This window comes from Taudactylus pleione, unplaced genomic scaffold (genome assembly GCF_031769625.1).
Source record: "Taudactylus pleione unplaced genomic scaffold, aTauple2 ptg000959l, whole genome shotgun sequence".
NCBI classification, from domain to species: Eukaryota; Metazoa; Chordata; class Amphibia; order Anura; family Myobatrachidae; genus Taudactylus; species Taudactylus pleione.
Window position 1 is genome coordinate 5,792,756 of NW_028285360.1, and position 72,089 is coordinate 5,864,844.

The 72,089-nt window shown below is 44.2% G+C and overlaps 1 long non-coding RNA gene and 2 other non-coding genes across 3 annotated transcripts; all 3 read left to right on the forward strand.

Annotated features, from left to right (window-relative positions):
* Positions 1-47,592: 47,592 nt before the first annotated feature.
* LOC148473200 (uncharacterized) lies at positions 47,593-51,960 on the forward strand. Its single transcript, XR_015872991.1, has 5 exons — positions 47,593-47,755; positions 49,051-49,147; positions 49,378-49,456; positions 49,999-50,032; positions 51,788-51,960. It is a non-coding gene; the product is annotated as an uncharacterized LOC148473200 (long non-coding RNA).
* Positions 49,773-49,850, forward strand: LOC148473201 (small nucleolar RNA SNORD103/SNORD85). The gene has a single exon (XR_015872998.1). It is a non-coding gene; the product is annotated as a small nucleolar RNA SNORD103/SNORD85 (small nucleolar RNA).
* On the forward strand, positions 50,083-50,158 carry LOC148473202 (small nucleolar RNA SNORD103/SNORD85). Its single transcript, XR_015872997.1, has one exon. It is a non-coding gene; the product is annotated as a small nucleolar RNA SNORD103/SNORD85 (small nucleolar RNA).
* Positions 51,961-72,089: the final 20,129 nt, after the last annotated feature.

Below are 72,089 nucleotides of genomic sequence, written 5' to 3' on the forward strand. Positions count from 1 at the left end.
GGGTTAGACACTAGGGGGGGAGGTTAGGGCTAGGCACCACTAAGGGAGGCTTAGGGGGGGATAGGGGAGGTTAGGGTACTTACCTGCCTCTGTCGGGATCTTGATCCTGTTGGGCAGCCACTGTCAGGCTAAACAGCCGCCGGCATTTCAATCCCATTCCGGTTTAAGGTATATCTCCTTTTTAATGCAGTAAGTCTGACTGGATAGCTATGCACTCCAGGAAGTATAAATAATACAACCCATAAAGTAACATGCAAACAACATGGTGCAGCATTAGATTCCTGGCTCGCATCATGTGAGGACCAGGAGACAATTGAGTGGTTGTAGAAGACACAGTGTACCCATTAGAACAGTGAAATGAGCTGGAAGGAACCTAAGATAGCTCCACAATAATTTAAAGTACAAAACCTTTTTTAAGACAAAACATATTTACAGGATCTTTATAATAACTAACATAATACAGTACACAAGAATAAAGCATTAAACTTCTTCTTCCCTAGCTGTGAGCATCTTAATATATCGTTAGAGGTAAGAAATCAACATTTTTGACTACTTTACTTGGGTATCTATAGTATAAGTGTAAGTCAAGAAGAATTGCTCAGCTGACTCTTCAAAGACATTTCCTTAAAGGCAAATTGTTAATTAGCTTTGCTATACACAGTATAATAGTGGAGTGTGTTTTTCCATGTATCACTCTAAACAACTAGCTTATCAGTGAGCATTTAGATTCATGATCCATATTGAGGTGAAAAAATTAACCACTCGCCTTGCGTAGTCACATCATTTGCACCACACCAGGCTGTGCGTTAACATGGCAGTAAACAATGCGACCAGTCAGAAACGCACACTGGGCGACTGCCGGAAGATCATCTTCCAGCAGTCGCCACTGGCAGAGGGACCTCCCCGCCCCCCCAGTGCCTGCCGTGCTGCTGATACTGCTGATCGGGCAGCATGGAAGTACTCCCCACGCGGCATCTGCAGAAGAGCAGCTGACAGGGAAATGTATAGTGATAGTCCGATGATTATTGATATTTCGCCGGTCAATATTTAAAGATTAAATTTATGTTTAAAAATTAAATAATGTTTTTAATAATATCGTGTTGCATAACTTTAAATTGATGTTCTTGACTTAATTAATCATTAAAAAAAAATTACAATTTCCGAGCATTTTTTTTGGAAAAAATATTAGCCTGTTTAATGTGATTATCTAATTTGTGTAGTATAGATGGCATAGTTATTCAAGTTGTTCAAAACTACAAACTGTGAAATGTTACCATGTTATACGTTTCTCAGGGCCTATTCATCACTGGAGGCCGTATGGCTTCCGATTATGAAGTTTTAAACTTGCTGCGAGGGATACTTAAGTATCCAACTCGCAGTGGGGGAAGTGTGACACCGGAGCAATTCATCATTGCTCTGTTGAGGGGCAGCTGCTCCGAAAAGCAGTTGTCCCCGTGGTTAGTATCGCAGCTACAGAAGTAGCTGCGTTACTTACCTGCTTCCCGTCGTGCCGGCTATGCATGTGTGATCTCAGGTCACGAATGCGCAAACCCGCTGGGCAGGTAGTAAGGAGGCGACGGAGGGATCCACTCGGATAACTCTTTGCATCCCCGGAAATCTGAAGATGGCGCTTGTTCTCGGAAGCAAGCTCCAAAAATTTTCAGTTTTCGGAGTTTGCTGAATATCATGGGGTCCTATCGGACCCCTGATGATGAATAGCCCGGGAACCTAAATATGCGTTTCTGAATGGTTACCGGGCCATTTATTGTATGATGAATAGGCACCTCAATGGCTTGTGAGTTTTCACTGTACTGCAAAACAATAGGTAAATATGGCAACACTACAATCATAGAGTCAGGGCTGTAGAGAGCCGGCCCGAGCCCCATTACTATCATGGGAGGTGTGGCTTTGCCCGTTTGAAAAAAATAAAAATAATAAACCTTATTTGTGCGGCACTGAGCTTGGGAGGGGGGCTCTGTGAGGCCCTCAGCCTGGCGCAAATCCGGGGGGGGAGCGCAATCAGTGTATTTGCTCCCCCCTATAGGAAGAGGAGACTGATGCTGCTGCTCAGCGGCAGCAAGCAGTTTCCCTGGTCTCCCACTCAGTGACATGATTCAAGCTGAACTGCGGGGGGAGCCCGGAGGGGTCGGCGGCCGCCAGGAGGCTTGCCTGTCTTTCTGGGGGGCCGGGAGTGGCACCCAATTTTCGTGAGGCTCCCAGCCGAATCGGGAGGGTGGGCAAGCATGTATTGGAGTGTTGCAGGCTTGTCATTAAAATGGTTGCGAACTCAGACACATTATCGCGCATATTGGAGGCCATACTCCTAGCTTGGTTTTTGATGGTGCGATGGCTGCGGCTAAAGACTAAGCAAGTGGTATTTGAGCATATAAAGATACTCAAAGTAGGCGTTTCAGGCCTTGCGCATGCAGATGCAGAAATGTACACCAGGGAGGGGCTTGTAGAACATTTGCAAATAGTCGCAGAAGCAATACCGGCAAAAGATGCACACTCACACTGCAGCAGCTGACTGAGAATCAGGCCCCATATGTTCCGCATCATATTAGATAGATAGATAGATAGATAGATAGATAGATAGATAGATACCTCCACTGGCTCCCCTTCAGAACCCAATTCAAGGTTCTCACACTTGCTTATAAAGCCCTCACACATTCCTCTCCCACTTACATCTCCGACCTCATCTCCCTTCACTCTCCTGCCTGCCCTTTTCGTTCAACAAATGGACGCCATCTCTCATGCCAACTGATTACTTCCTCCCACTCCCGCCTCCAAGATTTTGCCTGCGCTGTTGTCCTCCATTGTATTTGTATTGTACTGTTAGTCACTTATTTGGTTATGTACTTTGTAAGGTGCTGCAGAACACTTGTGGCGCCATATAAATACAATGATAATAATAGATAGATCCATCAGCTATAATATTAAAACCATCTGGCTTATATTGCGTAGGTCCTCCTTGTGCTGCAAAAACACCTCTGAACTCTCGAGGCATGGACTCTACAAGACCTCTGAAGGTGTCCTGTGGTATCTGGCACCAAGATGTTATCTACAGTCAGGTCCATAAATTTTGGGACATTGACAGAATTTTCATATTTTGTCCTCTATTCACCACCACAATGGCTTTGAAATTAAACAAACAAGATGTGCTTTAACTGCAGACTTTCAGATTTAATTTGAGGGTAATTACATCCAAATCAGGTGAACGGTGTAGGAATTACAACAGTTTCAATATATGCCTCCCACTGTTTAAGGGGCCAAAAGTAATGGGACAAACTAAACAATCCTAAATCTAACTTTCACTTTTTAATACTTTGTTGCAAATCGTTTGCAGGCAATTACAGCCTGAAGTCTGGAACGCATACACATCACCAGACGCTGGGTTTCATCCTTGGTGATGCTCTGCCAGGCCTCTACTGCAAATGTCTTCAGTTCCTGCTTGTTCTTGGGGCATTTTTCCTTCAGTTTTGTCTTCATCAATTGGATTCAGGTTAGGGGATTGACTTGGCTATTGCATAACATTCCACTTTTTAGCCTTAAAAAAACTCTTTGGTTGCTTTTGCAGTATGCTTCAGGTCATTGTCCATCTGCACTGTGAAGCACTGTCCAATGAGTTCTGAAGCATTTGACTGAATATGAGCATATAATATTGCCTGAAACACTTCAGAATTCATTCTGCTGCTTTTGTCAGCACTCACATCATCAATAAATACAAGGGAACCAGTTCCATTGGCATCCATACATGCCCACGCCATGACACTACCACCACCATGCTTCACTGATGAGGTGGTATGTTTTGGATCATGAGCAGTTCCTTTCCTTCTCTTCTCTTCCCATCACTCTGGTACAAGTTGATCTTTGTCTCATCTGTCCATAGGATGTTGTTCCAGAACTGTAATGGCTTTTTTAGATGTTGTTTGGCAAACTCTAATCTGGTCTTCCTGTTTTTGTGGCTCACCAATGGTTTGCATCTTGTGGTGAACCCTCTATATTCACTCTTGTGAAGTCTTCTCTTGATTGTTGACTTTGGCACATATACATCTACCTCCTGGAGAGTGTTCTTGATTAGGCCAACTGTTGTGAAGGGGTTTTTCTTCACCAGGGAAATAATTATTTTGTCATCCACCACAGTTGTTTTCCGTGGTCTTCCAGGTCTCTTGGTGTTGTTGAGCTCTCTGGTGCGTTCTTTCTTTTTAAGAATATTCCAAACAGTTGATTTGGCCACACCTAATGTTTTTGCTATCTCTCTGATGGGTTTGTTTTCATTTTTCAGCCTAATGATGGCTTGCTTCACTGATAGTGACAGCTCTTTGGATCTCATATTGAGAGTTGACAGCAACTGATTCCAAATGCAAATGTCACACCTAGAATCAACTCCAGACCTTTTACCTGCTTAATTGATAATGAAATAACGAGGGAATAGCCCACACCTGTCCATGAAATAGCTTTTGAGTTGATAGTCCCATTACTTTTGGCCCCTTAAAAAGTGGGAGGCACATATTGAAACTGTTGTAATTCCTACACCGTTCACCCAATTTGGATGTAATTACCCTCAAATTAAATCTGAAACTCTGCAGTTAAAGCACATCTTGTTTGTTTCATTTCAAAACCATTGTGGTGGTGAATAGAGGCCAAAATCTGAAAATTATGTCAATGTCCCAATATTTATGGACCTGACTGTATATAATTCATAAATAGCATTGGGAAATACTGGTAAATGGGGAATATGCATAGTGCTGCACTGCCATCCAGTGGTCTTATTGGTCACTTGTAGCTCACAAAGGTCATAAATAGAACAGTGTGTGCATGTATGTACATATATATATATATATATATATATATATACACACATACACATACATACATACAGTGCATCCGGAAAATATTCACAACGCTTCACTTTTTCCACATTTTGTTATATTACAGCCTTATTACGAAATGCAATAAATTAATTTTTGTCCTCAAAATTCTACACATAATGACAACGTGTAGAAAGTTTTTTTGAGATTTTTGCAAATTAAATGTAAAAAAAAAAATCACACGTACATAAGTATTCACAACCTTTGCTCAATACTTTGTTGATGCACCTTTGGCAGCAATTACAGCCTCAAGTCTTCTTGAATATGATGCCACAAGCTTGGCACACCTATCTTTGGGCAGTTGCGCCCATTCCTCTTTGCAGCACCTCTCAAGCTCCATCAGGTTGGATGGGAAATGTGGAAAAAGTGAAGCGTTGTGAATACTTTCCAGATGCACTACATATATATATATATATATATATATATATAGTGTATATTATGCTACAGGTCTATTGTCTTAATGTCTACCCTTTAATTTTTTTGTGATAACACTATTAATTGAAAATACCATATTAGAAGGTGCTGTCTTTATTATGTTCTAATGAGTATGTGTGTATATAGAAATATATATTACATAAATACACTGTATACATACTGTATTCTCAAATTGTCCTATTTGATATAGCAGTATAAAAAATGTCACAACAACGATGGCATTCAACCATAGTAAAACAGTATAAATCTAGGATCAATAACTTCTTTCAAGATGGACAAAACTTGATATCCCAGAATCTCAAGGGCTCTATGCTGACAGTACCGTGTAGGAAATATCACATGTTGTGGAATTTTTATACACTACTCCTTGACATAGGACACTTTCAGATTCTGGAATATCCTGTTTCGGGCATGTTGGGCCAGAACTTAATGTCATTTAATTTAGTACAAATTACGCAGCACATTACCTAAGTAAAAGAGCAAAGCAGCTCAGACTCCTTCAAACCAGAAACAGAAAATTAATTTGCAACCTAGTCATAGGACTTCAGGATCCAATCAGAATCCATCAAACACTAGAGGGCTTCAAAGCATAAAATTAGGCACTTATGATTATCTTAACAATTAACGCTTATTTTAATACTTTTAATTTGAAATGGTTGATTCACTGGTTGATTCACTCTATTGTTTGTTTGTTTTGTGACTAATTTGTATGTTGTATATTGTATTTGAATGTTTCCATTTCTTTGAGATCATCAATTGGATATCTGGAAATATTTCTATCTGATGTCTCAAACATTTTCGTGGTTCACATACATACAAGCACAATTCTCTGATGCTTCACAGCGATAATTCTCAGGTGTGACTTTGTGGGCTGTATAGACTCTGAATGAGGTGTAGCTGAATGAAAGCATTTCACTCTAAACACTCTGCCCTTGAAATTATGGTGGACCGCAGTTCAATATGGCATGCTTCTGAAGATAGCTAAATTAATATCTACACTTAGAGGTTTCCTAATCCAAAAATTACTTCAATCCTCCACTATATTCTCCGAGATACAAGGATATTCTAGTCACTGTTTCACTATCCACAACCTCTTGCTTACATTTTGTTGCCAATGGGCTAATAGAGAAAAGTGAGTTTATAAATGGCAATACAATACAATGCCTGTTGATGTATTATACAATAATTAAAACTACAGGTCCAACCAGTCAAACAAGTGCTCCTTCAGCCTAATGGAAACAGGTTTGTGAATTGCTACTTGTATGTCAATTACAACATCCTTGGATGGTAAAAAATGTCCTACCCTCTGGAGCAATATCGGGTTTGTTTTTAAAGTCCTGAAATAATATTTCTGTTGCCTCCAAAAATACATTGCGCAGTAGAAAAAAATGTTTCAAACAGGGGCGTATCAATAATGGGTGCAGGGTGTGCGGGGCACACCACACCCTGCACCCATATCTTTAATACTTACCACTTCACCTCCGGAGTCCCACGTCGGCGCCAGCATCAGCGCTGTCAAAATCACCAGGAAAATGGCAGCCGCAGCCATTTTCCCGGCATTTTGCGCCTGCGCAGTAGGGAAAACACTGGGAAAATGGCTGCCGTGCCATATTCCCGGTGACATATGCATGCGCTGTAGATTCTGGCACAGAGTCTACCGCTGCGCTCAGTGCGCCAGAGAGAGATGAGTGGGCCCAGGACAGTGACTGCACATGGGCCCCCCCCTCTCTCTTGAAACGCCCCTGGTGTGAACATCAGTATTGCCTGGGACTCAGAATCAGGCCCTAGATCAGGGCTCCCTAATGATTCAGTGTGTACAGCCATGGCAAAAAATTATGAGAATGACACAAGTATTGGGTTTCGCAAAGTTTACTGCTTCAGTGTTTTTAGACCTTTTTGTCAGATGTTACTATGGTATACTGAAGTAAAATTACAAGCATTCCATAAGTGTCACAGGCTTTTATTGACAATTACACTAAGTTTATGCAGAGAGTCAATATTTGCAGTGTTGATCCTTCTTTTTCAAGATGCAATTCGCCCTGGCATGCTGTCAATCAACTTCTGGGCCACATACTGACTGATGGCCGCCCATTCTTGCCTACTCAATGCTTGGAGTTTGTCACAATTTGTGGGTTTTTGTTTGTCCACCCGCCTTTTGAGGATTGACCACAAGTTCTCAAAAGGTCTGGGGAGTTTCCTGGCCATGGACCCAAAATTTCGATGTTTTGTTCCCCGAGCCACTTAGTTATCACTTTTGCCTTATGACAAGGTGCTCCATCATGCAGGAAAATGTTTTGTTCCCCTAGCCACTTAGTTATCACTTTTGCCCTATGGCAAGGTTCTTCATCATGCTGGAAAAGGAATTATTCATCACCAAACTGTTCTTGGATGGTTGGGAGAAGTTGCTCTTGGTGGATGTTTTGGTACCATTCTTTATTAATGGCTGTGTTCTTAGGCAAAATTGTTAGTGAGCCTACTCCTTTGGCTGAGAAGCAACCACACACATGAATGGTCTCAGGATGCTTTACTGTTGACATGACACAGGACTGATGGTAGCGCTTATCTTTTCTTCTCCGGACAAGCTTTTTTTCAGATACACCAAACAATCTGAAAGAGGATTCATCAGAGAAAATAACTTTAACCCACTCCTCAGCAGTCCAATCCCTGTACCTTTTGAAGAAAATCAGTCTGTCCCTGATGATTTGCCTGGAGAGAAGTGGCTTCTTTGCTGCCCTTCTTGACACCAGGCCATCCTCCAAAAGTCTTTGTCCTGTGTCATGCCAACAGTAAAGCATCCTGAGGCCATTCATGTGTGGGGTTGCTTCTCAGCCAAGGGAATGGGCTCACTCGCAATTTTGCCTAAGAACACAGCCATGAATTAAGAATGTGTGATAACTTGAGGTAATTAGCTCAGTAGGTTGGTGTCAGTGGTGCAGTGATTAGGTGCAGAATTAAAGTCCACACATGGCATTCCAGTAAAATAAACAAAAATGGTGCTTTACTTCCAGCATGGAAATCAGGAAACAGAAATAGAAAATAACAAACAACCTAGCCCTTGTTTAGGGCACTAGCTCACTTCTTGAACCCTCTCTATCAAGGTGCAGCTAGTCTGCCAATAAAGTCTCTGCCTGCTTCTCTGCAGGTCTATTGCTGGCTCCAGCCTGGCTTGGCTTGGCTGCCACAGCTGTACAAACACCATCAGTCTTGGTGGCCTTCCCTTTATCCTCCAGGTATAGGACCTGGCTTCCTCAGCCTGCAGCCCAGTTGCTTCAATGTCACACAGTCTGAGAGGTTTATGCTCCCCCCTGCCTCCTGTAAGGTCCAGACACAGACCTCCTGGCCCCAATGGCTCGCTTAGCTTCACTGGGCTCTCTGGGTACTGCAGTCCCACCTAGACTGTCTCCAACAGCAGCCTGACTCGTCTGCATTCTCATCAGCCCACACCTGAGCTCTCTCCACAAGGCAGCACCATGTGTGTCACATCTCAGTATTTCTACCCTGTGTGGGAGGATCTCTCCAACCCCACACAGAATCTGCTGCTCACCAATGCCATTTCTGGTGATACTGCCACAAATGGTACCAAAACATCCTCCAAGAGCAACTTTTCCCAAATATCCAAGAACAGTTTGGTGATGAACAATGCCTTTTCCAGCATGATGGAGCACCTTGCCATAAGGCAAAAGTGATAACTAAGTGGCTCTGGGAACAAAACACTGACATTTTGGAAACTGTCCAGACCTTAAACCCTTTGAGAGTTTGTGGTCAATCCTCAAGAGGTGGGTGGACAAACAAAAACCCACAAATTCCGACAAACTCCAAGTAATGATTAGGCAAGAATGGGCGGCCATCAGTCAGTATGTGGCCCAGAAGTTGATTGACAGCATACCAGGGCGAATTGCAGAGGTCTTGAAAAAGAAGGGTCAACACTGCAAATATTGACTCTTTGCATAAACTTAATGTAATTGTCAATAAAAGCCTTTGACACTTATGAAATGCTTGTAATTTTACTTCAGTATGCCATAGTAACAAAAAGGTCTAAAAACACTTTAGCAGCAAACTTTGGGAAAACCAATACTTGTGTCATTCTCAAAACTTTTGGAGGGTTAGGGTTAGGGGGGGGGGGAATTAGATTAGTGTTACTTTAGGGATGATCAGGATTTTCACCCATGTTGGGCAGCCGCTGGAGGATAGGGATACGTAAGACTGGCGCCAATTTCCCTGTTAGATCCAATGGTAGATCCAGACTTGCAGCTTGGAACGACAAGAGCCTTTCAACAATGCCCCTCAAAAGACAGTTATGGAAATACAGGATGGTTCCAGCGCTTACTACTATGATCTATCCTATGAATTTGTTTGATAGTGTTCTCGATGTATTCATAGATATGTAAAAAAACAGAATGGCAATATCGTATAATACCGTCAAAAAAAGGTTTCTCTTTTAAAAAATATAAACGCACTCACCATTTACCAGTGGGTGATAGGCGTTGGATACAACTTTCACCGTGGTCCTGCGGTGGTTGCAAAATGCAATGTAGATCTGGATACCTTTGGGTCACTCCATAGATGGGGGAAAACACATATGACAAACTTCCATAGTGCAAATCAGTAAACCCAATACAAGGTCCTACAGGGTTAAGTAGTATACTCACCATACTCACCTTGAATGGGGTGTGATGGAAGCCTTGGACATTTATATTTTAAAACCGATGTCCGTCGGTTTAATATAGAGTTTGTTGAACTTTGTGTTGATATTCAAATTCAAAAGAATTCACTTACAAAAATCCAGTAATCAAATAATTTATAATTTATTAGTCTATAAAGGTGATATCTAATTACACTAGAGATGAGCGGGTTTGGATCTTAGAGAACCGAACCCACCCGAACTTAGGGGATCCGAGTCAGATCTGAGTCGGCTCGTTTTTTTCCGCCTGACTCGGATCTGAAAGCGAGGCAAAACATCATCATCCCGCTGTTGGATTCTCACGGGTTTTGGATTCTATAAAGATCCCGCGATCCCCACCATTTTTCATTCCGGCTGTGGAGAGTTAAGAGGGAGTTAGCTGGGAGCTGTGCTGTGCTGCTGTGTGGCAGCTGTTGTGCATTGTGACTTGTTGTGGCTACTACTAGGTTGTGCTGGGAGCTGTGCTGAGGGCTGGCTGGTTGTTATCCATAGGGGCTGGCTGGCTGTCTACTGCTGGCTGTTGTCCTGTCCATAGGGGCTGGCTGGTTGTTGTCCTATCCATAGGGGCTGGCTGGCTGGCTGTAGTCCATAGGGGCTGGCTGGCTGTTGTCCATAGCGGCTGCCTGTTTTGAGGTTGTCCTGTCCATAAGGGTTGGCTGGCTGTTATCCATAGGGACTGGCTGGCTGTTGTCCTGTCTATAGGGGCTGGCTGGCTGTAGTCCATAGGGGCTGGCTGGCTGTTGTCCTGTCCATAGGGACTGGCTGGCTGTTCTGCTGTGTTGTCCAGGGGGTGCTCTGTCCATCAGGGGTGCTCTTCTTCACCCTCAGTGTAAAAAAAAACAAAACAATTTGTTTTGTGTGTGCTTGTTAGCCACACCACCAATGAAAAAATAAAAAACTTTTTTTGTGTGTGTGTGTTAGCCTGCCACACCAACAGTGAAAAAAATAAAAACAATTTTTTGTGTGTACACCACCAGTGTGAAGATAAAAACAATTTTTTTGGTATGTGCATGTTAGTCTGCCACACTACCAGTGAAAAAATCAAAACAATTTTTTGTGTGTACACCACTAATGTGAAAAAAACAACTTTTTTTTTCGTGTGTGCGTGTTAGCCTGCCACACCACCAGTGTGAAAATAAAATAATTTTTTTGGTGTGTGCGTGCTAGCCTTCCACACCACCAGTGAAAAAATAAAAACAATTTTTTGTGTGTACACCACCAGAGTGAAAACAAAAACTATTTTTTGTGTGTGCGTGTTAGCCACACCACCAGTGAAAAAATACAAACAATTTTTTTTGTGTGTGCGTGTTACCCACACCACCAGCGAGAAAATAAAAACTATTTTGTGTGCGTGTGTGCGCTTTAGCCATGGCATCACAAAACGCCTCTGCTGAGATTTGCATAAACATTTTCAAAGGTGAAATTATAGGATATGGTTTAAAGAACAGAATAAAGCAGCTAAAACTGCATTCTCTGATTATAGTGTCCCTACTCCCAGTCCCTACCCATGGTCCCTCTATCTGAATTTCAGCGAGGCAGAGGGGCAACTCCATGCAACCATATTCCAGAGTGCAACTGCTCCTCCTGTAGCCAAAGTCAGAAGATGTTGGGGGGTGTGGTGATCAGTGGTCGAAGTGGGAATTATGAAGTGGGGGTATGGAAAATTTAGAGGTCATGACAGTGATGTAAGTAGACCTATGTCTCAATATTAATATGAGTGTGGCCATGTGTCACACAGAGCTGAGAAGGAGGCAGTCTGACTCTGGCTGAGTGTTGAAGAGGTTGAGTGGAGAGGGATCCATCCGCACGAGTGGAGATGAGGAGGGGAGCAATGCAGGAGCCAGTGGCAGCAAATGTGTTACAAGGAAGGGGGGAAGCCCTAGCAATTAAGAGGCCAAGCAGCAGGAACAAGCTCCAGGGCTCAGCCAGCCACACAAACAGTCACCACGGTAGCCAGTATGCGGGGCTACTCTGTCACAGAAAGGCTGTCAGGGTAGCACTAGCGGTGGGGGACAGGTGGCAGTAAGGTCACACATAGGCTGGCGGCAGCACATTACAAGACTCCGCAGTGTGGCTGAGTGAGATTGAGTTATTGCTCTGCCAGCTGCACAAAGTCACTTGTGAGTGGTGGGCCCAGGTGCAAAAAATGCTTTGGGCCCAAGCCTTCTAGACCCCATGCTAAATTAATATACCATGGCATATGGTATTGTGCAATGTGACCACCAAACAATACAGAAAACATCCCAGTATCTAATAATAATCTGTGCCCTCTTTGATCAAATAATAATAATCTATGCTCCCTTTAATCAATTAATAATATGTGCCCCCTTTGAACTCAACAGGACCTGATTTCAGCGGTGCTCCACGGAGGCTCCACAGATGGGTCTGCTGGCAGAGGGTGATGGGCAGATGCAGAGGGTGATGGGCAGAGGCAAAGAATGATGGGCAGAAGGTGATGGGCAGGGTTTGACAGGCAGAGTATAAGGCCAGAGGCAGAGGGTGATGAGAGAGGCACAGGGAAAACAGCAGAGGGTGATGAACATAGACAGATGGGTTAATGGTCAGTAGCAGAAAGTGATGAACAGAGGGTAATGGCGATAGGCATAGGGGTACGGACAGAGGCAGAGGGTGACTTAAAGAGGGTGATTGGGAAAAGCAGAGGGTTATGGGCGGCTGCAGATGAACAGAAAGTGACAGGGAGAGACAGAAGGTGAGGAGAGGGGGTGACAAACAGAATAACAATGGGGAAATAACAGAGCATAGTGGAAAGGTGGGGGGAGGAATGGGGTCGGATAATAGCTGGCAAAAAGTATCTCCTAGTGGGTGCTGGAATATAAATTACAGGGAAGTCCAAGTACATACTGATGTTTGACCTCCTTGTGGATGAAGGGGAATTTAACCCATTTTAAAATAGTCACCCTTTTGGCTCTGCAGTATCCACAGGAGCTCTTCTGCATTTTTTGTTTTGGGTGGTCACCAGTGTCTAGAGCCCGCAGCCAGCTAGCTGCACTGTATGATGACATGGGTCAGACAAGGCTTCCCGGGACACAGATGACCATGCAGCAGCAGCAGTAGTGGGTGCGCTGTCGCTTGCTGCAGTATAGGATCAGCGGTCACCAATGAGATGCTCCCCACACATGTACTGGTGGGTTCCTAGGTTACGAAGCTAGTCCAGGACTCAGCAGACTACAAAGCAGCGGGTGCCAGCAGCGGACATATAGCTTCACCCGTGGGTTTATAGACACGGATTGCAAAAGAATACTGTTCATGCAGTTAACTGCCTACTTGTCTAAAATAAAATTCTACATAAGATGATGAATCCAATGAAACATTGTAAATTATTTTATGCAGCATTTGCTAGGCACTTATTTGGTTCAGCCAGAAAAACCCTACAAAATAAAGGGAGTCGTGGACAGATCTGTAAATGTAAAGCAGGAAAAAACTGCTGTAGCTATTACAACCTAGGCTTTCATTGTCTTAACTGCACAAGACATGTTACAACAGGATCACATTGCTTGGTTGGGTTTCCAGAAACGTTTGGCACAGTTACCGGTGTGCCAATTCTTATACAATATGGGGATATTTATATTAAAGAAATTGTTTAATTCTAAAGTCGGTGTTAGTTTTTCATTATACATCTAATATAGATAGTATTTTAAATTTAGTTACATAGAAGAGTTGCTTTTGACCAAAACATTTTATTCTCCTAGTTTAAATGAAAATGCCCCAATATTGGGTTGCTAAGGTGATCCCACTACGGGAGTAAAGGCCCCCATACATCAGCAATTGATTGCAGCAATTGTGCAATTTGCAATCGATTGTGCATAAAAATCTTTCCCTTTTTCAATCGATTGCAGATTGCAGAATTGCCACAATCGATTGAAAAAGGGAAGGATTATTATACACAATCAATTGCTGATGTATGGGGGCCTTTACTCAGAGGCACATTCTTTATGCTGGACAGAGAGAGCAAGACGCGGCACAGGTTGGTGGTCGCGCCTCTGGTAATTGCTGAGTCCTAGTACCCAGTGGATGTCTCCAATACAGAGGTAGTGTAGAGTGTGCCTCTAACAGGCTGGCCGAGCAGTGTGAAACAGACTTACAAATACAGACATGGGCAGAGGACAGCCCTTCACCTACTGCCCATGTCCCGGGACACAAGCATGTATACTCTTTCTCCAGCTACAGGGCACTCTGGTACTTATGGTTGTTCTGCAGTCCTACTGTGTCAGCATACAACACAGTACATGCATAGTGTGTACTGAGCAGTGTGCATTACATACCAGGGAAGGTGACTGCTTAAAAAATAGGTGTATTTATCCCGGTATCAGTGGCCCACATACAGCATAGTTTATACAGGGTTGGGTATGGGATGCCGACGCTTGGGATCCCGGCTGTCAGAATCTCGACACCGGCATCCCGTCAGGGCTAGCATACCAACACTTGTTGTCCAGTATGCTAAGCCTCCCCCTCTCCCTACCCTAACCCTCCCTCCCCGATACCTAACCCTAACCTCCCCTCCTAGTGCCAAACCTTAACCTTCCCCTCCCTGCACCCTAAACCTATCCCTCCACCCATAGTGCCTAACCCTAGTGTCTATCCCTAACCATCCCTCCCAACCCCGCTACTTACCTTCGGTATACCGGTGGTCAGGATGCTGGCGCCAGAATTGTCAGAGGCGTCTGGATTCCGGTGCTGGTAATATCAGTGCCGGCATCGCAGCTGCCGGGATGCCGAACGCATCCCGTTTATAGAGGATATATACAGCAGACTGGCAGTGTACCTAACCACATAGAGCATTATATATAGTTGCAGGAGACAGGCACTGTACCCACATAGAGAATAGTAAATAATTGTTATATGCAGGAGACTGGCAGTGTGCCCACACAGAGAATAGTAAATAATTGTTATATGCAGGAGACTGGCAGTGTGCCCACACAGAGAATAGTAAATAATTGTTATATGCAGTGTGCCCACATAGGGCGTAGGGCCTGATTCAACACAAATCACAAGGATGCGAATGCACGTACTCGTCCACTGCGAAAATATTCTAATGAATATGCAGACGCCCAGAACTACATAAAGACGCCCCCTTCCCTTTACTCATAGCCGTAATACTTAGCTAGACTGCGAACACATCGGTAACAACGAGATCCATCGGACCCATATGCTCAATTGTGGTTGACATTGACCCTCACTCAGACATTGCTAAACTTCCTGTTGGTATCTACAGCTTTGGCTACGTATGCAGACACAGAGGCTTAATTATGCATGCCCCTATAACAGCGTTTTAAACGCACAGGCACGGCTGCGTTCACCCTACCACCCACAAATGGCAATTCCTGTCAGTCAATTAGCGTTGCGTTTACTTATACCCTGCTAACGCTTCCCCAATCGCAGTGACCAGTTTGCGCACTGTAATGCATATGCATGCGCAGAGCAAAACAATCGACCGGCTGCGTGCGAATTTGCGCTTGAGATTTAAGCTGATTCAGGCCCATAGTACATGTTATATGCAGGAGACTGGCAGTGTGCCCACATAGGACATAGTACATGTTATATGCAGGAGACTGGCAGTGTGCCCATATAGGGCATAGTACATGTTATGTGCAGGAGACTGGAAGTGTGCCCACATAGGGCATAGTACATGTTATATGCAGGAGACTGGCAGTGTGCCCATATAGGGCATAGTACATGTTATATAAGCAGGAGTCTGGCAGTGTGCCCACATAAGGCATAGACTAGTATGTGTATGGTGTATGCAGGGGACAGGCACTGACCTTGTCTTGGGAGTACTGTTGCACACTACATGACACAGAACCTGCACAGACCCCTCCCCCCCATATCACTGTGCCCCCCACACTTCCCTCATAAACCCTGCAGTGCAGACAGACATTAGGGCCAGGCTGAGCTTCATATATGGTGGCTCTGTGCAGACAGTGATAGATGCATGCAGTACAATCCCCTCCATCTTGGTACCCCCGGGCCACACTGACCCGTGTACGCTGAAGCTCCCTGCCACTCCAGCAGCAAGAGCCTTGTTCAGCAGCCACTTGCAGGGGACTGACAAGCGGAGGCCACTGCCGGTCGTATCACTCAGCACCCGACTGGCCGGCTGGAGGAGACTGTGCTGAGCGCTGCGGACTCGAGTGGCTGCTGCTGATGTCACGATACCGGCTCCGCCCCCCCTCCTGTAGAGATTTCCTTAAGGTGTCCTACAACAGCTACTTGTTCACGGTCCGCGGATTACCTTAGTGATCCCCCTGCCCAAGCCAGTCGGCTCAGTGGGAACCGTCCTCCCCCGCTTGCTGCAGATCATCAATGATGATGATCTGACCAGCGGAGGACAGGGGGTGGTTACGGTGCAGTGCAGTGCACTGGCGGAAGGGTTGTGTCGCCCCTGACTGCAGCAGTATGAGGGGCTGTCACATCACTAAAAGGCTGTCAGTTTAGTAGGGGACGGGAGCAGCAGCACAGCAGGGCTCCGGAGCGTGCTTGAGACGAGTGAGACTCAAGCCACACCTCCGCTTTAAGCTCTGCTGGCCAGATAACTTCATCAAAAAAAATTAGCTTAGAGCTTGAAGTGCTGGTATGTCATACCGTTACATACCAGCACACTTCGAGCACTGGTGGTGATGATATGGACTAAAATGGAGCTCACATCCACTAAAGTGGACATTGAATCCCCAATCTAACAGAGTGCAGCTGTAATTTATACACAACACAGGATGGGATGACGACAGGGCCGTAGCTAGGGTAGTGCGGCCAGTGCCATCGCACAGGGCACCACAGGTCAGGGGGCGCCGTTTGGGCCTGTCAAATTTCTGTTTATTATCATTCTTGCTTGTAGCTTCCTCTTATTTCATCCCCAGCATCTCCTGACCTCTCCTATCTCTTCCCTGCCCCTTCCCCATGAAGCCATTGCCCTTTTTTGGGTGCATTATGTTCCTTTGAAAAATGAGGGGGGCGCCAATGCTCTTTCTGGCACAAGGCACTAAAAAGTCTCGTTACGGCTCTGGATGACGATATAGGCTTGGGTGATGGTATAATCTGGGGTGATGTATACATCATCCTCTTCACACAATAATAATTTGTCCACGCTGGAATCCACCATTACAGATACCTCTGTAAATTTTGCAAATAATTGACGGTAAAGGTCTTTCTCGTAGAATCTGTAGTTCATTTTAATGGTCATCATCTTTTCCACATTTTGGGGAAGTAGTCTCAGGCCGATCACTAACAAGGTTCCCGGTCTGTGCTGATAACTCTTTGAGTACACACTGGAAGGTGGGCAGCTCAAGTAAAGCAAAGGCTGTTTTGTGTAAGGGCCTCCAAATTGCCTCTTTTTCCTGACAGTAGTTATTTACATCTCTTCAGATCTGTGTCCGTTGAGAAGAAAAAACAATGTCTTCATCCCTTCTGGGATGAAAATCCACTCCCAGCAGCAGGCATGGTGCTCAAGACACAACGTAAGACTTAAACCTTAGATCTTAAATGTTGCATTTGCTACTCCGCTTGTCCACAATACCTGCTCCAGTTAAGTGGACAGTGGGTACAATGGCAGTTTGAACTGAAGGCCACTAACTAACTATGTTTTTTTTAATGTCCCTATACAGGTTGGGAAATGTTTTTTCGGAAGGTTTGCAAAGGATTATTTAACAGGTAATTGTTTTTGGAAAGCACTCTTCCTTGTCCGCTTCTGGGATGAAAATCCACTCCTAGCCGCAGAAGCAGGCACAGGATTCTCAAGAAAGACTCAACGTAAGGCCTTAAATCAGACCACCTAGCAGGTGCACAGGCATATTCATTACGCACCACCACATTTGAAAAGATCGACAGGTGGAGTTAAATATTACAGTTGTGATTCTGTGAGGAGACCTGGAAAACATGCACTGGTTGGCTACCCCTGCCTTAAATCATATATCTAATGCTTGTCCACATATCTGTGCTGGTTAAGTGGCACTTTGAGGCCACTAACTATGTTTTTTTTTATGTTCATGTACAGGTTGGGAAATGTTCAATGTGGAAGCTTTGCAAAGGATTATTTTTACAGTCAATTGTTTTGGAAAGCAGTCTTCCTGGTCCCCTTCTGGAATGAAAATCCACTCCTAGCAGCAGAAGTTGTTGCAGGATTCTCAAGAAAGACACAACGTAAGACCTTAAGGGGTAAATTTAATTTACTTAAGTGAGAGTTTTTAGAAGTGAGTTTTAGAAGTGATGTTGCTTGCACATAGAAAATAATCAGATTATAGCTATTATCTTCTAGAAATGATGGTAAGTAGAATCAGATTGGTTGCTATCGGCAACATCACTTCTAAAATGCACTTGTAAAAACTGTCACTTTAGTAAATTAAATTTACCCCTTAATATCTTTGTGTTGGTTAAGTGGCAGTTTGGAGGCCACTAACTAACTATGTTTTTTTTAATGTCCATGTACAGGTTGGGAAATGCTTTTTCATGTGGAATGCACTACTAGAAGTCTTTCTGGTCCCCTTCTGGGATGAGAACATCCACTCCCAGCAGCAGGCATGGCGCTCAAAGGGCAAGGACTGATGTGAATGAGTAAAATATATTTTTGTAAATGCCTCCTCCCCTCCCCTTCTTACTTCGGATTAAAAAAAATTAATTTACTACCAAACCCTTCCTGTCCCTGCCTTTAACTACATACATACTCCAACTCCCTCAGGCCTCTCTTGATTAATAAAAACATTTGTTTCCTGATGTACCATGTTGGAAGTTGAATTGTCACTTTTTTGTGCCAGCTACAGCTGCCATATAGCTTAGTCAGCTAGCTAGCTTGGTGCAAATTTTGGGCCTAAACTGGATGAAAACAATATAGTGAGCTGTGAGGTGGTCAAAATTGACTGCAAACGAGTGGAAATAAATGTTATTGAGGTTAATAATACTGTAGGAACAAAAACAGATTTTAGCTGTTTTTATAATTTTTTAAGAAAAAGTCCAGATCCAAAACCAAAACCGAAAAAACAAAACACAGAGGTGAGGTTTTGGCAAAACCAATCCAGATCCAAAACAAGGGGAGATCCAGATACAAAACCAAAACACGGGGGTCGACGCACATCTCTAAATTACACCAGATGATAATAAAAATAATTTTCATGTGAGTAGAGACATTGAATAAAATGATTACAATGAAATAACGCAATTTAGATTTTAAAAATTATATATTAATAAAATAGAATAAAAAAATATTTTACTCTTTTTTTTCTAAAAACAAAATACATAATTCAGAAATGAAAAAGTGTAGAGAACCAATGGGTGGTTACCTAGCAACGCATTTCACAGGCTGGTAAAAAAAAAAAAATTAGGTCATCACATTTTGTGTGAGTGCACGTTAGACATAACGTGCATGTTGCAGTCTTTCTCTCTCACATAGACTTCTGACACACAGCGGGAGGAGCAGCAGATGGCAGTGCATGGTGGTCTCTAATGAGATGTCTAATCTCTTCAGTCCTCCCACATCTCGTGCTGATCTGGGAAGAGACTCCTTGGTGTCTCCAGCTGGAGCAGAGAATGGGGAGCGTGCAATAACATGGCAGGGTGGGGCATGTAATAGCAAGCACGCCAGTGTGGAGGAGGCACACTCTGGAGGGCAGTGCCAAAAATCTACCTAGGCAATCCTTGGTGCAACTACTAGTTATATTATAGATTTATAAAGCTCAAACATTCTGAGGCTGATGCAGAGTTGATCCTACAGATGTCCTCTATGTCGTTGTTGCTGCAGTCACATTAAACAGCCCTTCTAGTGGCGCCTAGTCCCGTGCGAGTTTACTCAGCTGAGCGTCTTTGCATGTGTCTTATTCACTGTAAATGCATCACAAATAAGACGCACTAGTAGACTTTGCTGATTAAAATGATATGCTGCACGTGTATGTTCTGTGTGTGACTACAGCTGTATCTGTATACAAAATGCTACGTTACAGAGTCAGCGGCTGTTTTGCACACCACGTTCCGTTATGATGATTTTACAGAGTCAACTGCACACAGATCATATGCAAAATATCATTTTAATCAGCAAAGTCTGCTTGTGCGTCTTATTTGCATCACATTGCGAATAAGACCCATTTGTGAACAGGCGGCTGTCACGTGCCCTTTGTGACGCGACTCATAACACAGGGCGGATAGACGAGTAAGGACATATCTGTATGTACATTTGTGTAGCATATATACCCACTGCGTACACTCAGAAAACGAGAACACACAAATACAGATATGCAGAATGTTACACAATTTGGATGCTTTAAAGCTAAAGATTGAAGTGGCAAAACTATGGTGGGGGGATGGGTTCTCACATAGGGTAAGTTCAGCGAGGGCATTTATGCAACTGTTGGCCATGTAGACCTGCAAATATTCGCAAATGCAGCTATTATGAGGCATATCAACAATTTTACACCTTATCCCTTGGATTTCTTGAGACTAGGGCGAATATATACTAAAGTGTGTGTTTTTAAAAGTGGAGATGTTGCCCATAGCAACCAATCAGAGTCTAGCTATTATCTTCTAGAAGGTCGTAAAAAGGAAATAAGTCCGTGGCCGCACAGGTACAACAATGCAAAAATATTTCTAATATAACAAATTGTGACTAAAAAACTAGTAGTACAGTATAGATAATTGTGGTGTATTATACTAGAAATCCCTATGTATCTGTATTCAAAAGGGAAACAGTATTAGCCTACTAGTGGTGCACCCCAGAGTCAGCTATAGGTAACTTGAAAAAGTATCCAAAAGAGGAAAAGGATCACAAAGGACTCCTGGTAGGGGGCACGCTTGAATAGTCACAGTGTAGTTAAAAATATATACGTAATAAGAGAATAATAGGTATGCAGTAGCTACTTGGGTGTTCAGGTACTCCCAAAAGTAAAATATAAAAAACTTAACTTTTAATTAGGATATAAATAAAAATGTATACACTAACAATATTAATAATCACGCACATAAACAAATATACATTTAACATAGAATGACGATGGTATCATGTGTCATCTTTCTGGTATAAATCAGTAACAATGACCAAATCTCATCTGGTCACAGAATCTATAGAGTTTGTTATCAATAATAAATGTTACAAAACAACAACATAGGTTACCAAAGCGAAATAATAAGCAGTAGTATTTTAAACATCATCATAGTTAATACTGTCTTGTAAGAAGATTAGTGCATAAATAAAAATTTTGAAGCTTCTGCTGATCATTTCCTTCTATCAGAGTATATTTGCAAAAAAGAGATTATATATACAGTATGCTTCATTTCCCTTCATTCATCCCCGTATGTATATATTATGCATGCACCTGACATTAATGATCTGAAAAAAATCGATGCAAATAAATGGTGGCCTCACAAATCAAAATATAGAGGAGTGTTCTCCGATCAATATCAAAGATCTCCACATCTGTATATACATATTATGTGAGTGTAACTGCAGATATTAATGCATATAAACGACCTTAATGAAAATATATAACCCCTCAAATAATCATTTAAATGTATAAGCATCCTGTCTCTGGTATAAATACCAGACATATATATATCTCTGGATAAATCAATCATGACTTATTAACGTATAGACAATGTATTATGCAAACTGTCCTCAACAAATGATTATTTGAGGGGTTATATATGTTATTACTATTATTATCCTTTATTTATATGGCACCACAAGTGTTCCACAGCGCCTTACATAGTACATAGAACTAATAGGTGAACAAGAAACAAGTAACTAACAGTACATTACAGTGCAGGACAAGGACACAAATTATATACATTGCTGAAATAGTGATTAAAGCACTCACAATAAGTAGCCAGGAGTTGGCAGTCACGTGTTAGGTGCCCTAATGGGGAGTAAAGAGTAGAAGAAAATGTAAAGAGAAGCACATGAGGGAAGAGGTCCCTGCTTGTGAGAGCTTACATTCTAAAGGGGAGGGGCAGACAGACAGGCGTGACACAGATAGGGAAGTTAGGGAGGAAAGAGCATGAGGTGGGTTAGGATGAGTGCTGGAAGGCCTTGATGAAGTAGTGGGTCTTGAGAGCCCGTTTGAAGATTTGCAGAGAGGTGGAGAGTCTGATCGGGAGAGGGAGAGCATTCCAAAGGTAGGGAGCAGCACGGGCAAAATCTTGGATGCGGGAGTGGGAGGAAGTAATCAGTTGGCAAGAGAGGCGGCATGCATTTGTTAAGCGAAGTGGATGGGCGGGAGTGTGAAGGGAGAGAAGGTCAGAAATGTATGCGGGAGAGGATTTAGTGAGGGCTTTGTAGGCGAGTGTAAGAACCTTGAATTGGCATCAGAAGGGGAAGGGGAGCCAGTGTAGGGCTTGAAGGAGAGGGGAAGCAGATGTAGAACGTCTGGAGAGGAAGATGAGCCGAGCAGCAGCATTGAGAACCAATTGTAGTGGAGAGAGGTGAGAGACTGGGAGGCCAGCTAGGAGAAGGTTACAGTAGTCCAATCTGGAGATGACCAGTGAGTGGATGAGGGTTTTAGTGGCATCCTGGGTGAGGAAAGGTCTAATCCTGGAGATATTTTTTAGGTGGAAACGGCAGGACTGCGAGAGGTGCTGAATGTGTGGTTTAAAGGAGAGGGAGGAGTCTAGGATAACTCCAAGACAGTGCACTTTGGGGCTAGAGGAGATAGTTGCGCCATCAATAGATAATTAAATTGTGGGAAGTGATGTAGTGGAAGATGGTGGGAAGATGATCAGCTCAGTCTTAGACATGTTAAGTTTAAGAAAGCGCTGGGACATCCATGAAGAGACAGTTGGAGAGACAGTTGTAGATACGGGTAAGGAGTGAGGGGGAGAGCTCAGGGGTGGAAAGGTACATTTGAGTGTCATCAGCATAGAGATGATATTGGAGGTCAAAGGAGTTAATGAGTTCACCTAAAGAGGACGTATATAGGGAGAAAAGGAGAGGTCCAAGAACAGAACTTTGGGGAACTCCTACTGTTAGTGGAAGTGGGGGGGAGGAGGAGTCATGAGAGGACACATAGAAGGAATGATCAGAGAGGTAGGAGGAAAGCCAGGAGAAGGCAGTGCCATGTAAACCGAGAGAGTAAAGGATTTGCAGGAGGAGAGGGTGTTCTACAGTGTCAAATGCAGCAGAGAGGTCAAGGAGAATGAGCAGAGAATAGTGGCCTTTGGATTTGGCAGCAAGGACTTTCGTGAGGGTAGTTTCAGTGGAGTAGAGAGAATGGAAGCCAGATTGAAATGAGTCAAGGAGGGAGTGGGAGGAAAGAAAGGTGGTAAGGCGGTTGTAGACAATATGCTCAAGGAGTTTGGAAGCAAAAGGGAGAAGAGAGATGGGTCGATAGTTGGAAAGTATGTTAGGATCAAGGGTAGGTTTTTTAAGAATGGGGGAGACAAGGGCATGTTTGAATGCAGAAGGGACAGTGCCAGATGATAGGGAGAGATTAAGGAGGTGAGCCAGATGGGAACAGGCAGAAGGAGACAGGTTGGAGAGGAGACAGGATGGGATAGGTTCATAGAGGGGATGTGGAAGGAGGGGAGGACCAGATGAGGGCCATGACTTCCTCTCCAGAAGCAGGGGAGAAGGATGTCAGAGTTGGTGAGACAGAAGGGGAGGGGTGGTCAGGGCAAGGAGGGGGAGGAGAGATGAGGGTCTGTGGGATATGATGTCCACACGTATGGAGTCAGTTTTAGATGTAAAGCAGGTGGCTAAGTCAAGGGCATAGAGCGAGGAGGGGAGGAGAGGAGGGGAAGGGCAGGGGAGGGAGTTGAAAGTGGCAAAGAGACGCCGGGGGTTTGAGGACTGGGAGGAGATGAGTTCTTGAAATATGTTTGTTTGGAGAGACAGGGCAGCACTGTAGGAAGAGAGCATAAATTTGAAATGGAGGAAGTCAGCCTTAGAGCGTGAGTTTCTCAACTGACGCTCAGCAATTCTTGAACACTTTTGCATTTGGAATGCCAGGCTTGTGGTGTGGATCTGCGAGGGTGAGTAGTTATTGCCGGAGCAACAGAGTCAAGAACAGAAGTAAGGGAGGAATTGTACAGGGAAGTAGCTTGTTCAGGACAGGAGAGAGAAAGGATAGGGGAGAGAAGAGAGTCCAGCAGGGAGGAAAAAGCAACAGTGTCAATAGCCTCAATATTACGCTTAGTAGTGGTAGCCTTAGGAGGTAAAGGAGGGGAAGGAGAGAGGGATAGGTTAAAAGAGAGAAGGTGATGGTCAGAGAGGGGGAATGGGGAATTGGAGTAATCAGAAATATCGCAACAATGAGTAAAGACCAGGTCAAGTGAGTGCCCACTCACATGGAAGGGTGATGAGGTCCATTGGGCGAGACCAAATGAAAAGGTGAGGGTAAGGAGTTTAGCTGCAGAGGATTCTGTGGGAATGTCAATAGGAATATTAAAATCACCTAGGATAATGGAGGGAAGATCTGAGGAGAGAAAGTGAGGGAGCCAGGAAGCAAAGTTGTCAAGGAATTTGGAGGGAGAGCCAGGGAGACGGTAAATGATAGCTACTCTGAGGTTTACTGGTTGGAAGAGGCGTATAGCATGAACCTCAAATGTGGGGAATGTAAGGGATGGTTCAGAGGGTATTAGCTGGTAGGAATAGCTGGTGGATAGAAGGACCCCAACACCACCACCATGGTGACACCCAGGCCGGGGGGTGTGGAGAAGGCAAGGCCTCCAGAGGATAGAGCAGCAGGAAAAGTGGTGGCAGAGGGTGAGATCCAGGTTTCAGTAATGGCTAGGATATTCAGGGAGTTGGAGATGAAAAGATCATGGGTGGGGACCAGTTTATTACAGACTGACCTGGCATTCCAGAGGGCACAGGATAGAGAGATAGCATTTGTGGGGAAGATGTGAATAAGATTATCCGGGTTGCTGTAACGTGGAGGTAAGATTAATTTGGGGGACCGATATGAAAAGAGTTTAGTGATGGTGTGGGCACCTGAGCTAGAAAGGGAACCTGTAGGAGGTGGGCAGGGAGGGAGATGTGGATGGCAGTGGGGTGAAGTAACAGGGAGAGGAGTGTAGGAGGAGGGTTTGGTGGTGGGGTAGTAGGACAGAGGGGGGGTAGAGCAGGAAGAAAGTGGAGTAATGGGAGAGGAGGGAAGAGTAGGCAGACAGAGGAGGTGGGAGAAGGGGAGGAGGAGGTGGAAGACATAAGGGGGAAATGATAAAGGTGGAAGCAGGGGGCAGAACAGAGGATTAGGTAGAGACTGAGGGCCGGATGCTCTGACAGAGCGCTCGCTCTGAATCAGGGCCCGCCTATTGTAATTTTAGAGCGGCCTCTTGGCCGCTCGAATAGCTGTGGGTGACCACCCACAGCTATAGCGAGCGGCCAAAATGATGGTCGCGATGGTCAAGACCATCGCGACCATCGGACTTGCGACGAGACCCTTGTGGTAGGGTCTCGTGGCCGCAAGCCCTGGAGTGCTTTCGGCTTTATCAGAGCCGAGAGCACTCCCACTGACATCACTTGTGATGTCAGTGGGGCCGGCCCCAGACGGTAGGCGTTCCCATTTGAACGCCTCCGTCTGGGCAGCCACGCCCCGGGCACGCCCACCAAAGGGGGCGTGCTGTCACTCAACATCAACAGCACGCCCCCTTTGTAGCGAGACCCTTTGTAGCCATCGCTATCCGGGTCTCACGCATGCGCACGACGGAGCTGCCTCCGTCGTGCGCATGCGCACTTGGCCAACATCGACCGGCTTGCGAGCGCTCACGAGCGGGTCTGAATTAGGCCCTGAGTGAAGGAGGGAGTTGACGAAAATCTTGTCATGGTGTTTATAAGGAATGAAATTTGGAAATGTAAATGAAATATGAATGCAAGAGATATGTAGAAATACAAGAGAAAGAACAGTGATGGTAGATATGTATTCAGATTAACAAGTTTGATATAGGGAGGATTAAAAGTGGGGATCTAAAGTGTGCAGAATTTGAAAAATAAGGCAGATTGTAAGCAGATAGAGGATGTGAGGTCTAGCAGGACAGCCAAGATAAAGGACAGTGGGGGTCATTCAGACCCGGTCGCAAGCACCGATGTGCTCGCAACCGGGTCGATGGGTAGCCCTGCGCGTGTGCAAGCCCGGAGCGAGAGAGAAACTCTCTCGCTCCAGACCTCTCTGCAAAAGGGATGGCTGTCGATGTTGATCGACAGCTCGCCCCTTTTTGTAGGCGGATCGGGGGGGGGTGGTTTCCAAAATGGAGGCGTTCCTTTAGGAACGCCTACCGTTTTGTGGGCGGCCGCACTGACATCATCAGTGATGTCAGTGGGGAGCTTCCTGCTCCATCATAGCAGAAAGCTCCCTGGGGCTTGCGAGTGCCCAGACCCAACCTTAGGGTCTGGTCGCAAGCCCCGATGGTCGCGATGGTGATCACCATCGCGACCATCACCCTGGTCGCTAGCTAAGCTGCAAACACAACGTTATTACCTAGCAGGAAGATTTTGATTTAATATCATCAAAACTTTATCTACTCCATGTAGTTTTGTCCTAATGGGGTTTTTTGTGAATAAACAGATATCAAATCTCCATACCAATAGTGAGGAGAGCCACAGTAATTAATTATATAGGAGGAGTAGGAACACATGCAGAGTAATATGTATTAATTGGATAAAGACCTGATATCCAGATTGAGAGTGAATGTCACATGAATTTACCAATATAAATCCAATGTAATACTTTTCCCAATTCAACCAATAATCCCTCTATTATATTATATATAAACTGTGGCTCTTATACTGTCCGTACATAAGGACAAGTGTGAAACAAATCATTCACATATCTAATTAAGGCTATTTAGATTCTATACATGCATGTGCATGAAGGGACTGAACTGCAGTTAGATTCTATAACCCTGCAACTATAATAATCAATGTATGGGAGTGGTCTTTTGGTACAAAAAGTAATTTAATTTAACTATTACCATCTCTCTAATTAAGAGAGTGGCGTATTAATCCAGAGTTTCATCCACATATTGACCTAGATATAAGAATACGGTCACACTGTAAGGGTACTTTTGAATTTTATTTCACCAATTTCAGTTCTTTTTCACTTTTCATATTATTTTTTTCTACTTTTAACCTCTATTTCGCTGGTCATGTCCCATGCTGGGGCATTTTAATGTATATCTAATAAAGATTGATTTTTATTTCTTAATAACTTTACTGTGTGCCATACAATAGACAATCTTTTCTTCTCCCCTCTGTTGGTGTTTTTGAATATACATATTTATTTGTCTTTTGGCAGCACCCCTTTTATATCCAATTATTTAAGGGTTTTCTTCAAAATTGTAGTGTGTAGATGTCCATGTTCCTTTGTCTTTTTCTCAAGTTATCTTCTAGAAGGTGCTAGATAAATGATTGTTTGCTATGGGCAACAACTCCACTTATACCCCCTTGGAGATAGTTGGTCAAGTTTCACCCACAAATCACATGTGCCCATAAACTACCATACTCATTTGACAGTTTCTAGCTATCTAGTAAGTGTGAAGACTTCCCATACTTAATGGCTGACACAATCCGCTAATCAGAGACCTGTCGACAGAGTGCCTAAATATTGGTAAGATGTGGGATCTGTATCGTAAAATCATTAGACATCTGAGGGGCGTTTCAGTTGATTTTACTGCGGCTTTTGGGTGCCCAAAGTAGAATTTGGGCGTGATTAGCCGTGGGAGCACACATTTCTACTTGTAGCCTCTTGAGGTGGCAAGCAGAAATGTGTGATAGATCGGCATTTTGTGCACCCAAATGGAAGTTTGGGCACCCAAAGCAGTACTTTAGACCAGTGACATGCGGTGAGGTCAATGGCTAAGGAGGCACACATGCTTTGCGCAGCTAAACCCAGTGATTTTGGCCGTGCACACGTGGCAATCGCGCCATGGAGGGAACAATTTAATTGCTTTGATGTTACGGTAGACTTACCTAGATAACTCCTTTTCTTTGAGGTCCATAGGGTCCACAAGGATACCATGGGGATATTATGGTTGGAGAGATCCAGGCACTAAACAGTTAAAGCTTCAGCTCCCAGTATGCCTCGGGTCCTCCTCCATATATACCCCGCCCCTACACCAGAAACACTCTTACACAAAATGAGGAAATATGTGACCGAACAAAAAATTACCCATGCAGCCAGGTGCATCAGGGTGGGTACTCTGTGGACCCTATGGACCTTAAAGAAAAGGAGTTATCTAGGTAAGTCTACCATAACTCTAATTTTCTTCTTCAGGGTCCATAGGAATCCATAGGGATACCAAGGGGATGTCCTAAAGCAGTTCCCCTAGGGTGGGGGATGCTCCTGAGCATATAGGAGAACTCATCACCCAAAGGAAGCATCCTGAGAGGCAAAAGTATCAAAGGAGAAGAGGATACGGAGTGTCTATTGACAGTTTCTGGATGCCGGTGAACCAATGACGTCTGGGCCAAGCCGGAGCCACCAGTATTACTGTTTCGCCTTCCTGTTTAAATTTCCTGAGAACTCTTGGGAGGAGGGAGATTAGAGGAAAGAGATATGCCAGCTTGAAGTCCCATCTTACTGCCAGTGCGTCCACGGAGGCTGCTTATGGGTCTCTGGACCTGTACCTGAGGACCTTGTGGTTGTGACGTGACGCCATGAGATCTATCTCTGGTAGACCCCATTTGTTTACCAGGAGCTAAAACACTCATGGATGGAGAGACCACTCTCTGGCGTGTATGTCCTGGTGACTCAAGAAGTCTGCATCCCAACTGAGTACTTCTGGTATGAATATTGCCGAGATGGCCGGAAGATGACGTTCTGCCCAAATCAGAACCCTTGTCACTTCTTTCATGGCTGCATAACTTATTGTGCATCCCTGATGATTGAGGTAGACCACTGTTGTCGCAATGTCAGACTGGATCTGGACCGGCTTGCTGTGGAGCAGGTCCTGTGCCTTGACAAGTGCTTTGTATACTGCTCGCAGTTCCAGAATGTTTATTGGCAGATGACTTTTGAGATTTGTCCCTGAAAGGTGTGATGACCTGTGACTGCTCCCCATCCGCGAGGACTGGCATCTGTTGTGAGAAGCACCCAATTTGGAATCCAGAATGGGCGCCCTTTGTTCAGATGATCCTTTCTCAGCCACCACAGGAGGGAGTAACGAACCTCTGGAGTAAGAAGGATCCTCTGGTATCTTATTAGATAATACTGTCAGTTCCACTTGGAGAGAATCAATTTTTGCAGAGGCCTGGAATGGAATTGAGCATACCTCACCATGTCGAAGGTGGATACCATTGATCCCAGGATCTGCATTGCTAACAGAATGGATACTCTTCGCTTGCATATGTGCAATGCTAGGGCCACTATCTTGTCCTCTGGCAGAAACACCGTCTGTGCCCGAGCATCCAGAAGAGCTCCCAGATGTACAGTACCATCTGCTGTGTTGGAGAAAGTGATGATTATCTTCCAATTGATGATCCAGCCGTGCTTTTGTAAGCAGGCTATGGTCAGTTGAAGATGGTTTCGTAAAACAACCAGAGTCTGCACCAATATCAGAAGGACATCCAGGTATGGCAGAATTCTGACTCCCTGACGCCTGAGATAGACTGTCACGACTGCCATTATTTTGGTAAATACCCGGGGAGCCGTAGATAGGCCAAAGGGTAGAGCCTGAAATTGGTAATGTTGCTGAAGGACAGCAACCCGTAAAAATTGCTGGTGGAATGCTATAATAGGAACATGCAGATATGCATCCTGAATGTCCAGAGAAACCATGTAATCCCCTGGCTCCACTGCCAGAATAATTGATAGGAGAGTTTCCATACAAAACTCGGGTACATGGATAAACCTGTTGAGGGTTTTTAGATTTAGTATAGGGCGATAAGCCTCATTAGGTTTCTGAAAAAGAAATAGATTGGAATAATAATCCCTTCCCTGTTGTGATACAGGAACCGGGATTATTACCCTCGCCTGCAGCACAGAGTGAATAGCTTCCTGAAGGGCCAAAGCCTTGACCGCATCTGACGGAGGATCTGTGCAAAAAAACTTCTGGGAAGGTTGCCTCCTGAAAATTAGTGCATACCCCTGAGAGAACACTTCTTGGACCCAGGCATCTTTTGTTGTTTGATGGCAATAATTTGCATACTGAAGAAGTCGGCCTCCCACCCTGGGATCCCCCAGGAGAAGGCCCGCCCCTCAGGCTGGGGATTTGTCATCCAGTTTAGAAGCTGGACATCTTGCTGGGCCAGACCTTTTAGTTTGTCGCCTTGACATTTTGCGAAAACCAGATGTCTTAGAGGAAGGCTATTTCCTTGCTCGTCCCTGAGGACCGAAATGAAACCTGCCTAGACTTTATAGTTGCCGTAGATGGCAGACCTGCTGACTTTGAAGCTGCTAGAGTAGCTATTATTTTATCCAACTCTGCTTCAAAAAGTACTTTTCCATAGAAAGGTAAACCTTCCAGCTCCTTCTTTGATCCTGTATCAGCTTTCCAGGATCTTACCCAAAGGGCCCTGCATGCCACTATCGAAGCTGGTGATGCTTTAGAAGCTAAAATTCCAGCATCTACAGCAGCTCCTCCCAGATAGGAAGCCGCTTCTCGTATGTGGGAAATATACATCATCTGTTCTCTGGTATCATTTAGTAGAGAATCTTCCAATGCTCCCATCCATTCTTCAACAGCTTTGGCTACCCAGGCTTCAGCCATAGCTGGACGAGTAACAGCTCCAGATGATGAAAATATTAAGACATGCTTCAATTTTTCTATCCATGGAATCCTTCAGGGAAGATGCTGACGTAATAGGCAATTTAGCATTTCTGATTAAATGCGTCACTTGAGCATCCACAGTAGGAGGTACCTCCCGCTTAGTACATATAGAAGCCGGGAAAGGATACAATTATGTTATTCTCTCATTCACATAAAAACATTTGTCAGGGTTACCCCATGCCTCAATAAGCTCAGTGAGCTGTTCAGATACAGGAAACTCCGTTTTGACCACCTTCCGGTCGTGATTAAACACTGGAGCCTTCTTACTATGAGCTGGTTCATCATCCTGAATATCCAAAATTGATTTAACTGCCTTCACCAAAGAAGGAACATCCACTGTGGATGGATGGTCCTTCTCCCTCGAGCTAGACCCTGGAGAGGAACCTTGCGCATCATCTAATTCCTCTGATGATGCATCTGAATCCATATGTTGAGCAGACTGAAAAAATTATAACTTGCGCTTAGCCGCCTTAGTAACTACCATCATCATTAGATGGAGCCATACTCTGACTAGAATGGCCACAAACATCCTTCCAGGGGTGCAAACATGGCATGCTGTGGACACCTCATCCAAGGAGTCATAGTGGGAGCATCCACAAACTGCTTCATTACCTGGGACAAAGATACCCAAAATGGCTCTTGTCCAGGGACAGGTATACCGGACTGGTGAGGTCCATCCTTAATGTCCTGAGGGGACAAATAGGACAAACATGATTTACATGAAACCAGCACATGTTCAATAAAGGCACTAATTGCAATGTTGTGTGACAGCCTTCACAAAATCTTAATGAATGTGAAGTACTCAAAGAAAAACCTCCACCTCAAGAGGATGGAGAAAAAAACAGTGACAGTTATAATTGACAGACAGAAATAAAAGACAGTGTCAATACAAAAGCTAGCAAACAGTCCTTTACAATGCATATGTAATATAATTACAATCGACTCTAAATCAACTACACAAACACAAAGGAATGGTAGGATATAGAGCAATATGGGGGAGATTCAATAAAGCTTGGAGAGAGATAATATTGGAGGTAAATAGCACAAACCAATCAGCTCCTAACTGTAACTTTACAGGCTGTGTTTGAAAAATGACAGGAGCTGATTGGTTGGTGCTATTTATATCCAATTTTATCTCTCTCCAAGCTTTATTAAATCTTCCCCTATATACCTTAACCAAGGGCGAGGTATACAGGGAGACTAACCCAAATCCCCCTGAGACCAACAGCTACAGAGCGCACTGAGCATGCACAGTGAGCGTCTCATACACAAGGAGGGTAGGCGGATGCAAACGAGATGTGCAAACCCTTCGTAGGGACTGCGTCTGGGTTGGAGATGCCGGGGGAGCACCTACCTCCCCTAAACTGGGTTAACCAGTGGGGTACGCTGGCCTCGTGGCAGCAGAAGCATCTGCTGCTGATCCCCGGCGTCAGACGATAAGGCCCCGATGGTGTAGTGAGGATGCGGAGAATCCCGGGCCCTTACTGCATCGGCTTTTGGTGTGTCTCTGACACCAGAAGCAAGGACTGCCATGCGTCCAGTTGCAGTCCAGGTCGCAACATTGTTGCTAGCAAGCTCAGCCGCGACCTGCCAAAGTCATCAGCCCAGTTACTGATGTTGCGGCCCTGCGGAGGTAGATGGAGTCGCAGTACATGCATCTTAATTCAGACGCTTAGTACTACCAACCCAAAAACATAGAAATAAATAAAACATAAAATAAAGGCTTAGGACTGCCTGGGCAGTCCCGTTACAAAGGTGCGTCTTGCTCCTGCCGCACCAAACAAACAACTGAAGGCCTATGGCTAGGGGCGGGGTACAGTGGCAAACGCAGGATTTCTAGAGGGGGGTTTCCAAATGCTTGATTTTAGAGTGTGGCCAGTCCATGAAGAGGACATAATTACCACTTATCCAGCTTTAATATGCATCATACAAAGTGTATTGTGTGTAATAATTCCAGCATATACAGGATCAGTGATCACAGTAAGTCATTAAATGCGGCAGTAGGGCCATCCTGCCTGAGCTGAATGTTTTTATTTTAGATGTGGGCACAATTCCAGGGCATGGGAGCAAGTCTGGGGGAGCAGCAGAATAACCTAGCACTGCCCTGGACATATATGTACATATCGAGCTCTATAGCAGTGCAGGGGTTAGGGGGCACAGTATTGGATTGGGGTTAGGGAGCACAGTGTGGGATTGGGTTGGGGTTAGGAAGCGCAGTATTATATATATATATATATATATATATGCAAAAGAAGTATACCAGTCCCTTGCTTTTCAGGTTAAGTCCTTTGGCATTGTGCGTTCACACTGGACGATATGAATGGTTTGTTGTTCCGATGAGGTGGAATTAGCCAAATCACTATAGATATTGTCTAGTGTGTACCCAACTGAATACCAGCCTCCCCCCCACAGCCTAATCTTAACCCTCCCCCCTGCAGCCTAACACTAACTTTCCCCAGTGCCTAACCTTAAAACTGTCCCTCCCACTAAACCTAAAACCGTCGGGATTGTGGCGGTTTTATGAGCGCCGGCATCATGACCCCCTGGGATGTCTACTACATCCCCTCTGTGTGAATTTACTATACTAGTTGTGTTTTCAACTGCCAATATTGGTATGCATGCCGTTTTTCAGTGTTTTACGATTGCAATAAATTATTTGACTCTCTGCACAATGTGGAGCCCCCGTCTTGTGCTTTGATTTTAGAATATATAATAGTTGCGTCCAACTCAGAATCAGGCTGTATGAGGAGGAATCCCGCCCCCCTCGATAGTACCCACCCCCTCATCAGACCACGCCCCAATTAGGGCTGCTTCCAGAAATTCCCCGGGCTGGTTTTTCATCCCAATCCGCCCCTGGTCACAAGCTATACTAATATTCATGCTAACAGCCAATGTTTTTCATCTGCGCATACATCTGAGTCACACTGCCCAAACGTCACTATTTTGTACAGACATAGTTGAAGTACAGATTTGGATACATGGTATCAGAAATGGAAGGGACCTTTCTGGACAGTGACTGGGAGGTAACTGGGTGGGTAAAAAGAAGCACGGAGATGCCCCCCCTCCCGCAGCTAACAGCTAGGAGGCCCCCAGTGTACCTTCATTCGGGATGGCGGCAGTTGAGATCCCGGCATCAGGATATAGACGCGTCGGGGTTTCAATGCCTATCTTTAGTCCCGGGTTGGACTTCCGGCATCAGGATTTCGACGGCCGGAATCCACTCTGCAATGGCTTTGTATCTGCGTACGTGATCACAGTGAAATCGCAATACTGGCCGGCGCACTGCAGTGCATATGCACCATCGGCCGATCTGTGTACGCTGTTACGGTTGCGATACGTGATTAATCAGGCTCTAATTTAACTATATGAAAGGGTATATCATAATAAGATGGATGAGATAAGCATAAGGAACAGTTGGTCCCTCCAGAGCTTACTTTTTATAAAAAGCAGCTATTGGTGTCTTCTGAAAAATACTTACACAAGTCAGGGGATCGTTGATCACAATTGAAACCGCATTCGCAGATCGGTCATTACTGTCCTGCACGTGCGTGAGTTAGCATTGAGATCGCTCTGCGATCACATACACCATCACAGAGTGAGTGACATCAGGTCAACGTTTGGGGGTGGTGACGGCAGTGGTTGGAGAAACGCAGGCGTGCCTGTCCGTTTGAACGCCATTACTTGAGCATGCATAAATTAGCCACTGCGACGGCATACGCAGATTGAGTATCCAAAAGGCCTATGTGTGCGACAAGGGCCCTCATTCAGAGCCGTACGCTCTGAGCAGAGCGCACGCTCTGAATGAGGGCCGCCCTCCATAATTATGGAGCGTCCTCCTGGACGCTCGTATAGCTGTGGGTCACCACCCACAGCCTATACGAGCGTGCAGTTTCATGGCCGCGATGGTCTTGACCATCGCGACCATCGCCACTGCGAGCCGGAGCCTGCGGTTGAGTTTTTCAACCGCAAGGCCCGGAGTGATTTTGGCTCTATCAGAGCCAAAATCACTCCCACTGACATCACTAGTGATGTCAGTGGGCCGGCTTCTGATGGTAGGCGTTCCCTTGGGAACGCCTCGTCAGGGAGGCACGCCCCCGGCACGCCCACCAAAGGGGGCGTGCTGTCAATCAACATCGACAGCACGCCCCCTTTGATCAGACACAACGAGCGAAGGAAAGTCCTTCGCTCGTCGCGTCTGGCGCATGCGCATGACGGAGCTCCCGCCGTCGTGCGCATGCGCAGTGCACAACATCGACCCACTTGCGAGCGGACAGCCGCTTGCGAGTGGGTCTGAATCAGGCCCAAGGTTAGCAATTTCTGAATAAAGTCAGACCTGTTGTAATTGTGCGTGATGCAAAAGTACTAGTGGGCGCCTCTATACTAGCTCTGCGATTGCAGTCATTAGCATATTTTCACAGCATACCTGCATGTGTAATCGCAGCTGTGATCGCAATAGCGATCCGTAGTGAATGAAGCCCAGAGTCTTTAGACGCACCATCGAAACTTGCACCAGCTCTATAGCAAGTCCAGTTTCTACATCTGCGTATGGCCTCCTGTGTAAGTGGTCCAGCGTCTTTGGATGCAGCCTTTGGCCGAGCTTTAAAAGGCATTCGCATATTTTAGTAACGGCAATCTATAAAAGATTGCAGTTACGATTTCATTAGCGTAAATCTCGGATTCAGGCCCTGAGTCTCTGAGAGTTCAGACTCACAACTTTGGCCAACGGTGTGTGGCATCAACACTGCGTCCACCTCTTAATCCGTTTAACTGTTGACATCTTCAGAATTTTGACATTCAAAATGTAGGCACATAAAATGTTTACACAGTGAAAATGTTGACACAAAATGTCGACAATAGAAATTTTAAGATTAAAGATTCAGGTAAGGCTAAAAATCGGGTGCCGCCATTTTGTACCTGTTAACATTTTGAATATTGTCCAAAATCTTGCTCAGGTAAGACAAGAAGACTCCTTTCTGGGGCATTCTTAGTATCACTATGTTGTGTGTAATTGTCAAATTTAAAATCACAAATTTTATTTATATACTCATAAAATAGAATGCAATATAGATTATTTGTACAAAAATCACAGGAAAAAATATAACATAAATTCTGTTCAAGAAAAATAATTCTTCTTAAATGACAGAAAAATATATAGGGCAAATATATTGAGAAGAGTCTCTCTTTGGTTATATATAGTATTATAAATCATCTTAAAGAGTAATACATCAACAATTGAATAAATAAAGGGTACGCAATATATACAGGGACAAAAGACCAGTGTATATAATATACACAAAATGATTGTACCTTATATTGTAAGGAAGAGAAATAAGTTTGCAGTCACATAAACAAATATATAATGCTGCTGTAAAAAACAATACTTCCTCATCAATCATCAAATATACAGTACATATGTTCAAATATCATTATAGCTCTTAAAACATGTACATATCTACATATTTTTATGATTCACATTAATTCCAAGTTGTATCCAGTGATTATTATAGAATATAAGTAGGACCTTACAGTTTCTCTCCACTTCTGCTTTCTCTCATCTTACAAAGTATCAGATGAGTGATGAGAGAGTGGTAAGAATTTAGGGCCCTCATTCAGAGCCACTCGCAAACAGCAGTACGCTCGTTGCGTTCCGATGTTGAATAACCGCGCATGCGTCGGTGTAACACTGCGCATGTGCGTACGGCAGATGCGAGCTTTTTTGGTCTCGTTCGTCAAATAGCGTACAGGAAGTGACATGTCAAATGTGATTGACAGAACAGGGCGTTTTTGGGTGTTGACAGGGGTGGAGATGGAAAAACGCAGGCGTGGCGAGGCGTTTTTGGGGCGTACATACATTAGCAGATGCGAGCGTAAAATGTGTTCGGACCGACTCATACGTCACTGGATGATCCTCTTTCCCTTCAAAATGCTCGCACAGCTTAGGGTCTGGATTACTCGACCACATTGGCGATGGCCTTCTCCTCCGTCCCGGGACTCCACGATGGTGTTGCGATTAATCGCGGGAGGTCTGAAAAGCAATTAGTGTTGGATTGAAAACCGGCTTGGTATGTGTTTTGAAATCAGTTTTTTGGGATAGCACAAAACCGTACGCAGGTGGAAATCAGAGCTGCTAATGTCAGGATGACACAATCAATTTGCGTACATTTGTGGGGGTTTATTTTGGCCTCAATTTGTTGGTTAGGGGCTATTGTAACAATAATGTCATCATGTTTTAATTTTCTCACCATTTTATTTTTGCCTCTTGAATTTGCCTCGTTATATGATTTTTTAAACGTTCCTTAAAGAGCCCTTTTTTTTTAAATAATTTTTTTTTTTTTTTTTGCAAGTTTTTGCCTTTTGGTCCAGGATTAAATGTAACCCATTTGTACAATAATTTCACAATCCAATGTCAGATTTTTGGTGTCAATTTATTGGTCAAACAAAAAATAAATTAATAAAAAATTTGGGGACATCTTTTTTTGGCAAAGATCAGTCCCAAAATCAAACAAATTGGCCCAACATAACTGTTGACATAAACATACAACAAAAAATTAAAAACATTTCACAAGAAAGGAGAGGGAAGTTTTGACCAGAAAGGAATATGAGCCAAGCACAGAAGGATTGTGGGAAAAGTCGCCATTGCTGTCACCGTTTTTTCACCCATTTGGATGGGGGAGGGAGGGCGCCAGACCGGGTCCGGGATGTCATCCGGCTGGCCTGTCCAGAGGCAGATGTTGTGGCCTCTGGACTAGGCACAGGGCTAGGCACATTTGGAGGATTGGCTGATGTTGTGCCAGAGGTGGAGGATCCTGATGTTCCGGCAGGAAGGGAGGTCGGCTCCACCATGTGCTGGCGAACGAGCTGCTCCAGGGCATTGGCAATGTGGATGCTGGCCCTGGTATTTTCCGCCAGGGCCTGACCAATGGTCATGTTGGCCGCAGCATTTTGCTCCAGGGCCTCAGCCACCCGTAGCAGACTGGCGTCCATCCTCTGCAGAATCTCCGTATGGAAATCCGATTTGAAATTGAGTTCTGTGAGGAGGGACACTGCCTGCGAGGGGGATTGCCCTGGACTGGCTTCTGCAGGGTCCTCAGCCGGATGTACTGGTTCCTCCCCTGCCGAGCCAGCAGAAATTCGGCGGCCAAGGCTCCCCTCTGGAGCAGACTCATCCGCCTGTGTCTCTGTTAGGAAAAAAGAGAAAAGACTCACATTAGAATCGACATATTGGCACAATAACATTTCAGAGTTGGTGACATCAAAAGATTTACCTGGGACAACATGAGAAGCCGCAAAGTCTGGCATGTCCGTATCCATGTTGGACACGCCAAACACCTCCACAGACTGCACACACCCCTGTGCCAGCTCTTCTAAATCCGTCAACTCCAATGACACAGGGGTGGGACCCCCACCTGTCCCCCTTGCATGCCTAGCCCTGTCCGCAAGTTTTTGCTTTAGGCGATATTTGAAGTCGCCCCATCTGTGGGAAAAAATGGAAGCCATTATCCTTTTGTTTAAAATGGTGTTTGTTTTTAGGGGGGGCAAGTGTTTACTTACCGCCGTTTGACATCCCGGGCTAGACGGACATAATCACCCACCCTATTGACAGCAACGGCTACCTCTTCCCACATTCTCCCCTTCTGGCTTAGACTCATATTCCTGTCTGCCTGTGGCAGGATGTCCACACACTTCTGTATCAAAACCTCCATCTCCTTTCTTGTGAAATGTGGAATACTGGGCCCAGCAGCCTCTTCCATGTCATCCTCCTCACCTATTTGTGTAAATATTCAGATTTCACAAATTCACAAATTGCCCAATCTTATGTTTCAAATTAATCATTGATACAAAATGCATGAAAGACTTACCGCCTGACTCTTGGGCATTGTTTCCCTGGTCTGTCGCCATGTCTGAGGTCCAAACAAGTAATACACCAGAATTTTAATGTGTTTTCGTGACGTATTTATACATGCGTCCTTATTTTGCGGCCGCATCATTGATTGTGCATTCCTATGATCCCTCCTTAATTTGTGCGGGAAACTAAACACTATTTATGGCTTGGTGTGTCTCGAGTCGAGGTTGCGTTTTTGGATTGTTGGAGGTTACCTTGGTTGGAGTTTCTTGTTTGCGGATAAAGGAGTTGGCGTTTGGAGTTTATTTTGTTTGCTAGATTTGCGTTTTTATTTTCCGTTCTCTTTTTTGGATTTTTTTTTTTTGGCCTCGTTTCTTGATTTGGTAAGTTTTGTGAAGTCTAACTTTTGATCAATTGTTGTCTCATTGTGTTTCTTCTTGTTTTTAATTTTTGGATCCATAATTTCATATATTTTAGCTTTTTATTAATTTCGGACCCAAAGACCTTTTGATTTGGACTCTTATATATTTGCTCTTGGTAAGTCCATTTTTTATCTTGTATTTGTGCACTAATTAGCGCATTTTTCTCAGTTTGTATAGTGACTTGTTTTTGCGAACTAATTAGCGCATTTTTACTACTTACTATTGTGACTTGTATTTGCGAACTAATTAGCGCATTTTTACTACTTACTATTGTGACTTGTATTTGCGAACTAATTAGCGCATTTTTACTACTTACTATTGTAAATGCTTATTAATCCTGTCAAATTTTTTGTGGTTGCCCTTTCGCTTTTTTGGCAAACATTTCAACCCATTTTGATGTACTGTGTGCAATGTCGTTTTGCTCTTTTGCCAAATGTGTGTTTCGCATATTTTAAGTTTTGTCTAGCACAAAATTGAGAAACATAAATGCACAGAGTGAAATTTGTCAAATTATTTTTGTGATTAATTTCAGTTTGGACGTATCATGACAATACCCCGGCATGTAAGCAGCAATGGATGGTATCATCAAGCTAAGTTGTTTTTAATTTTCTTTTGGGGTGGGTCCAAAGCCTTACATTCCAATCTTGCCATTTCAGGTTGATCTTGGGCGGATTGTTCTGGCCATGCTCCCGGAAGCCGACCAACCTCAATCTCGTCCCAGGCGTAGGCATCATAGGCGTGCAAGGCCCCAGATATTTCGAACACGTGTCACCCTTTTTGGAATGCCCGATGATGAGGTTTTAAGACGCTACCGTCTTCCTCCCAAAATCATCATAGACACTCTCTCATTAATAGAGAGTGATCTTGAGCGGCAAATTGACAGTCCAACAGCAATACCACCACTTACGCAAATTATGGCGGTGTTACATTTCTGTGCCTCAGGATCGTTTCAAACAACGGTGGGAATAGTGGCGGGCATCTCACAATCCTCCTTTTCCCGGATCCTGAGGGCAGTGATGGGGACACTTTTCAAGCACCTCCATCATTTTATTCAAATGCCTTTGGATATGGGTGCCCTTAGTGTGGCCAAGGCCAATTTTTACCAAATAGCTGGCTTCCCACACATCATAGGGGTTGTGGATGGTACTCACATACCACTTCAGCCTCCAGCATGGCTGGAGGCCATATTTCGAAACAGGAAACACTATCACTCCCTGAATGTAATGGTGGTATGTGATGCCTCCCTCCAGATCCTGTCCCTGAATGCAAAATTACCAGGAAGTGCACATGACTCCTTCGTCATCCGGCAATCAGGGATATGGCACAAATTAACCGACCTACAAGCTGGTGATGCGTGGCTTCTGGGTAAGTGTAGACCTTTAGTACATAACAATGTTAAGCTTGATACACAGTGATCCTGATGTTGTCTATTCTTTTTCACAGGAGAGGATACCCTTGCATGCCCTGGCTGCTCACTCCTTATTTGGCTCCCACACCAGGTCCACAAAGTGAGTTTAATACCGCACTTACAGCCACCAGGCAAGTGGTGGAGCGCTGTATCGGCCTTTTAAAAGGCCGATTCGGATGCCTCCACCGCTCTGGTGGCGAGCTCATGTATTTGCCGGATATGGTTTCGAAAATTGTGGTCCTGTGTGGGATCTTTCACAACATCGCCATAAGGAGTGGTGTTCCAATGCAGCCAGAGGATGCCTTACCTGAGGATGGCCCCCCCGAGGTTGGTCGGAGGTCAGTATGTGGGGGGGCCATACGTGATGATGTGGTGGCCCGATATTTTAGGTAATTATTGACCAAACAACAGTGTGTATACCCAATGTGTTACGGTTTTTTAACGTTCATCTTTTTTGATATTAATTCTGGCACCATCTTCTGTTTGTTTGCATAATCTTTGGCACTCCCACGATGACTACTTCCTGCTACCCTTCAAAAACCTTTATGTTGAAACTTCGGGAATATATTCTGACACCAATATTGCAACGCCATATTTTTGAAATCATGTGGGCATGGACCTTCTTCAACCAGTTCTTGATTTGTTGTGTGTTTGTTTAGTGTTTTTGGTATGTGGTGTTTTTCTGATTATCACTGTGTGTTTTGTTTGTGAGTGACCACTTTGTATTTTGATTTCTGTTGTGAATAAATATTTGGAGAGTGTAATTTGTTTCCTTTTTGGGCACGTTAGAAGCAAGTGTAAACAAACTCCCAAACGTTAATTTTACCTAAGGGGTAACCCAGTAATGAAGCAAGTGGAGCTAAAATGTAATATGTTTTCGGGGTACTAACCAACACAACAAGGAATCGTGTACAATCAGTTGCCTTCGTAAGATTGTCCGAAGCAGTTTGGCCACCAAATAGGAACCTGAAAAATGGTGTAAACTATCATGTTGACCACCACAAAAAAGGAAAATGACATTGGTACTGGGAGGTGTTTCTTGTGCCTGTTTGCATTCAAAATACAACACACAATCTGTAGTGAGATTCTGTGGCAAACCTTGCTTGAAGAGTCTACTTATGTCAGTGTAAAGAATCTTGGATTTACTCCAAACGCATGAGACAGAGCTTGATTTAAAACTGATTTATTAAGAAACAATTAAAAACAAACAAAAAAAAAAAACTAATTCCTAAGGAGGACCAACAGATGGTCAAGGCCCTGCATAATCCCGGTGACCTGCTCCCGCATACGGCCCACACAATTCACTATCTCTTCCCGACGCCTCTGTTCCTCTGTGGGTGACAAAAGTTTGGGGATTAATAAATCGATAATGAAGCAACATTCTAAAAAAACACAAAACAAGCAAACCAAAACTTACAAGCTTGTGGGCCTCAAAAACATTACACGGATAAAACCCAGCACCCCAAAATGTCTAAGGGCAAAAATACAAGGGCCCTATAAAAAGGCACACAGGTGTGATATGTGTATGGTGACATCAGCAGGAACAGGTAAAGACAACCCCAAAAATACCCTAAGGCGACAAAAAGTAAAAAAAAATGGGGACGACACATGATTACATACAAACAGTTTGTGGTGTCCAAAATAAACTTTAAAAACATACCGTTCTCCAAAACGACAGAGCCAGAAGCCACTCCCTGGACCACCTCGGAGGTGGCTACATTCCCCAACCCGAGGGGCAAGGTGTTTTCGGAATCCTGGGAGGGGGTATTTGGAGGAGGGACGGATGGAGGAGAGGGGGAATTGGGCTGGAGGGGAAGTAGGCCTGAAATTTCGGCCACAGGGTCTGGGGAGGAGGGGGTAATAGAGGAATTGGGGGTTGGAGAGAGGGGCCGGGACCGGCGTCTTGTGTGGCGATGCCGCCGTAGTGTTTGCTGTGCCCCTAAAAAATGACAAAAATATTGTGGTTAGTTTCAACAGGAAACCAAAAAAAACCCAAAAAAAAACAAACCAATAGGACAGACATGAAAACATGCACATGCAGATATGACTACAATGACTCAATAGGACAGACATGAAAACATGCACATGCAGATATGACTACAATGACTCAATAGGACAGACACGAAAACATGCACATGCAGATATGACTACAATGACTCAATAGGACAGACATGAAAACATGCACATGCAGATATGACTACAATGACTCAATAGGACAGACATGAAAACATGCACATGCAGATATGACTACAATGACTCAATAGGACAGACATGAAAACATGCACATGCAGATATGACTACAATGACTCAATAGGACAGACATGAAAACATGCACACGCAGTTATGGCCCACAAGATAAACTTGAAAACCACAGTCCAGAACACTTACTTTCCGCAATCTGCATGCGAAAGCATGGCGTCCGCCGGTGCAGGTCCGACCACCTGTGCTCCAGCTGGCCAATATGTCGGCGTGAGCCGAAGGAGCGCAGGCGTCGACGTACCTTGAATTACGAGCGAGTGCTTGAATTTAAATATTTGTTTACGTACGCCGAACGTGCGTACGCCCACTTGCGAGTGGGTCTGAATCAGGGCCTAGGTCTGTGAAACAACAGTAAGGTATGGTCTGTTAAAAACTTATAGGGTGTTGCAGGGGTTAAATGCGCCCCAGGTCAGTCAGACCACCCTGAGAGGATAGAAAAACAGTGCCCAAAATGCTGCTAAATTATGTTATATTGTAAGAAAAATAGATTTAGGGCCTGATTCAGACCCACTCGCGAGCGGCTGTCCGCTCGCAAGTGGGTCGATGTTCTGGACTGAGCATGCGCACGACGGAGGGAGCTCCGTCGTGTGCATGCGCCAGACGCGACGAGCGAAGGAAAGTCCTTCGCTCGTTGTGTCTGATCAAAGGGGGCGTGCTGTCGATGTTGATTGACAGCACGCCCCCTTTGGTAGGCGTGCCTCCCTGACGGGGGCGTTCCCACGGGAACGCCTCCCATCAGAAGCCGGCCCACTGACATCACTAGTGATGTCAGTGGGAGTGATTTTGGCTCTGATAGAGCCAAAATCACTCCGGAGCTTGCGGTTGAAAACCTCAACCGCAGGCTCCGGCTCGCAGTTTCGATGGTCGCGATGGTCAAGACCATCGCGGCCATCAAACTGCACACTCGTATAGCCTGTGGGTGGTGACCCACAGCTATACGAGCGTCCAGGAGGACGCTCCATTTTCATGGAGGCCGGCCCTCATTCAGAGCGTGCGCTCTGCTCAGAGTGTACGGCTCTGAATGAGGGCCTTAATACATTAGTCAACCATAAATCACATTACTGTATATATCTCCTATTGTCAGTTTCCTTCCATACAAAAGTATGTAGTTACAGTAAATCAGTGTGATGTCCTCTTAGTTGATATCAGCTGTAGTCATGCTGAGAGAAGGGTCAGTGAATCCTATTCTATAGTGTGTGTTCAAATTGTACAGTCAGATCATGTCCTGGTATAGCCCTGTATATAAGGTGTAAATGTGGAACAATCCGGTCGGCTATTGTATGATGTCTCACACTATTCTGCTCCTTATTGCCAGCATTCAAATGTCTGGCTGAACACAGGGCCTGATTCAGAGCCGGACGCTCTGACCAGAGCGCTCGCTCTGATTCAGTGCCCTCCTCCATGAAAAACGAGCGGCCTCCTGGCCGCTCGTATAGTTGTGGGTGACCACCCACAGCATATGCGAGCGGCCATGATGATGGTCGCAATGATCTTGACCATTGCGACCATTGGACTTGCGACGGAGACCCTGCGGTAGGGTCTCCCTGCCACAAGCCCTGGAGTGATTTTGGCTCTATCAGAGCCAAAATCACTCCCACTGACATCACTAGTGATGTCAGTGGGGCCGGCTTCAGACGGTAGGCGTTCCCATGGGGCCGGCTTCAGACGGTAGGCGTTCCCATGGGAACGCCTCCGTCTGGCAGGCACGCCCACCAAAGGGGGCGTGCTGTCAATCAACATCGACAGCACGCCCCCTTTGGTGCGAGACCTGGAGCGATGGAAAGCCCGTCGCTCCCCGGGTTTCGCGCATGCGCACGACGGAGCTCCCTCCGTCGTGCGCATGCGCAGTGGGGAACATCGACCCGCTTGCGAGCGTACTGCCGCTCACGAGCGGGTCTGAATGACCCCCACAGTTTAGTGCCTAAACCTAACCCTCCCCCCTTGGTGCCTAAAGCTAACCAACCCCCCTTAGTGCCTAACCCTAACCTCCCCCAGTGGTGCCTAAACCTAACCCCCCCCAGTGGTGCCTAACCCTAACCTCCCCCCCCCCCAAAGCCTAAGCCTAACCTCGGGATTTCAACGCCTATCTTTAGTCCAGGGTTGGGCTTCCGGCATTCCGGTAAAGTAAATGGAAGGTATGCAATCCTCATTGAGCATACTGTTTTGCATGTTGAAATCCTCCCTCCCTGGCGCCTAACCCTCCCCCCTTAGTGCCTAACCCTAAACTCTCCCTCCCTTCTGCTTAAACCTAACCCTCCCCCTAAACCCCAATACTTACCTTCAGGATGCCGGCTGTCGAGATTCTGGTGCCGGTATTTCGACCGTCGGCATCTCACACGCCGGAATGCACCCCCCCTTTGGTATCTCCCAGAGGACAACATTCAAATGTTGTAAAATATGATTTTAAGGTAGTTTTTTTTTTATAAAAAAAGGGAATATATCCAAACACAAAAAATGTAGGACACTGCCTAGAAATTAGGTACCCTATCTGTGTTACCCCTGTCTGTCCCTCCCCTTTAGGATGTAAGCTCTCGAGCAGGGCCCTCTTCCCCCATGTGCTTTTCCTTCTCTTATTTATACTAGTTTCTACTCCATACTCCTTAGAACGGCACCTAACCCTTGAATTCTTACACCGTTACTTATTTGAGTGATATGACCACTGTTTCAACAATGTTTATATACCTTGTACTTGACCTGAATTGTCTTGTTCTCTTGCACTGCTCAACTTAGGGATGGGCATTGACCATCGATGATTTAAAATCATCAATGGTCACTTGTCAATGTCAGATAAGTTTTCCATTGATGGTGGATAATCACATAATTTTCCACCATCGATGTCAGCCGTGGGCACGATGGATTTCTATTCTCACTGATGCGCAGAGCTGTTAGGCTGTCAGCCAGCAGCCATGTGTTACCCCCGGCCCCCAGATACATACAGGGTCTCATTCAGACCCGGTCGCAAGCACCGATGTGCTCGCAACCGGGTCGATAGTTAGCCCTGCGCACGTGCAGCGGCCGCACTGCGCATGCACAAGCCCTGGAGCGAGAGAGAAACTCTCTCGCTCCGGAGCTCTCTACAAAAGGGGCGGCTGTCGATGTTGATCGACAGCTTGCCCCATTTTGTAGGTGGGCCGGGGGGGTGGTTTCCAAAACGGAGGCGTTCCTTTAGGAACGCCTACCGCTTTGTGGGCGGCCGCACTGACATCATCAGTGATGTCAGTGGGGCGTTTCCTGCTCTGGGTGGTAACCCACAGCTTACCTAACGACCAGGAGGCTGCACTTCAAAAATGAAGCGGCCACCCTCTTTCAGAACGAGCGCTCGCTTCTTGCGAGTGCCTCTGAATGAGGGCCACAGTGTGCCGGGTCCCGGGATGGCACGCCTCACTGACTTGTCAAGCTCAGCTGTCAGTCAGCAACCAAGCCTCGCCCCTGGCTCCTACACACATACATACCATTGGCAAACGCAGGAGGGGTTTCTGTCTGGAAACCCCCCTCCCCAGCCCACACCATGACCACAATAGAAATATTATTGTAATAGAATTTTACTAGTGCTGCATGTTCTTCTCAGTATCACAAATGAAATAATTAGCACCACCTGTAGATCTTTTAACATGTATCAGTCAAGGTGCATACACACACAACGATTTTTTGAATGATTATCGTTAAACGATATAGTTTAACGATAATCGTTTGAAAAATCGTTCACTTTCTGAGTCAAACGATGAACGATTATTGTTCATGCGCGTTCACTTTGTAGTTCAGTCAGACTTGTCAACTCAACGATTTTCATTAAGTTAATATGCAAAAATCGTTTGTAGTTCATAAAAATCGTTCATTACATTTAGTAAATGAACAACTTTAGTAAACTATTTTAGTTAATTTTTTCAAGGGAAAAATCGTTTACTAAAATCATTCATTAACTAAATCGTTGTGTGTGTATGCAGCTATAGTAATAAATGACCTGTGCACCAACTAGGAGATCTGGAAAACATGCACTGTTAGGGATGTGCTGCTATAGAGCCCAATATGTACATATATGTCTAGGGCAGTTGTAGGTTCTTCTGCTGCTCCCCCAGACTCGCTCCCATGCTCTGGAATGGTGCCCACATCTAAAATAAAAACATTCAGCTCAGACAAGATGGACCTACTGCAGCATCTAATGGCTTACAGTGATCACTGGTCCTGTATATGCTGGAATTATGACACACAGTACACTTTGTATGATGCATATTAAAGCTGGTTAAGTACTAAGGGGTCTATTTACTAAGCAGTGTTAGGAGACAGAGTGAAAAGTGATAAGGTACCAGCCAATCAGCTCCCAACTGCCATCTCACAGGCTGTTTGAAAAATGACAGTTGGGAGCTGATTGGCTGGTACCTTATCACTTTTCACTCTGTCTCCTAACACTGCTTAGTAAATAGACCCCTATTTCTGCCCTCTTCATGGACTGGCCACACTCCCTCTAAAATCAGGCATTTGGAAAATTTGGAAACCCCCCCTAGAAATCCTGCGTTCGCCCCTGCATACAGTTGTATTATGCTGGGGCCAGGCTGCTCATCTGCTTTTGGAAGGGGAGCTGAAGGGCCATTGCCATTAATGGAGAAACCTGCCCCCCCCCCCCCCCCAGTTCAACTGTTTATGTACTTAGTAAGCCGATGCAGAAGCCTTGTGGCACCATATAAAGAATAATAGTTCCACAGGTCTTAGTATAAAATGTATTTCCAAGAGTTAGCACATAGCTGCCACAGCCAGAATGTTTACAGGCACAAATCTACTACTTCATGAAACAGCCACTTCCAACAGCACTGTACTACATCTCCCAGAAGTCCCAGCATCCCCTACACTGTCAATGATCACAGCGCATTCCCCTAACATATAGCCAACTCGTCTCCCAGCATCCATAGCGCCAGCAAGTGGCAGTCCGCTTTACTAAGCCGGCCAATTACAATCGCCCTCACGTCTACGTCATGAGGTGAATATAAAGAGCCCGGAATAAGTGTGCAGCCTTTCGCAGCAGCATGAGGCTACATGAGAGTGCAGGGAATCAGGCTGCATAGGGCGCACCCCAGACCTCCGGACACGCAGCCTGCCTTACTCCAGGAGCAGGATGAGGCGTCGTTTCCTGCAAGTGGCATTGTGCCCGCGGTGAGACATGGCCGTGACCGGTAGCTGCATGTTAGACCCTGTATGGCGCCATGTTTAATCCCGTGGCGGCACGGCGGGCGCTATATGTGCGGTCACTGGTCGCCCTGCATCCGGGGGACCTGGCTGGGAAGGGGAGACTACTGTAACTGCTCAGGTCCTATCTGTGCTGTGCTGTTACCTCCGTGTACCCAGTTGCCGGCAGGGGCCGCACACGTGTATAGTGTCACGGCTCCTCTGCTATGGGGAGATGTACTAAGCCTTGGAGAGTGATGAAGTACCGATCAGCTCCTAACACGTTACAGGCTGTATTTGAAAATTACATTTAGGAGCTGATTGGTACTTTTTCACTAAGCTTTGTACATCTCTCCCTAGTGATTGCGGGCAGCCTAATTACCTTAGTGATATATAATTTATGGGCCCCCATTGATAATTTCAATGTAAACTGGGCATGATGTTACTGCCCGTGATTGCATGACATCTGGCACATGCAGGGACAAGTGCTCTTAAAGGGGTAGGGTATAGATCCCTTTCAGATTCTGTACCTGTAAGTGAGGGTGCAAGTGCAGTTTTCTGCCCAGAATCTCCACCAAAAGAAGAAAGCTGTCCCCTCATGGGCTTGCCATGCTTCACGCTTGTTGCAAGATTATATTCCCCCTCTATGCCCATGTGGATGGTAGGGATTGATGGACAGTAACTGATGATGTCAGGGTCAATCTATGGAAGGTGCTCTAGCTGTAACCCTCTGAAAGGCGGCTGTGCCTGCAATGTGCCCAGAGACCTGTTGGGGCTATTGGGCATGTGCACTCACGCTGGCTGCTCATGCATGGTCTCCATTCCTGTGAAGGAACTCTCCTGGCTAATTATGCGATGTGTAACCCATAGGTTACAAAGGCTAATGTGTTTCGGGGGCCAATATTTGGAATGCGAAGGAATTTGGCTGCAATATGTCCCCCATAGAGTCCTATGGGGATGTGGCTACCAGTGGAAATGGAAGGCTTGCAGCTGGTATTGAAGATACCTCCTTCATACATATGGGGAAAACTTACTTGCAGTTAACCCCCAAAAACTGCTTTTTTTTCAGGGATATAGCAGCAAATATACAATGGTAAATGGGCCCCATGGTCTCCTGTCTGCAAGTTTCCGCCAGCGTGTGGGCTAAGGAGCTACCACTTGATGAGATCGGGCATTTAGAAGTTTCATATTACAAGCAGAAGACTGACCAGGGCTGGCCTAAATGACTGATCTTAACCACTTGCTACTGTACTTCTGTCTGGCTAAACAATGTTTTCCAATAGGATGATAAAGAAATGCCTGGACCAATTTGAATGATATTGATGATGGAGTTGTAGGAGTGCATGCTCTGCAGATGGGGCCACACGGTGTACCTGGAAAGTAAGTGTTCAATCTTTTATCTGTATAAAGATAACTTGCTATGTGATGCCATTTTCCCAACTAGTAGGGCTATAGAAGTGTTATTTCAGAGTATTTTATAAGGAGGCTTTATAATTTAGATAATCCAGTGAAGCTTCTGCTGAATAAGCAAATTAAAATAAGCATGTTTTGTAGGCAATCTAGCCTTCTGATTGGACACTTTTTTTTTTTTTTTTTCTCTTCTCCCTCAGGTGTCAATTGTAAATGTGCTGTTAATGTGAAGGCGTGCATTAAGCTGGCCATACATTCAGATTACTAGTCTGACTCATGGTGAGTATTGGTATTAATCACCACCAGGGTTCTGCCAGCTCAAGCTGTCTGTTTTCTGTGCCCCTGGGGCAGTTTGACACCCCTACATTTCTTAGGTTCATACCTCCACACTGTCATGACTTGATATAGGAGCACAAATTATTGCTTCTACTGTGCATGCTGCAATAGTATTCATGCCCCACTGATTGAAGTGTATGGCTGCAACCAAGCACCAATTATCAGGCATTTGATGATCGGGCTGGGCTGGAGTTCTAGCTGTCTTATCTAACAACCAAATGACTGGAATAAGATGCACTCATGTCCAGGTGGGTGACAGCCTGGCAATGATGACAAACTTGCCCTCACTGAGCTCTGGTTCTGTGACGATAATCTAATTGTACTCTTCTGAGCCAGGCTGTTTTGTGGTGGCATAAGTCTTAAACAGACAATCTGCACATGTGAGCTGTTCTACTTTTCTGTTGTGCACAGATTAGTATTGTATGTAAATACAATATTAACATTTACTGTAAAGTCTTAACTATTTTCTATTTATTCCATTTAAGATTTGAGAAGATTGATGGCTTCCTGTCACATATGGTAAGCAGTAACTTACTACCTATATAATTATGTCAACTAAAATTCCTTGGTCAAGCAATGATGACACACTTGCCCTCACTGAGAATACTGTTCTATAATGAGAACCTTTGTACTCCCTGAGCTTGACCTGCATATATTTGAAGTTGCTGTCATAAAATATAGATTTGTTTAAAAGCATTATTTAGTATATATTGTATACCATCATAACTGCAAAAAGCTAAAGTGGCAAATGTATTTCATGGTTTTTTAATCTTACATGGGACCCTCACTATGCCTTGCCAGCCTCTCAATTGGAATTAAAATTTACACATCTTTCATGCCTTAAATAGTATTATTGTAAATTATAGTATATTGTCAACACATGCTAATGCTTTGTTATAATTGATAAATATAGTTGATTCCTATGGCTCTTGCCCATCTAACATTAATTATGCCTTTTAGATCTGATACTGTTACAGGTTTCATATATTACCTGCAAGAAAATGTGCTTTAGATTTTGTAGTCACACCATATGATACAGGGTAGTATATGGCCCACTGTAGAATTGCAGAACATTCCAGGTCCTCTCCACAATGCATTAAAAGAATTTTGCTAAAATTGTACTTTTAATGACCCTTCAACACCAAAGTTTACTGGTCCTGAACATCACCAGTTTACTAATCTGCAGTGGTGTCTCAGGATAAGAGTGCAATTTACTTAAATGTGTTCTAATTATCCATTTAGATTGGCAGCACAGCTTGCTGCTCTCATATGGGTTGATTCAAAATAAAAGGAGTGACAAACATTTTGTCTAGGTGCAATGTAAGGGGTGAAAGTACTTTCATTTATGCATGCAGTGTAAATAATGGTTGCTTTTGAATGTGCCCTGCAGATGCTGGAGTTTTATTTTTCACTTAAATTTAAATGAGCCATCACCACTAAATTCTAAATATCCTGGTACATATTATTCTGCCCTACTTGTGGTGCAAAATGGTTTTGCCAAGGTGTAAAGTTGTTTTTGTTTAATTTCCCTCTATGCTTCTGAATCTGTCCCATGAGCTTTAAGGCATAAATTAACATGTGGAAATGGGGCAGTTATTAGACCAGCAGACTGAATGCCGCAGGTCTAAACAGACTCCTAAAGCCTGACACTAGGCTTAAGTTGGGCGTCAAGATAACGACGCCCATCTTAATCCCGATGCTGGAAGACAGACGTCAGACCGATCAAGGTAAGTGGTGTGTCTTAACTATTAGTCGAATGAAGGGTGGAGAGGTTAGGTGCCTCTGGGGGAGGTTAGGCACTACCAAGGGAGGGTTAGAACACTTACCAGCCCCAGTCGGGATATCCTACGGTCAGGATTTGAACTGGCAGCTAAACAGCTGATGGTATTTCAATCTGATTTCAAGGAAATGTATGGTTTGCCCACATTGGTTTCAGAAGATGCAGTTTCCCACTTTAAGTATTCTCAGAGAAAATGTTGAGATGCACAGCTGTTATCAGGGATACCCCCTAAAACGTGAAGTCCTGAAAAAAAAGTATGACTTAAATGTTTTTGGTAATATCACTGTTGGGTCTAGGTTTTCTTGTGTTTTTTTTTTTTTTTTTTTACACTAATCAGCCTTTTACATATTTGACTTGTGAAGAATGTGGGGGTCACATGCTGGTGGTTTAACAGTATGCTGCAATATTTAGGCAGGACTGTAAAACTCTAAATGTTAGATTAGGCATTTAGCTGCTGTCTAATTTTGTAGTAATTTTAATGGTTTTCTTTTTAGAAGTTCCTGTTGTAAACCTACACAGTGAATAACTGCTGACAGAAAACCTGGCCCAAGTACTACTATATGGGGTTGACTAAACCTAAAAAATGTTATATATATATTTTTTAAATGTATATTGCTTTTGTACTATATGAACATTTGAATAAAATTATAAATGTTTTAAATTCTCACATTTTTGTAGTAGGTTGTAGTGTTCAAAGTACAAATGGCAAACTGTAGATATATACAGAATACATATAAAAACCAGATCTGGAGTACAATATCAACTAGATATATTAAAATGACATTTTTTACTCCAGTCAGTAGCATCAAAATATACAAATTTGCATAGCCTTATAACCTGAAACTAAGGATAAAGGAAAGACGAAGTGGGGAAAATGGTTTTGCAGATACAAAGCTAGAAAGGAGGGGCTTCGGTCATCTCCCAATTTAGATGTGAGGAGTGCCTTGTCTAAGCACTTAATAAAATCAAGAATGGGATAGGGGTAATTTTTGTGAGGGACAGGATAAACAAATCTTGGAAGTCCAAGGCTATTTAATGTCAAAATGGAGAAATCTGGAAGCGGTCTCACCAGATATGAATAGCATACCGGTCTCACCAGATATGAATAGCGTACCGGTCTCACCAGATATGAATAGCATACCGGTCTCACCAGATATGAATAGCATACCGGTCTCACCAGATATGAATAGCATACCGGTCTCACCAGATATGAATAGCATACCGGTCTCACCAGATATGAATAGCATACCGGTCTCACCAGATATGAATAGCATACCGGTCTCACCAGATATGAATAGCATACCGGTCTCACCAGATATGAATAGCATACCGGTCTCAAGGCTGCTTTAGCAGAGACGAAACGGGGGAAATATTTCAAGAACTACCAGGCAGCGATACAATCTCTCCAGTACCTCCAGACTAGAAGAGCATGCACTAGTAACCTGAAACTTTGTCCCAGTTAACTTGAATACCTCTATGCAAGTAATCCCTGTCCAAGCTTCTATATAGTGTTCAACAGTGAACATGTGTAGCTGAACTTTATAGATACTGTTTGCACAGTGGTAATTTGGTTAGTGTGCACAGCTTCAAAGGGAGTTGAGATTCTAGTAAATAACAAGGATCCTCCAGGAGATTAAACAATGTCATTTGCATAAAGGACCAAAAGTTTTGGTCAGATGTGCAAAGATCTTGGCCAGATGCTGACCATGTGAAAATAGTGTCAGGTGGCTGTTGCCCATAGTGTGTGTTGGGTTTAAACCTGGTGTGGGAATGTATGTCATGCACCTGGTGGACTGCCCCTGTGCTGAAAAGAGCCCTGTAAGTGTCTCAGGGGTCAGTGTACTGCATCCCTTTTTCCTTGGAATTAGGGATGGCGCATTAAAAAAAAGTACTTCCAATGTTTTCTTCTTTTCCCTCTATATTCACTCTTGATTGTTGACTTTGACACATATACACCTACCTCCTGGAGAGTGTTCTTGATTTGGCCAACTGTTGTGAAGGTGTCTTCGCCAGGGAAATTATTCTTCTGTGGTCTTCCGGGTCTTTTGGTGTTGCTGAGCTCTCCGGTGCGTTCTTTCATTTTAAGCATGTTCCAAACAGTTGATTTGGTCACACCTAATGTTTTTGCTATTGCTCTGATGGGTTTGATTTTTCAGCCTAATGATGGCTTGCTTCATTGATAGTGACAGCTCTTTGGATCTCATATTGACAGTCAACAGCAACTGATTCCAAATGCAAATGTCACACCTAGAATCAACTCCAGACCTTTTACCTGCTTAATTGATAATGAAATAACTAGGGAATAGCCCACACCTGTCCATGAAATAGCTTTTGAGTTGCTAGTCCCATTACTTTTGTCCCCTTAAAAAGTGGGAGGCACATATAGAAACCGTTGTAATTCCTACACCGTTCACCTGATTTGGATGTAATTACCCTCAAATTAAAGCTGAAAGTCTGCAGTTAAAGCCATTGTGGTGAGTAGAGGCCAAAATATGAAAATTCTGTCAATGTCCCAATATTTATGCACCTGACTGTATAATCTCACGTGTGTGTGTGTGTGTATATAGGCACATGTGCACACACGTACATGAAGAGGAAGATTACAGTGTCACTCTAAGACAGATCCTTATTAATGACACACTTGTAGGTGTATATGCTTATATAGATCAGGCCCAGATCTATTTAAAGCACACCCCAATAATATGGGTGTCAGCTCAACTAGAAAAAATTGTACCAGTGTTGATCTGTTACATATAGACAAATATAAATATTGAGTCTGGAGTAGAGTGCCTAACGTGCTTAAATGCCCTCATTTGTGTATTTCAAAATGCCAAGTGTATACATAAAATTCATAAATTACTAAACATCTCCAAATAACTTAATACCCATATTAGGAAATTTATAAAAAACAATGTATAAATATATAAGTGTAATTCAGTGTGTATAAAAATATACAAAGAGTTCATACATACACCAGTATGTGCTTCACAAATAAGTATATGCAATAAAAGGTCACTTATAAAATTTTTTTTTTTATTTTCTAATATGATTTGAAGATGTTTAGTAATTTTATGTATACACTTAGCACTTTATATTTGTTACTTAGCACATTGTATTTTGAAACAATCGGAAATACAGAAATATAAGGGCATTTAAGCATGTTATGGTGCATACACACGATCAGATTTTTTCTTCAGATATGGACGATAACGATTTAAAAATCGTTCAGTCGTTCATATCTGATGAAAAATCGTTCATATCTGACATGCCTGAACGATGGACGATCAACGATGCGCGTTCCCGTTTGTCAGATAACGATATCTGACATCTGATGGGTTTGCAGTCAGACTTGGACGATTCCATTCATTTTAATGCAGTTAAAAATCGTTCAATCGTTCAAATCTTTGGTCAAATCGTTCAAATCGTTTAATCGTTCAGTCGTTCATCTGACATATCTGACCGTGTGTACGCTCCATTAGGCACTCTACTTCAGATTCAAAATATATATATTTAGTGTACAGAAGGTGGCACTCAGAAATCATACCAGGATGCTTTCAGAAATGTAATCAATGTTTTGAGATTTTAATACCTGATTAAGTTATGTCCTGATGAGATTTTAAAATCTCAAAACGATGATTACATTTCTGGAGTCGTGGTATGATTTCTGAGTGCCGCCTTCTGTATGTTATATTTGGAACCTGCAGTGGTTACGTAGGTAGGCACCAGTATGACTATACATAATGTTATGTGAGTGCTGTCTGGTGAATATATATAAATTTTGCACATGCAGTGAGTGACTCGCTCAATTACCAATAACTGCTCATTGGCTGACAAGAGTGTCTTTTACTGTCAGCAACTGTCCCCAGCAGCACCATGGAGTCAACACTGAAAGCAGTGAGTCGGGGATGCGGCTGCTTGGTTGGCCGGAGAGTGTCTATCACTGTTATAGCCACAGCAGCATGAACGAACGCAGTGGTGTGTAAAATGTCAGCATCACACACAGTAACTGCAGCTGCTAGCAGCTACACAGTTAATAAGAACCTATGAAACGATCTACCAATTGCTTCCCAAGATCCTAGTCAAGGAGCTAGCCTGATAATGTATATACAGTCTTTAAAGCACCTCATGTTTGAACCGGGGCCAACTACCCCCTCCCCCAAACACAATTATGTATAAGGGGTGGGGGCATCAGAAAGGAATCTGGGAGGGAGTTTTTTTTTTTTATTTATAGCTAGTATTGAAGCCGAGAGGACACTTATTTTTATTATATTAATTCACCCACTAACCTAGAGAAACGCAAGAGCCACTGATCTAATTCCTTGCAAAGTGTATGGAGCAGAGAAGCGTGGGTTAGAGAAAACAAGTCGCTGAGGTATCAGGGGAGGAGAATTCCTAGGTACTTAAAATGGGATGGAATGGAAAGGCTGAGTAGAGAGCAGAGACTACCCCTGCTGACACAAACATTGAGGGCCGATTTCAGTTAGCTGTGGAAAGTGCCGTCTGTCAAAAAGCAGAACGAATTCGCCTGTTTTGCCGCATTGTTTTCTTCATGCGCGTCCCCGCCTTTTGCCCTATTCGATTGTAAAACAGGCAAAAATGTGGATAGGCGAATGTTTTACAAAGCGAAACTAGCAAAAAGGACAGCATATTTTGGGGAAATCAGTCTGTACCCCATAAAAAGATTTAGTGACCCAGGGAATCAATGTAAAATAGTATTAGCCCTAATAAAAGTATTTAGTGAACTTATTTTGAGGCAAAAGGGTTCTGGATCAAATCCCCACATTTGCACCTCAAAATAGAAATTTTGCACTTCCAATTCGCCTGCCTAGCCTATTTTTCCATGTAAAGTTTTCGCGTAGGTAGTCCTGGAACTGTGGAACTGAATATGGAGGAAAGTGGGAAACAGGTGAAAACTTTTCTCCAAACAGCACTTTTCATGGCTAATTGAATCTGGCCCTTAATCCTTTCACAATCGTAGATCCGCTATAACTAAAAGTGTTTGGCACAAGGTAGCAAAAAAAATGTCCACAGGTCTGTTCATTGAGACAACCTCTGAAAAAGGTAACAATGTTCTCTTATTCAAACAGTCCTCTTTGAAAGAGTGTATAGATGTTACATATGTAAAGGAGATTGAAACTTGTTATAACAGGGGTCTATAGCAGACCTGTAGTGGTAACACACAGGAACGAAGACCTTTAAAATACAGCTTCCGGATGTAGCTACATGCTCCGTTATACAAAGAGTTAGTCCCAGCCCGGTTGTAATGACAGTGTAAAGTGAGGAACGATACCACAACTGGATGGTAATAAAACACGTTAGGTGCAGAGAACTCACTCTGTATGTAAGGCGCAGAGGCTGTATATTAGCGGGCCGTCCGTCCGTCCGTCCGTCCGAGCAGCCTTGGAAACTGCCTAATGTATTAAATCTATGACTTTGGTAGTATTAGCTTTAGTTTCCTGACCTGGGACAATCCCCTCCTCATCAAAATGAATGACTGACTTGAGAAACGATTTGAGACTGTTGGCAATAACTTCTACATTCAGAAGAGATATGGGGCGATAACTCGCAGGCAATGTTGGGTCCTTACCTTCCTTGGGTACCACCGCTATATGGACACCTAAGGACTGATAAGGTAGGTGTGATTGGGAAAGAACTTGACTTGAATGGCCTTATAAGACAACATAAAGCCATCGTGGCTTTCGCTTTTACCGAAGGGGGAGGCCTTAGGGGCAATAGACAATTCTACCTCTGTAAATGTAAGGAGCCTCTGTCACTTCCTCTGAGATAACTGGGAAGGCGATGTTTCCCAGGTACTATTTAATCTACAAACCACACGCCAGCGGATCTGAGTTAGGTTATATAACCCAGAATATAATATCTGAAAGGCAATTTTCTTATCTGTGTAACACATTCCCCCACTGGGTCTTAATACGTTGTAGATAGGTCAATAAGCTCTGGGCTCTAAGTGCTCTTGCCAGCATCCTACCTGGTTTATTTTCCCATAGATAGTAGCGATTGCAGCATCTCCTGAAAGCCTTTTTAACCCCTTCATTCAGGAAAGTATTGAGAGGAGGTAATACACTTTTAACGAAATAGGCATCATTGTAGTTGAAACAGTACTATAGTGAGAACTCCGTAGAAAGACACCATGGGTCCATAGGCAATGTGTTTACAATGGAGAAGGGGGAGTGCAATGGTGAGAAGTGATATTTACACACAAACATGGAACAAATACATATCAGAAAATTAGTACATAAACTAATAACACTACAAAGGCACTGCTGGAATAATAACTAGTAACAGTAGTCAAGATGAGATGATTTAAGATTGGTACACACTTGTCTAATCCTCCAGGAATCTAACTCCAGACCAAACTGTTGACAAAATCCTACTGGAGATCTAAACGCAGATTCAGCACCCAATATGTGCCTATACGCCTGTCCAATTTTGAAGCAGATCTCAGATTTGCATCTGCTGAAACTAACTTCTAAAAGGATTGTGTCACTGTACACACTCTTCCAATCATTTTCTATTCTCACCATAGTGCTGCTGCAGGGCATCTGGGCCCAGAGATTATCTAAGCTACAGCCATCTCTAGCTGCTGCTTGCAATGCATTGTGATGTCACAATGCAGGTCACAGCCCTATGGAAAGGATGCTCATTGTGTATGGTCAGTGATATCTCCAATTTACAACCAGCAGAGAGTTTGACAGCCCAGCAGTGGAGACTGGCCTGAGACTAGGGATGTTTGTATAGGGGATATGGCAGGAGCTGGCTTACAGGGAAGGAGGCTTTAGTGGGGTGAGGCAAAGAAGCATTTACCAGCCTGATAACAGACGGGCTAGAAATCTGCAGGCTTGCTGCGGGAGCAGGCAGCTTTTGTTTTCAAAGATGGCGGCTTCCCTGTAGCTTCGGCGGCGTCCCCACAAGTAATGGAAATAGCCGAGGCACCAACTGAGACAGGCTCACCGGTGAGAGGTTACCGTAAGTTCGGTTCACCTCTGGGCGCCACCAGCTGCAGGAGGAACAGGTGGGAGTCACTTCCTGAAAGTGCACCAGTTGCTGCGCTTTTTGGCCTGAAAATGTAGCCCTCAGCTTAGCCTCAGGAGTAGGCCACGATCGCCAATCTCCACGGGTGCGGCCGCAGGTACCAGGCACAGGCTCCTGGGGCAGCAGATAACCAGCAGGCACTCCAAATTAGTTTTGGGAGAGAGTTGTTGAATTCATTAAGTGACTTGAATTTGTTATACCTTAGATTGTATAGTGCTTAATGATATTGTAGCAGGTTCACAGTTATATAAAGTGAAATTAATGACGTGAAGAGATTTATTCAAAGTATGTGGCATCGCTGGTTTGATGTCTGAAGCCCTGAAACATTAATATGCTTGGCTTCTGATGTCCATCCCTCTTACTGACTAAATTAACTATAGGAAAGGGCATATCATAATAACCTGGATGAGATTAGCATACGGCACAGTCAGTCCCACCAGAATTATCACTGTCTCCTGAAGAAACTGACACAAGTCAGAGCCATTAGACGCACAAACGAAAACTTGCACCAGCCCCATGGCAGTTGCGGTGTCTACAGCTGACATTTTTATGTTTGTGTTTATGGCTCACAAAAGTGAGTAAAATATGTTCCTCTGCTGTATTCTTAATAGGAAATTACAATAAAATGATTGTTGAACCCACAAAACAAATAAGGGTTTGGAAAGACATTGGTGTGCCTTCATGTGATCATTACTGCCCATCGGTAATGACAGACTCCCTATGATGTTATTAGTCCAGGGCCCTGCCATTTTTCAATCTCTCTGTAACTTTTGCATGCAATTTACAAACTCATAGATAACCCTGAATGTTTGTCTTTCTGTCCTGGACTGGATCCTGTAGCCCTCATGGAACTCTAACAGTGCATTTTTTCCAGATTATCTAGCTGGAGCCAGGGCAGGTTCTAGCCTTTGTGGAGCTCAGGGCGAAAGTTTCCTTTGGTGTCCTGAGCTCAGGGGGCGTGACTTAATTGGGGCGTGATCATTGGCACAAAAACAATCAAAAAGCGCTGTATGGGGAGCACCGTTTGCCAGTGGGTGGCCGTTTGCCAGGGGAGGCACCATTTGCCTAATTCTCTCCTTGTGAAGGCAGATGGATCGCTCCTTGCTGCTGCTCCTCCATTCTCTTTCTCCGGCAGCCACTATCAGAATGCCATGCACGGTGATGTCAAGCAGCATGATGTCGTCATGACCGGCACCGCCATTCTGGAAGACTGGGACTCCCAGTGGGAGGGAAAACATGCACCACCGCAAGTTGTAAGTAAGGTGGCATGCACTGTCAGATTAGATCATGCCGGTAAGGTGATTGCAGCTGTGCCCTAGCCCTGCTTGCCCACCCCTAGAACCGCCACTGGCTGGAGCACAGGTATGTTAATTAACTAAAACAATATGTACAGGTGACATTAATTCTACCTGAGGATATCTTGAAAGCACGCACTGTTACTGTCCAATGAGGCCCGAGTATGAGAAACACTGTCCTAAAGCATTTAAACACTGGACAAAGCACTGTTTAATATCCCCGCTACCACTTTAGCCTTTCTTCAGGTTAGTTTTATCAATACCTGCAGATTAGCCATCTTTGTAATGACTAAACAGGAATACTCCTGACATCCATCCCCTCTTCTCTAAAGGTTTTTGGCCTGCAGAGATATCTGTCCTGTAGCCTGATAATGCACTTACTATTCTTTATTACTCTAGCATGACTATCCTGCTGACGAAGGTCATGAGCTATTTTGGGAGGAAGACAGAGGAGAATCTTTAACTTGAGGACTGATGTTGCATTAGCGAGGAGGTCGCTAAAACCTCAATCTACTTAAATTAAGGATTTTTTTTTTATAGACCTATCCTGATTGTGAGCAATATATCCAACCTCCTCAAACTCATGTTGGTGCTAAAGGCACATATAGTGGAGTTGTCCAATGATTGGGCACGATTCTATTCAATGCGAAGTGAATAGCTCCAGGAATCAGCTCCCGGAGCTATTCAATTCATATGTGTTGCTAAGCCTGACTAAGGATTTCTTCTCGCATCCCTCCTGGGATGCGGGCAGAAATCTGACAAAAGTCCAGGCGCGATGCTGCTTTCTGCCCATAGCGCTGGGAAAACAGCATTGCGCTGGGAAGTTTAGCCGGAGAATGCTCGTTCTCGCGCCTAAACACCCTGTTTAAAGCGCGAGAATAAGCCTTCCCCGACCTAACTTCGCACAGAATTCAATAGCTCCGGGAGCTCATTCCCAGCACTATTCACTTTGCGCTTACTTGAATCGTGCCCATTGAGAGTTATTGGCAAGAAATTTGTGATTTAATCACATTAATTACTCCAGTTCAGTTTCCACTAAATCTCTCCTATTCCGCAACCAGCCACAAATGTCCCATAACATACATTAAAAAGCACAGCCTCTAGATGTCTGATTGGAAGAAGTCCCAACCCGCCACGGTTCCCGTCCTTTTATAAAATCTATAATTTGGCTGATCCAACCAATTCTCTGATGCCAATAGTACTGGTATTTTTTGCTACTTGGTTCATGCATTCAAGAATTGTATCACTCCCCTCCCCTTAATTTTACTTTATTTTGTTTCCTTTCCCTTGACTATAAAGAAAAAAAAAGCAGATGCATAGAGTGACATGTAATGAGAAATCCAGATCCTCTCTTTTCTGAAGTATAACCCGACAGATAGGGAAAATGTTGGACTTAAGCTGGGTATACACTAGGCCCACAGAAAGGCCGATTCAGGTAAGTATACACACTTACCAATTGGCCACTCGACATCTTGTCTTGACGTCACAGCAGCAAGTGAAGTAGCTAAGGATGTTGCCAACCCAAAAGGATATATACACAATAAAAATACACAGTGCTAAAATGAGGTAGTGTCTCAGTCTAGGTATTTTGTAGATCCGGTTTGGGACCCTTGGACTGAATGGAGGTGCAGATGAAACGAGGAGGCTTAATGTAACTCTTGCTCATGAGTATAACCAGGAGTACAGATACACTAGTGACAGTGTAGGAACCACAGACTTGTTATATGCATGGATACCAAACTGGACATTGAGTGAATAGACCAGGTCCGCTGGATGACCCCTCGCCCGGTGACCTGTGAAGGCCAACAAGATAAGAGATACACTCCAGAAATAAGGGTGAATTCCAGGACTTAGAACAGTATAGTACTGGTAGATAAGAACTCAGAACTTAAGCCAGGAATCGGAGTTTAATGTAGTCAGAGTACAACTTGAGGAAGCTGTTAACTCTGGTACTGCTCTGACGCAAGACCTGAAACCAGAGAGGAACTCAGAAATCAGGATAAGTAATACAGCTTACTGGACATCTCAGTATACAAACTGTATACTGCACACTGAAACCTAGCCCTGGAACCTGCACCCTTCTCCGTACTAGCCCAAGACTATAGCACACCATACATGCCTACTCTCCCCGCTCACGATTTTTTGGGTAACCCCCCCCCGCACCTCCGGAAGGGTAGGCACTTCTCCCGCATTCCGGCCACTTCCTAGTGAAATGGGCAGAATGGGGAGAATTTCTGCGGCGATCGCAGGTCTCTGTGCAGGGGGCAGGGCTTAATGATGCAATTCTTCATGATGCACGTTATTTGTCCCGCCCCCTATTTAAATTTTAGCCAATCGTGGCACTTTGCCATGAGGGGGCGGGGCTTACTTATGTGAATAGTCATGCCCCGCCACCCTCCTGCTTCTCTTACCCGGGCTTCTCTCGGGAAGAGAAAAAAAAGGTAGACAAGTATGCTGCACACAGCACAGGAAAACCAATACAAGGTCAGCACAATAGTATAACGGTTATACTCAATAACCTGGACAAGCACAGAGTAAAACAGAATAGGTAACTTGCATGCACTGTCCCAGTGGTATGATGGAATGAAGACGTCAGCTGGACTCTCTGGCTCTGCACTGAGGAGTAGTAACTTGGTATACAACGAGGAAGCTGCCGCGCTGATAGGTGACGATACACAGTGGCAGATGGAAGGCAGTATACATGCTAGCTGAGACAAAGTGGTTGGAGCAGCTCTGTATGCAGCATGGGAGCTGCGGTGATGACAGGTAACGGAACACAGCGGCAGATGGAAAGCAGGTTTGTAGGCAGCGCGTAAGCTGCGGCACTGACAGGTCACAGAACACAGTGGCAGATGGTAAATAGTGAGAATCCACGAAGTAGAGAACACAATCACAGGATACAAGGAGTAACCTGGAGCCTAGAACTATCCTGGGTAAGAACACGTTCAGGCCACAGGTTGCTCACAGGAACTGGTTTAAATAAGAGGTGGTGAATAGCCATTGGTCTAACTGACCAGGTGAGCAGACAGCTGAGAAGTATGGCGGTAACCCCAAAAATGATCAGGGGTTTCTCAACCAATGCATCTAGATAAACCTTGGTACCCCCCGAAATTCAATATGTTCCTTGTGATCGATTGCCGTCACTGTCTGCTGAGGAACCCTTGCAGTTGGGTAGGTCACGTCTTTCACCAGATGAGTGTAAGTGATGATTCAAAAGGAGATTGTGTTTATATTGTGCCACTTCCAACCATTTTTTGAGGGATTGTCCTTGATGGTTGGGATGGAGAGATTCGTCATTTCAAACCCAGCAGCAGTGGCGGGCTGGGCCGGGGGGCAGGGTGCCATCTGCCCCTCGGGCTGGTCCCCGCTGGGCCAGTCCCTACGTTGGCCCGCTGCCGCGATTGGAGCTGAACTCCGATCGGGCAGCTATAGCCGGCCCGCGAGCCGCATGCGGCCCACATCCCTGCCACGATCGGAGCACAGCTTTGATCGGGCAGTACAGGCTAGCAACAGTGGTCTTTGAAGCGATCAGAAGCCTCTCATCGCTTCAGAGGCCAGGGTTTCCAGTGATGCAGCGCGCAGGTGACGTCACACGCGTCGCCCGCGACGAGCGGAGCCTGCGCCTGCCGCTCTGGATCTAATGCATGGCGTGGACTGGAGTGGTGTCCAGCGGCCGTCATGAAGAAAGGCAAGTACTGCACAGACAAGTGAGTGGGGTGTGTTCTATACTGGGAGGGGGCACAGCATAAGGGGCATTACTGGGGGCTCTGCATAAAGGGACATTATTGGGGTCACGACTAAGGGCATTACTGGGGGCTCTGCATAAGGGGCATTACTGGGGGCTCTGCATACTGGGCACTACAAATGACATTACTGGGGGCACAACATAAGGGGCATTACTGGGGGCTCTGCATAAGGGGCACTACTAGACATTACTGGGGGCTCTGAATAAGGGGCACTACTAAGAACATTACTGGGGGCTCTGCATAAGGGGCATTACTGGGGGCTCTGCATACTGGGCACTACTAAGGACATTACTGGGGGCTCTGCATAAATGGGCACTACTAAGGACATTACTGGTGGCTCTGCATAATGGGGCATTACTGGGGGCTCTGCATACTGGGCACTACTAAGGACATTACTGGGGGCACAACATTAGGGGCATTACTTGGGGCTCTGCATAAGGGGCACTACTAAGGATATTACTGGGGGCTCTGCATAAGGGGCATTACTGGGGGCTCTGAATAAGGGGCACTACTGAGGACATTACTGGGGGCTCTGCATAAAGGGGCACTACTAAGGCCATTACTGGTGGCTCTGCATAATGGGGCACCACTGGGGGCTCTGCATAAAGGGGCACTACTAAGGCCATTACTGGGGGCTCTGGATAATGGGGCATTACTGGGGGCTCTGCATAAGGGGCATTACTGGGGCCTCTGCATAAGGGGCACTACTAAGGACATTACTAGGGGCATTACTGGGGCACTGCATACTGAGCACTGCTCTGGGGGAGTGGGGCTGAGAGATGCACACTGGGTCTGGGGGTGAGGAGCTGGGAGACGCACATTGGGTCTGGGGGAATGAGGCAGAGACATACTGGGTGTCGAAGCTGGATAATTGTCTGAGACAGAATCAGTTTTAAAATTAGAAAGGAGCGACGCCATCTTGCGAATGGCGACAAGACTCCATCTTAGAAATAGGTCACACAGCGCCATTTTGTCAAAACCACATAGTACACAAAACACAACGCAAAATTGCTAATAAGTAGCACGGCCAGCTTTTTAACAATCTTCCCCAAACACATACCGACGGTGTCTGACATACATAAAAATTACTTTCCAACACATTAAAACCACCACAGACATAAATATGAACACCACTAAAAAGTAGCAAATTAGTGGTGTTTTCCCTGCATTCAGATTAACACATACACGCGATGTTAAACAGTGCACAACACAAAATAGCTAATTATTAGCACGTTCAGCTTTTTAACGATCCCTACACAACCAATACCGACTTCCCATACACTCAGAGATACCTTTCCAGCTTAGTGTTGTTCGCTAAGTACCCCACAGACCCCCAGACGCACAACGCTATTTAGTGTCATTCTCCCTTGCATACATACACTTAAAGCAATAGTTCCATAGCACAAAAGGGTTATTATTACATGATTCATTCACAATGCCAGCGTGTAAAGAAATGACTGTTTTCTACAACTAAGGTTTAGTACATGATAAGTAAACCGTGTTTAGTGTCGTACTGATCTACTCTGTCTCAACAGCTTTCCGGTGTCATCGGTGAGAAGATCGCAACATGCTTTCTCAACTTATGGATTGTAGAGAGTTAAAACACCAAAATGTACTGTGTAATATTAACAGCTTAGATTTGCATGCGGCGAGAAAAACGAGACAAAAGGCTGTCGGAGGCTGATCTGTGTCCATTTGAATCAACCTGTTAAATATCCTATAACAGATGCACGCGTACTGGGAACCAATGGAACCATGCCACACTCTTCTATTGTGTTGCTTATCCCTGTAAGAGTATAAATGTGCGTACTGACTCCAATCTGTAGTGTTCATGCTGATGCTGTTGATGGAGGTTTCTTATGGATGCTGGTAACTGGTCCCAGTGCGCGTGCGTATGTATAACTGTACCTTGGGTCTGTATAATTTCTTTGCGCTAAATTGTCTTTAGATCACAGCGTGTAACCTACTGTTTTTATGTTGAATATTACACTTTGTTCATTGGAAACACATTTCAATGTCTGAAGGTTTTTATTTTACTGTATGACTGCGTACGCAAATAGCGTCAACTTAGAAGGTATAGGCAGGAGTGTATAAAGGTTTAGAAGGTATAGGCAGGATTGTTCAGAGGTTTAAAGTCAGTATAGTTAGTTGGGGGCTCATCGATTGAAGTCACGATACTAATTCACACGATAAACATACGGTTATCAATCTCTCACCAAAGGGTGGAGTGGCCACACGCAGGGTTTACCTGCAAACACTTGATGCTGAGACATTGCTATCCATTATCGTGTGAGTCAAGGTAGGCTGACTAGAATCCAGGGACAAGAAAGGAAAAAGTTTGTTTTCCTTTGTTGATAGAATTGCATGCTAAAAAGGGGTGCCGTAGTATTGCGTACACGGCTGGGTCGCATTTTTGCGTACGCAGCTAAGTGTAAGTCATAATACGGTTGTGCAGTAGTCGCATTATTGTGTATGCGACTAGTCGCACAACAGCGTATACGTATTTCCGGTCTTGCTGCCACGTGTTTTAAACAAAGCTGTTGAGATTACTTTATCAATTGTTGCCAATAACTGGGTTAACGTGTATTTTTCTGAGCAGGAAAAAAGTGTGTAACTGTGAGTATTTGTTTAGGGTGTAACACGGGACCTAAATGTTAAGGGTATCGTAGGACCCTTAAGTGCTAGGCGTAACGAATGGCCTAGTGACTCGGTAGCAGCTTACCGTTTACTTTACACAAGGCAGGTGTATGGGTTGTTATTTTTGTAAGGGTTCGGCTCCCAGTGTGATTATAATATTCAGTGTGTGATATTCTGTTAGGCTTATTTGAGCACTATAATTGAACCGCATAGTTTTGGCTAAACTTTGATTGTAAACTGGTGAGAGGGTGGATGAAATCAACTGGTAAACAAAGGGTACTTTGTTGCCCCCTAGCATTTGAAACGTAGTCAAAACGGGATTGCTGCGTGGAAGCGGCCTTTCTTCTTCCCTAGGTGAGTGGAGGCATCTAGAGGTCTTCCATAGGGTTCGTGGATACACCTTTTTTCCAAGGCGTCCACAGGTAAGTGAAAGTATCTTGACTGTATTTCACCAGTTTAAATCTTTATTGAAAAACGTAGAAGTTGTCCCAAGATGGGAGCGCGCAAAAAATAGAGATGTTAGACAATGATGTGCTGCTCATGGAAGCGCCGCTTGGTTCGGCCCGTCGTATTATGTATACTAAGTACGGTGCTTATGCAATAAGGTATTGTGACGTATGGTTTAAGATAACGATGAAGAGTGTTAGGTCATTTCCCAGAATTGGTAGTTTTGATAAAGATGTATTGAACAATGTCCAAGATCACATCAGCCTGATGCGTTCTCGAGTGAAAAAGGTAAAACATAACGAATGTTTAAAATTGTGGCAGCATGAAGGGGATGCGTGGCTTAAAGGTGTGCAAGCAACGCCAACTGCTGTTGCGAACGCATTACCAGAAAGTACACCCGCAGCTCTAAATTGTAATACGTGCGAGCCGCAAAATAGCGCGCACGTGCAGCAAAGTAGCGTTGTGGAATGTATTTCCAGTGGTTCACGCGCACCACCGCCACCTTATGTGGATGGAGGTGCAGGTACAGTTATTGAAAAAACCCATAAAAATGTAACAAGCAATTTGTACCCTCTCTTGAGTAACCATAAGGAAAATGTTTATGATGTGGATGATGAGCCTATTGTCATGTCTGCCATTTCAAACCACTAGCCAGGTAATAAGGTCAAAAGTAGCAGTGCGGCTGGTCTGCATCCCATCCGGACAATAACTGTTCCGAATGGGAATGCGGATGCGAACGGAGTTGTGCCCACAAGGGAAGTAGTAAGGCATTGTCCTTGGACAAGAGCAGAGCTAAATTCCATAATAAATGGTTTCCCCGATCCCAAAAAGGAATTAGCCAAATGTCAAAGATTTTTGATAAATTTGGGTACTTCTCACGAACCAACCAACAAAGATTGGCGAGTGGTGTTAAGGGCCTGTCTACCACGCAATATCGATGTGACCAAATTTATCACGGATTGTTTATTGGATGGAGATGTTCCCTTAACAGACGAAATTAATCAAGGTAACATTTCCCGCATTTTAGCTCAATTGGGTGTATATTTTCCAGTAGTAGTTGACTGGAACAAAATCTTCACCATAAAACAAAAGTAGAGTGAATCTGCAGAAGATTATTGTGACCGGGCTCTGCAGGCTATCACCCAGTACTCTGGGTTAGAAGATATTAAAGATAGCACTCACCACAGGGGAATGATTGTCACTTTACTCATGGATGGTCTTAAAGAGAACATAAAGACCCGGGTTCAGACCTCACAGCCTGGCTGGAGGGGAGTCACAATAGACACCCTCATAGAATCCGCAATTGAACATGACAAGAACATCTCTAAAAAGAGAGAGACCCAGAGCGAGAAACTAATGGCTGTCAGTATTCAAGCTCTAGAAGGAATAACGGTAACATCACAGCCAGCAGACACACCTGCACCTACACCTGCACCTGAACAGTTACACGTACTCACTAACCCCACTTACCACACACAGCCACAATTCCCATACTATCCACAAACCCCATATCTCCCACAATATCCTTACCCATACCCTCACCCTTTCCCCACTGCTCAACCCACACAACAACTTTATCACCCATCCCGCTCACAAAAATGCTTTAACTGCAAGTGGGACTCCTAAGTAAGCACTGCAAAGTGAAGAATGTAGGACTCCCAAACCAGACAGTATTGCCTTAAGGTTTCATAGACAACCCCAGTATCTTCTCCCAGGCCTTATACGACTGTTTACAATCTTGTTCAACCTGCCAATGGATCTGTTCTGATACAATATGTGGACGATTTATTGTTGTGCCCTGTTTCATTCATACCATGTTTAATTTATACTAAACTGTTGTGCTTTATATCTCACACACAGGACACAAGGTTGCTAAGGACAAAGTGCAGCCATTCCAGGCTAAGGTCAAGTACTTGGGAAACTGTCCTAACCCAGGGGCTAAGACACTACCTAGAGCAGTAGCTATTAATAACAGGGTTTAATTGTACAGAAGGTTGTATGCAGATACGGTATCCCTAGAGTATAGGGATACTCATTTCACAGGTGATGTCTTTAAAAACAAATAGGTGTAAGTTGGTGGGTATTAATAATATCAAGATCACCCCAGACTGTCTCTTTTTCTTTTTTTATCTGTCCCCCTTTGAGATACTGTTTGACAGGCAGCCTCATGTGGAAATATGATAATGAGGTTACTGTGCATTGTCTCACGAAGATGAGTAAGAACAACTGAAAGTGAAAATTTAATTTTCTAACATGTCTGATGCAAACTGTCATGAAAGGGTGGAACTGTCAAACCTGGAGAATTTGTTATGATCCAAATTTTTTGTTTACGCTCAGGTTGTTTGATTGATCATTGGGCGGGTCCGTACCAGGTGTTGCTGATGAGTACCACATCTTTGAAGGTGGCCGAGAGAGATATCTGGGTCCATTCCACTCACTGTAAAAAGGTCAATCAACCGATGGAGAAACAAGGTGGAGACAAGGCTGATAACTTGGACCTGTCGATCACGAGCTTGTTTAGGGAGGATTAAAAGGTTGTAGTGAAATACCTGAGCTAAAGAAATTTGCAGGTCCGTGCTGCGGTGATGGACTGGTCTGCTGTTTTCATTTTTATATTATCTTCCAGAGTTTCCATCATCCTGGTTTGTTCGGGGATATCTGATTTCTGTGATGGGGGACCGATAGAGGAGATGGGAGCTGATGGCATTTGCAGATGGAGTGGAGTCAGGAGGAGGAGTGCTATGCCAATCAGGGGAGTGTCTGACCAATCTTAGTACTGTAATTGTTAAGAGGTTATGACCCTCACACATGTTGAAATGCTTGGTATTCATAAAAACACACCATCACCATATCTTCATACGCAGTATGAACACAGAGGCAAAATAAATATGAAACCTGGTAATGTGCATAAAGCCACTCAGTTAATTAGTGAGACAACTGGCTTTCAAGTTTTAGTAGCATTGGATCCCACCAGGATCGCTCGGGGTACACTAAATTTTAGATATATCCAAAATCTTGCTAAATTGATAGATAATATCACCGAGATGTATGATGACACTTTCAGGTCTACAGGTAGGGAATTACAAGCATACAAGAAAGAACTGGTGCAACACAGACTAGTGTTAAATTATTTAACAGCTGTCACTGGAGGGTACTGGGTAACTTTGGCCACCCAATTTGGAGTGAAGTGTTGCACTTAATGTCACGAATGATACCAGCGACCCCAAGGAGGTGATAGACCGAAAGATGGATGAAATTCTGCAGCTAAAATGGGAATTTCGAAAGAACCATAATGCTTCAGTGGCTGAAGTAGAGGAGAAGGTAGAGGAATGGGTTTCATGGTTGAACCCAGCAAAATGGTTCTCAGGTCTAGGAGAGTGGGTCCAGGAAATGATCGCAAACATAGGTAAATTCCTGATCCTCATACTGGTTGTCATCATAGTAATTGGAATATGTGTCAGGTGTGTTCCTACTGTGTTGAAGTGTGGAAGATGTAAAAATAAGGTAACCCGGAAGAACGAAATTATGATGCTGGTCAGTAATGACAATATGAATACTGAGGTAAATGTAGAACTGCATTACAACCCTGAACTAGGAAATACCATCATATAATGTATTATGTTTAGACATGCATAAAATGTATTATTAAAATGTTATCCTAAAAACACCTCAAATAATGTAAGTCCCTATCTCCCCCACAAGACTTCCTTTATAGGATAGGTGCATTCAAACACCTTTCCCAGGATCCGCGGTGTGCATATAAAGGTAGTTATATGTCCCCTCCTAGAGACACGTTATTGATGGATTAAGAACCACCGTGTGCCATCACATACTATAACGTTAAAATAATATGTCAAAATGTAAGTCTAAAATAAATGTAAGACCAGTGTATGATAGCATGTTGGTTGCTATCAAAGGGTGGACTGTCGAAGCTGGATAATTGGCTGAGACAGAATCAGTTTTAAAATTAGATCGGAGCGACGCCATCTTGCGAATGGCAACAAGACTCCATCTTATAAATTGGTCACACAGCGCCATTTTGTCAAAACCACATAGTACACAAAACACAACGCAAAATTGCTAATAAGTAGCACGGCCAGCTTTTTAACAATCTTCCCCAAACACATACCGACGGTGTCTGACATACATAAAAATTACTTTCCAACACATTAAAACCACCACAGACTTAAATATGAACACCACTAAAAAGTAGCAAATTAGTGGTGTTTTCCCTGCATTCACATTAACACATAAACGCGATGTTAAACAGTGCACAATGAAAAATAGCTAATTATTAGCACGTTCAGCTTTCTAACGATCCCTACACAACCAATACCGACTTAGTCCCATACACTCAGAGATACCTTTCCAGCTTAGTGTTGTTCGCTAAGTACCCCACAGACCCCCAATTGCACAACGCTATTTAGTGTCGTTCTCCCTTGCATACATACACTTAAAGCAATAGTTCCGTAGCATAAAAGGGTTATTATTACATGATTCATTTACAATGCCAGCGTGTAAAGAAATGACTGTTTTCTACAACTAAGGTTTAGTACATGATAAGTAAACAGTGTTTAGTGTCGTACTGATCTACTCTGTCTCAACAGCTTTCCAGTGTCATCAGTGAGAAGATCGCAACATGCATTCTCAACTTATGGACTGTAGAGAGTTAAAACACTAAAATGTACTTTGTAATATTAACAGCTTAGCTTTGCATGTGGCGGGAAAAAGGAGACAAAAGGCTGTCGGAGGCTGATCTGTGTCCATTTGAATCTACCTGTTAAACATCCTGTAACAAATGCACGCGTACTGGGAACCAATGGAACCACGCCACACTCTTCTATTGTGTTGCTTATCCCTGTAAGAGTATAAATGTGCGTACCGACTCCAATCTGTAGTCTTCATGCTGATGCTGTTGATGGAGGTTTCTTATGGATGCCGGTAACTGGTCCCAGTGCGCGTGCATATGTATAACTGTACCTTGGGTCTGTATAATTTCTTTGCGCTAAATTGTTTTTAGATCACAGCGTGTAACCTACTGTTTTTATGTTGAATATTACACTTTGTGCATTGGAAACACATTTCAATGTCTGAAGGTTTTTATTTTACTGTATGACTGCGTGCGCAAATAGCGTCAACTTAGAAGGTATAGGCAGGAGCGTATAAAGGTTTAGAAGGTATAGGCAGGATTGTTCAGAGGTTTAAAGTCAGTATCATTATGGGGCTAGGGAATGTGTCTTACTGCTGTTTGTTAGATACTGAAAGTGGACCATAACCTCTTTAAGTGCTAAAGGTGTTCTGTTTTGTTGTTAAATGGGGCCCTAAATTGTTTCTGAGAAATATCCACCATTCTATTTTCCTCTTATAATGTTTTATATAACTGTATGTATTGAAACTAACATCCCTATTTGAGCGATTGATTAGGACACGCTCTCGCGGTCGGTCTGCGCGCGAGACCTCGTAATCTCTATTTAAGGATAAGCCGTTTATGGGCCAGTGCCCTGGACTTGCCCCCCAGGCGAAAAGTTGCCAGCCAGCCCCTGCCCAGCAGAGATTATGTTATTCCGGTACAAGTGAAATTTCCACAAGACTCTCGTTCCCTCACAGCCTTGGTGGATTCT